This window comes from Hylobates moloch, unplaced genomic scaffold (genome assembly GCF_009828535.3).
Source record: "Hylobates moloch isolate HMO894 unplaced genomic scaffold, HMol_V3 SCAFFOLD_14, whole genome shotgun sequence".
Lineage (NCBI taxonomy): Eukaryota > Metazoa > Chordata > Mammalia > Primates > Hylobatidae > Hylobates > Hylobates moloch.
This window is the reverse complement of record NW_026652289.1, coordinates 4,570,988-4,638,930: the sequence shown is the minus strand read 5'-3', so window position 1 is coordinate 4,638,930 and position 67,943 is coordinate 4,570,988. Positions and strand designations below refer to the sequence as shown.

General features: G+C 51.3%; 1 protein-coding gene and 1 long non-coding RNA gene across 3 annotated transcripts; both read right to left on the bottom strand.

Annotated features, from left to right (window-relative positions):
* Positions 1-3,264: 3,264 nt before the first annotated feature.
* LOC116481799 (uncharacterized) lies at positions 3,265-4,284 on the bottom strand. 2 transcript variants are annotated; one of them, XR_009209579.1, is made up of 3 exons: positions 4,255-4,284; positions 3,671-3,795; positions 3,265-3,351 (listed from the first exon to the last, which is right to left on the bottom strand). It is a non-coding gene; the product is annotated as an uncharacterized LOC116481799 (long non-coding RNA). The 2 variants fall into 2 exon arrangements; XR_009209578.1 differs by having other exon boundaries at positions 3,271-3,391; positions 3,635-3,795.
* Positions 4,285-23,787: 19,503 nt separating this feature from the next.
* RIPK4 (receptor interacting serine/threonine kinase 4) lies at positions 23,788-51,703 on the bottom strand. Its single transcript, XM_032174344.2, has 8 exons — positions 51,511-51,703; positions 41,177-41,468; positions 35,422-35,570; positions 33,422-33,471; positions 30,839-30,997; positions 29,987-30,090; positions 28,273-28,537; positions 23,788-26,427 (listed from the first exon to the last, which is right to left on the bottom strand). Exons 1-8 carry the CDS (start codon positions 51,690-51,692, stop codon positions 25,268-25,270), a joined length of 2,361 nt encoding a protein of 786 aa, XP_032030235.1. The 5' UTR covers positions 51,693-51,703; the 3' UTR covers positions 23,788-25,267.
* Between the last annotated feature and the right edge of the window lie 16,240 nt (positions 51,704-67,943).

Genomic DNA, 67,943 nt, shown 5'->3' with positions numbered 1-67,943 from the left:
CACTGTGGCTGTGTTTCTGTGCGTTGTGCTTTTGTTCTGCAGGCTGGGCGGGCAGAGCAGGGTGCTGGCATCCAGGCTCACCCAGAGGGGAGGGGGACCTCCAGGGGGAGGGGAGCACTCAGGGGATCGGGAGGAGAGTGTGGGCCAGGTGACCTGCCAGGCGAGAGAAAGTCGGGGAACCTGGACAGCATTTGGGGACAGCATGACAGCAGCCGCTCGCTCCCCTCTGAGCCCCAGCCCCCAGCAAGCGGGCCTCTGGCCCCAGGTCTGGGAGCAGCGTGGAAGTGGACGTTGGCTCTGCCTCCCTGGCAGCACCCCACCTCCCTTTGTCTCTCCAGCCAGAGGTGGGCCTGTGGGGATGCTAATCTCAGAGCCATCTCTCCATCTAAGGTTGCTAGAAATTCAGCAAACAAAAGATAGACTTAGAAAACAAAAAAATTAAAAAAAAATAATATGGCCAGTTAAATGTGAGTTTCAATTTCCAATAAATAAATGTTGCCTAGGATATACTTATATCAAAAGTTATGTGTCACTTACCTAGCATTCGCATTTCACTGGGCGTCCTAAATTCTATGTGGTAACCGACTGCCACCAGACATGCTGTTTACTTCTCTATCGTCACGCAGCCAGTTGCCACATTCAACACAGCACTGCAAACATTGCCAGTGGATCCTGACTTCCTCGTGGACCCTACTGTGTCGGGAAAAACAAACAAACGCTCCCTGGAAGGAAACATCATGAGTTGTTAGTAGTGCCTGTCTCTGATTGGTGGGCTTATGGGTGGTTTTCAATTTTTTGTCTTTAATTTTTTTTTTTTTTTTTAGACTGAGTCTCACTCTGTTGCCCAGGCTGGAATGCAGTGGCATGATCTCAGCTCACTGCAACCTCTGCCTCCCGGGTTCAAGGGATTCCCCTGCCTCAGCCTCCCAAGCGACTGGGATTATAGATGTGTGCCATCATGCCCAGCTAATTTTTGTATTTTTGGTAAAGATGGTGTTTTGCCATATTGGCCAGGCTGGTCTTGAACTCCTGACCTCAGGAGATCTGCCTGCTTTGGGCATCCAAAGTGCTAGGATTACAGGCATCAGCCACAGCACCTGGCTTGTCTTTAATTTTTTGTTTATACTTTTCTATACCTTCTAATTGTTGTCAACCAACACGTATATCCCAGAAAATGTTTTAATGATTAAAATAAAACAATTGCCCTTTCCTCCTTGGAGCCCTGTCCACAAGAGCAGCTTCTGCAGATGTGGGAAGGAGGAGAAGACTTTGTACCTGGGTCCCGGGCCACATGAATAATTAACCCTGTCTAGGGAGCCTTGGGGGTCTGATGAGGCCAGGGCTTGACGGAAAGCAGCAGAGCATGCCAGGATCCAGGCTTGTCGGTACCAGGGTCCCCGGAAATGGTCCCCAATGGGGGAGGAACCAGTAGCCATCACCCCCAACCCCCAGCCACCGCCCCCCGCCATGTGAGCGAGGTGGCATCTGATTTTCCACACACACCTCCCCATGTCGCTGGACACAGGCAAGGCCACCCAACCCCCAAGTCAGAGTCACCTGGACAGACGGACACCAGGCACCTTAGCACTTCCATGGCCAGAGGCCTCCTGAGGTGGGAACCGAGTTCTAGCCCATCCCAGGCCATCCCCTCCAGGACCTTCCTGGGGGAATGGGGAGACCAGGCTTAGAGGAAGGCTCCACACCCCAGGTCCAGACAGGGGTGAGGGGGAAGAGGGGTGAGCACCTGTGTTAGGCACTTTGAACTCTCCAGGTCAGGTGACTGCATCCAGCTGAGACTCCTGGCCTCACCTCCAGTGTGGAATGAGCAGCCGGTCCTGTCCCATCCACCCCTCCCGTGCTGCAGAACAGAACGGGAACGGCAAGACGGCAAGTCCCCATGTGCTGTCTCCCTGCCTTTCTACAGCACCGGTGGCACAAATGCTGGGGACAGTGCCAGCCCCACTCACAGGAGAGCTGCTGGGCCGGCTCCGAGGCTCCCACCAGACCCCACAGGCGAGTGGAGAACTCTCCTCAGGAGTGAGGGGCGGTGCCCCCCAGAGGGGCCTCCACATCTTTGGCAAGTTGCACGCCCACTTCAAAGAAACCCGGGAGAGGAAGGCCCTTACTGTTTCCTTCTTCTAAGGATGTCAGCCCCAAGGACACCTTGGGGGCTTCTCCTCCCAGGCTCTCTGTTTATAGATAAGGACACTGAGGCACAGAAAAGCTGGGTGACTTCCCAGGGTCACAGAGCGGCATTGTAAAAACAAGCCTCTGTGGGATCTCCCAGCTCCGGTTTCCCTCCCACCCGGAGCGGCTCCTCGCTCCTCGTCCTCTCTCCCCTCTCTCCTCTTTGCACCCCTCCCGTGTCCTGGAGCAGGCAGGTCCCACGTGTCTCCTGTGCTGAGAGGAGGAGGGGGCAGGAGAGGAAGAGAGGGGTGCAGGGCACGGGGAAGGTGCCCTCCAACCTCAGGAGCTCACGAATCCATTCAAGAGCGCCCTTTCACTGGGCCCCATGGCTTCCGAAGAGTGGCTGCGATGGGAGCGGTGACTGGAAAGTTTTGGGTGCCAGTTTCTGAGTTGGGACATTTTATGTGAGTGGATTGTGCGGTTGGCAGGTGGGGCTGCCTGCCCGGTGCCCACAAAACTCAGGCGGAGGTTACTGCTGACAAGGAACTCAGGGAAACCCAAAATTCACAGGAGATAAAACAGCTGCTAAATAAGCTCTGTTGTGTCTATACGATGGAATTCTACCAAAAGTCACGCTGCAGAAGAACCTTCACTGACGTAAGAAAGCATTGAGCACTGTTACTGAAACAAAAACGGAGATGGCGAGGTGGGACGTAGATTATGACACCCATTTATCTAAAAGGAAAAGAATATGAATTCATCTGCATAGACAAGAATCTGCAAAATGTTAATTTGTAGAAAGGGAGGAGTTTTTTCCATGTATTTTCCAGTTTCTCTACAATGAGCAAACACTCCTTTTTTTTTTAATCATTAAAACGACACTTTTTAATGGAAGAGAAGAGACTACCCATGTACAAAGGACTGCGAACAGGTCTGAAAGTGAATTCAGGTGACCTGTGTTGAATGTCTCGGAAGAATCTTGAATCTAACCAGGGCCTGTTGCAAGTTTCCTGGCCACTGTTTAGCAGCAAGTGCAGACCTCAGGGAGAGCAGGAGTGAGTGGCACATCCACTCCTGAACCAGGCCCTTTAAAATGGGACCATCACCAAGAAGAAGGGCAGCCAGGTTCTGGAAGGACTGGTCTCTGCAGCAGGCAGCCTGTGTCATGCCTCCGTCCGTGGTCTCTGCAGTGGACAGTCTGTGTCATGCCTCCGTCCACGGCCCCTGCAGTAGACAGTTTGTGTCACGCCTCAATCTGTGGTCTCTGCAGTGGACAGTCTGTGTGACGCCTCCGTCCGTGGTTTTTGCAGTGGACGGTCTGTGTCATGCCTCCGTCCATGTCTTCCAGCAACACCACCTCTGCTTTGCACAATCACTCCACCTCCCCACACGACCTGCCCTGCTTTATATGCACACAGCACACACCTGTGCACATGCAAACATCTGCTTTCACACATGTACACACTCACTGAGGTGAACAGGCACACTCAGGCACGCACACACTCACATTTGGTACATGCAGCTCCTGAGGGGCAAGGCTGACCTCCTTCTCAGGAACAGACACAAGACTGAGGGCTGAGTCACTCAGACACTTTGCCCCTCGGGCCCCACGGATGGATTTAGGGGTGAACTGTGAATCCCTGTGAGATTCCTTGCTGCCACGCATTCCTGCTGATGAGAAACAAAGTCTTTGAGGGATGCTGGACAAGGCAGGAGTTTGTGATAAAAGAGCTGTGAGAGGAGAAGCCCCTTTGCCACCTGCCCTCCTTTCTGCATTGGATGTTGTCCTCAATGGACATGATGCCTGGAGCCCCTGCAGCCACCTTGCCTCCATGGGGCAAGCCAGGAAAACCTCACCGACTTAATGGCTTCCCTCCAGCCTTTCCAAAGCCTTGCTCTGGCCTCAGAGAGTCAGGAATTCTGTCACTTAAGGCCCAGAGCACCCTGCTGCTCCCTTCACTCCAGAACCAGAGCCACATGGCTAACAGGCAAAGGGTCAGGAACATAGCTCGCGTTTTCTGCTCTCTGCGCTTGGTCATTCCGCATAGAATTTGGCTCCAAGGCCTGGCCTGACACCTTCGCACCAAGGTGCCGTAAATGAAACCTTTACTCCTCAGACTTCCTCACCTCTGCATTCCCACGGATCCGCAATCTTCTATTTGTAAAATGATTCCCAGTTGTCACGGAGACCAGGGCACCGCGGTGGAGCTGGAATGTTAGGTGGGGTCCAAGGTTCAGTCCTGGGGGTAGGGAGTGGGGCAGGCGGCTTCACTGGGCCCTTTATCTGCCTGATTCTCATCTTTCTTACACAATAGTCTACTCATTATTCCTTCCCTGAGGGCCAGGACACAGGCCTGCCCGGGGTCACAGTCCCTGTCTTTACAAGTCATCTCCTTCTGGCTCCTGGGTGTGCCTGAGCTCAAGGGAGCCTCCAAGCAAACTTGGCAGGGGGTGTCCCCAGGGCAGAGGTGGGGCCCTGGCTCAGCACCCCCAGAACTCACAAGGTGGGGGCAGGGGATCCTGCACCTGACCTTCACCTTCGTGTGGATCAGATCAGAGCAGAAGTTCTATTTCTGGAACCGTCAGACCTGCTGACCTCCAGTCAATGGCAGAGGCCGGAAGGCAGGCAGAAATACAAGATGCAGCTCTTGTTACGCCTCCTGCACAGACCAACCTAGTTTTGGCTCCACACAGCCGCTCACTCTTTCACTCAACACGTGTTTCCGAGCATCTTCTATGTGCCTTTTCTCTATCATCAGGTGGGGGCCCCTGCGGTGGGCAGCATAACGGCCGCTGCAAAGATGCCAAATCTTATCCCCAGAGCTTCCGCAGAGATCTTGCAGATGTGATTCAAGTGAGGATCTTGAGAGGGGAGATTCTCCTCCGTCAGCCGGGGGGTCCAGTGTCATCCCAGGGTCCTTGTGAGAGGGAGGAAGGGAGGTGGAGGAGGCGATGCGAGGATGAAGCAAAGGTCGGAGTGATGTGGTCTGCTGCGGGGACCCTGAGGCATGCAGGCGGCCTCTGGAAGCTGAAAAGGCAGGAAGGCAGCTTCTCCCCTGAGCCTCCAGAAGAACCTGGCCCTGCTGACCGTGGCCCAGGAGCCCCTTCCCCCATTGGGGCCTGTAGAAGGAAGAAATGACTGTTCACAGATTTTACCCCACAAGACCCATTTCAGCATTCTGATTTTGAGAACCATAAGATAGTGTGTGTTGTTTAAGCCTCCAAGTCTGTGGATATTCATTACAGCAGCCTTGGGAAACCGACACGGCCTCCCCCTAATCCTCCCTCCCACCCCCACCTACACCTGAACCCTCCCCTTGCTCCTCTGCCGATTCACAGGGATTCACACTCTTCCTACTTGCAGCTGTGACATGGGAAACATCCTCCACCAGGCCTTCTCTCACAGTGCGGCCTCTGCACACAGATTATCCACCTGTAGACCTGGATGGGACCCTCGAGGCTCCCTACTCTGACCATCTGGTTTTATCGCTGAGGAACCAGAAGCCGAGGCAGGTAAATTGGTGCAGCCTAAAGGCCCCCATCCCTCCAAGTGCCCACAACTTAGATGTCCACGACAGCAACACTGGCCTACTGCAAAGACCCAGCCCAGAGAAACGAGGTGCCACTGTATGTCTGAAAAGGGGGTCCTCGGCCTCACTAGGGAGCACCTTCCTCCCTCAGGGCCTTGACGGTGAAGAGCAGGCTGTTTCCCTCTTCAGGACCCCAAAAGCCACCTGTGCATAGGAAGAGGGTCAAGAGGCTCATCTGGAATCCCTCCTCACTCACTGCACGGAGGACCTGACCCTGTTCCCGTCACTGGTTCTGAATCCATCAGCCCAACAAGACAGATCTCTCCAGCAAGTTCTATAAAACACAACCATAGCCAGGCCTGGAGTTAGCTCCCGATAAAGGGTTCATCACGGAGTCAAAGCTTTCAAAGCTTCCTTCACATTGGGAAGAGGCCGATGTGTGGACATATGCTTCCATTTCTCTTGGGTATAAACCCAGGAGTGGAATGGCTGGGTCGTGCGGCAATTCTATGCTGAACTTAGTTGAGAGACGGGCACTGCAACCATTGTACATTTTCATGGATAGCATCCAAGGGCTCCAATTTCTCCACATCTTCTCCAGCTCTTGCTATTGTCTGACTTTTTTGATTATAGACATCGCAGTGGGTGTGAGATGGCATCTCATTGTGGTTTGCTTTGCATTTCCCTAACAACTAACAACGGTGAGCATCTTTTAATGAGCTTGTTGGCCATTTTTATATCTTAGTTGGAGAAAGCTGCAATGATTTTGAAAACAGGTAAACCTGGAGGCAACAGGGCGTTGGGATAAGAGCTGAAACCCTGGAGGCAGGAGGCCCAGCTTTCCGTGTTTGTTCCAGCACTTAGCTGGTGGGCGATCTGAGTCAATAAAGACGTTCCGAGCTTCCTGGTGAGGAAAGCCAGAAAAATAACGCTAAAGCCCCTGGAGTGTCGAGGTGAACTTCTCCACTTACTCATAATGTAGGTCTAGTACCTGGCACCAAAAAGTTGCTTCCTAAGTAGCTATTGCTGTTTATTGTGAAGCAAATGAGGTTTAGGAGCGCTGGCAGTGACGAGGCTTATGTCCCAGTTTTCAGCAACTGCTCAGGTTGCTTCATTCTGAATCAACAGACAAGATCCCAAATCACAGACACCTGTATTCGCTTTCTGTTGCTGCATAACAAGTTACCCCAAATACTGCCGCCTGCAACGCCCATTGATTGGCTCACAGTTTTGCAGCCCAGCAGGGCTGGATTCTCCACTCAGGGTTCGGAGGTAGAATTTGGATGTCGGCCCAGCTGCATTCTTGTTGAGAGGCTCTACAGAGAGTCCATGATACAGTTTGGGCCTGTGTCCTCACCCAAATCTCATCTCAAATTGTAATCCCCATAATCTCCATGTGTGGAGGGGGGGGACTTGGTGGGAGGTGACTGGATCATAGGGGCGGTTCCCCCATGCTATTCTTGTGATAGTGAGTTCTCACGAGATCTGAGGGTTGTATAAGCGTTTGACAGTTTCTCCTTCACACACTCCTCTCTCTCCTGCCGCCTTCTGCTTTCCCTTCACCTTCCTCCATGATTGTAAGTTTCCTAAGGCCTCCCCAGCTATGTGGAACTGGGAGTCAATTAAACCTCTTTTTTTGTTGTTTTTTGAGACAGAGTCTCACTCTGTTGCCCAGGCTGGAGTGCAGTGGTGCAATCTCAGCTCACTGCAACTTCCGCCTCCCGGTTTCAAGCGATTCTCCTGCCTCAGTCTACCTAGTAGCTGAGACTACAGGCGGGCGCCACCATGCCCAGCTAATTTTTGTGTTTTTAGTAGAGATGGGGTTTCACCATGTTGGCCAGGCTGGTCTCAAACTCATGACCTCATGATCCACCCGCCTCAGCCTCCCAAAGTGCTGGGATTACAGGCGTGAGCCACCACACCCAGCCCCTGTCCTGTCTTATTGAAGTCCCTTGCCAGAGCTACTGGCCCTCACCCTTCCCCAGTGCTGGCCCTTGTCCCTCACCCTTCTTCCCTCCTCTTTTTCCTCCTCAACATTCCCAATTCCCTACCACCATTTGTTACATCGATCTGCCCGGAACCTGCTGTGAAGAAAAAGACCTTTCTCATGTTGGGAGGTGCCCTCTGTTGGAAATCTCCTGGGTGCCAGGGAAGAGGTGTCTGGGGACACACCCTCCCTCGTTGCCTTGATGCAGATACACAGGAGAGTACAACCTCAAGATAAAGTGCCTTCTCCTGTGGGGTTTAAGGCAAGGACATCACATCTGGACAGTGAGGCCAGGAGGCTTCCTGGAGAAAGGCAGCGGCCGGGCAGAGGAGGGAAGGACTTCAGGCCAGGCAGGATGCCCCAGGAGGAGGGGTTGAGTGTGCAAGTCGGGCCATGGAAGACGCTGGGGCTGGGACGGGGGTCAAGGAGGGGGATCAGAGGTGGGGCTGGAGACAGGGTTGCTGCAGGGAGAGGAGATGAGAGAGGCCAGACGGAGGGAGGCCTGGAGACCTCGAGCCTCTTAGAGCCCTCCCCAAGGAGAAGGAAAGCAGGGGTCAGGGCTCAGATTCAAGGGAGATTCGGGGCAAAACCCAGTGCTTGGCTGGATATGGGGAGGGCGTGAAGAGAAGGAAGGCTGCCCCAGACTCAGGGGGACACCAGGGACTCCCAAAGGGGCACGGAGAGCAGAGCCCATGGCGTGGGTTGAAGGACAGATGGTGTGTCCTACACATGCTGCCTGTTGCTTTGACACCCCCCACTTCCCCCCCGCCCCTACATACACACTTCCACTCTGGGCATCCAAGGGGCAGGCCTGGCCTGGAGGAAGGATGGATGGACGCACGGCTCTGGAACGGCGTGGTGTGGGGGGCTGGGGGAGACAGAAGAGGCGCTGACGTAGCAGGCACACAATCAGCAGCTCGTTGAAATTTTAGGAAAGAGAAAAACAACCCCACCCCACCCCAGCTGCTCTAACAGGGTGAATTCACATTAAGACCCCAAAGTCCATAAGATGGGATCTGCCCTCAGCTTAACTGCAGGCATGGAGGCTCTGAGCCTGGGCTCTGGGTCTGACCGCCCCAGGTAGGAACCTGGCCTCCGCCTTGAAGCCTCTGCTCTGAGGAAGGTGCGCAGCCTCCCTGACCCTCAGCCTCCTCATGGGAGTGCAGGGGTGAGAATTCCCACATCTGGGCCTTGCTTCGTAGGAAAGGGTGAAGAGGCAGGTTCGAAGTCTGAGGACCAGGCTCAGCTGAAAGCCTTGCTCAAGAGGCTCGGTAGGGTGAGTGTGAGAAGGCTCTCGGCCCCAGACCCTGTGCATACTCACTCCCCCGTGTGGCCTTCTCAGTGCTGCAGGCAGGTTGGGGTCTGTATTAGTCCGTTTTCACACCGCTGATAAAGACGTACCCAAGACTGGGTCATTTATAAAGAAAATGAGGTTTGGCTGGATGCAGCGGCTCATGCCTGTAAAACTTTCGGAGGCCAAGGCGGGAAGATCATGTGAGGTCAGGAGTTTGAGACTAGCCTGGCCAACATGGGGAAACCCTGTCTCTACTAAAACTAATAATAATAAAAAATTAGCTAAGCGTGGTGGTGGATGCCTGTAATCCCAGCTACTCTGGAGGCTGAGCCAGGAGAATCGCTTGAGCCCAGGAGGTGGAGGTTGCAGTGAGTTGAGATTGTGCCACTGCACTTCAGCCTCGGCGACAGATCAAGAGTCCCTCCCAAAAAAAAAAAAAAAAAAAGAAAAGAAAAAGAGGTTTAATGGACTCACAGTTCTCCATGGCTGGGAAGGCCTCACAATCATGGCAGAAAGCAAAAGGCCCTTCTTACACGGTGGCAGCAACAGAGAGAATGAAGCCAAGCGAAAGGGGTTTCCCCTCAGCAAACATCAGATCTCGTGAGACTTACTCACTACCATGAGAACAGTATGGGGGAAACTGCCCCCGTGATTCAATTATCTCCCACCAGGTCCCTCTCACAACACATGGGAATCATGGGAGCTACAATTCAATATGAGATTTGGGTGGGAACACAGCCAGACCCTATCAGGAGCCTTAGGGGAAAGAGACGGCTGATGCCTGCCCTGCTAGGTACCTTCTCCCCCAGTGTTTCCTCCACCTTCAGTGAGAATCCCCATCCTTCCCTCACCTTGTGGGACGGCCCTGGCTGACTAATCACATTAATAGGAAAATGCTGAAGTTCTCTCAGGGCAGGAAACAGACATCTTTGACCAACGGCTAACAGGACTTGAGCTGGTCCTGCCAGCCAGTTGTGTGCCACACTGTCCACCCGAAAGCTCACCCAATCCTCCCAGCACTCTTCTGCAGCCAGCACTGTCCTTACTACATCCTGTGGGAGAGACTGAGGCTGGGAGAGGCTTGGCACTGCCGGGTCCCCGAGCCCGGCCACTGCGGGGTGGTTTTGACCAGGTCCAGCTCCGTGCCTTGTCCCTGGCCCCTCGCTCCTGGCCCAGCACTCACGGTGGAGCCTGCAGCCCCTGCATGCAGGTCTGGGTCTCCTGGGATTCTGTGACCCTCACAGCATTCCCCTAAGTCCTTGGCCAGCGGTGCGCCAATGTGCAACGGGAGACTTGCCACTGTGAGGGGCGTCCCTCCTCGTTCCCCTCCCACTGTGTGCAGCTTTGCAGGCAACAGAGCACGCTGTCTCTGTCAGGCAGGGAAGGAACCTCTCTGCTAGTGGGGTATAGTTCAACCTGGGGAAAGGTTGAGGGAGAATCCAAATTCCAGAGAATTTAAAAATAAATTTTATTATTTTCTAATAACCAAGCATTACTAGGGAAATGCGATATAAGTAGAGATGCCAGATGAAATACAAAGCTCCCAGCTAAATTTGAATTTCAGCTAATTATACAAAAAAAAATTTAAAGGCTGAGCATGATGGCTCATGTCTATAATCCCAGCACTTTGGGAGGCCAAGGTGGGAGGATCACTTGAGTCCAGGAGTTTGAGACCATCCTGGGCAACATAGTGAGACCCTGTCTCTAGGAAAAAAAAAAAAAATATATATATATATATGTGTGTGTGTGTGTGTGTGTGTGTGTATGTATATATATACATAATTCCAGCTAAAACAAATAACTTTTAGTATAAGCATTCATAAATACTAATGTATAAGTTAGAAGTATTCATAGATTATTCATAAACTTTTATTAATAGTATCAATACGTCCCATGCAATATTTGAAATACACCTATGCTAAAATATAATGAATATATTTAGTAAAAATTTAAATAAAATTTTAGTAAAATTGAACAGTTAAACATTGAATTAAATATATAATGAACTACTTTTTAGTATAAGTACGTCTCATGCAATAAGTGGGACATACACTAACAATGATTTGCTGTTTATGTGAAATTCACAGGTAACTAGGTGTCCTGGAGTCATTTTCGTCCTGTACTCTTATTTGGTGAATCTGGCAGGCGGCTTTCCCTGCCTGATGAAACTTGGCAGTTGCTGCAGCCCTCTGCCACAAGGTTGGCCGCGTCTTCCCCTGCCGCTCGCAGCTACACACAGGGTGCACGAGGCAAACCAGCGGCCAGACGCCCTCCGAGCGTGATGGCGGGCAGGTGCCGCCAACTGACAGCCCCAAGACTGAGCACTATTCCTGCCCCTTCTAACTCTGCTGGGAGCCCCATCTTGCCTCCGGCGTCAGCCCCACCCCTCTCAGCTCAGCCTCAGCACCCCTGCAGCGGGGGAGTCACGGCCGACTCCTTGAGGACCCTCCAGGCAATGGTGCCCACTACCCACTCTGCAGGGAACAGAGTGGAAGCCCCAAGAGGGACGAGAGGCCACAAGCTCTGGGGCGGGGGGTGAGGTCAGCCTGTGCTGGTCTGACCCAGTCCCACTCAGGACGGCCGGAGCCTGTGGTCAGGAGGCGTGTGGGGCTGTGCCCAGAGCAGTGGGTACCTCTCTTTGGATCACTGCCCTTCTGCGCACGTCCAGCACCCCGGAATTGATTCACAGCCGGTCTGAGTCTGTTTTCTAACCAAGCGCCTTCCTCATGATGAACGCTGGTGTCCTTCAGAAGAGACCCAAAGCTTAAAGTTGCCTTTGTCAGTTCCCTAAGAACCCACATAAAACTGGCCATGTCTAGGGCCTCTCCTGCCTCCACGGCACGAAGCAGGCAGGCTGCGGAGCAGCAAGGCCAGCCTGGCCTCCCCAGGGAAAGCTCTGCCTCCAGCCTGGTCCAGGCCCTCCCCTCCTTAGCAGAGGCAACCCTAACAGACTCCCTTTCCCAGGAGCTGACGGGCAAGTGCCTTAGAGCCCTGCTCTCAGAGCCAGGCAGGCCGCTGCAGAGGCTGTAGGGACCAAACAAAATCAGGTCTGTGAAATGCTGGGAGTGGGGTCCGCAGGGAGTCTGGGTTCTCTATGTGTCCTCCCTCTGGCTTTCCTCGTCCCTTCCCTTCCTTCCTCCTCCCTCTCTCCTTCTTCCTCCCCCTCCTCCCCCCCCCCCCCCCCCCCCCCCCCCCCTCCTTCTTCTTCTTTCTCCTTCCTCAACACCACAACACAAAGCAGAATGAAATTCGTGCCATAGAGAAGTCCCGGCAAAATGCTTCCAGACCTGAAGAAATGGGGACTGCTTCCGCCTGGATGGCAGGGCTGGGGACAATTATTGGAGGAGAGAGCAGGTGGCCTGCAGGGCTGGTGAAGGGCAAGAGGGACTTGTAAGAGCAGAGGTGGAAAAGAACTATGGCAGCCAGGGTGCACCCTCCCCTGCCGGGGCGTCATGGAACCTGAAGGTCAGCTGGAGGATGTGACACTTCAGGACGGTGTTGTGGGTCCCAAGAAATGCTCGGGAGCACAGGCCGATGGCAGGATGAGGCTGGCAGCAAGGACAAAGTGCAGGAGTAGAAGAAGTTAGGAGGTGGCAAGGCTGGGCTAAGTGGGCCAGGGGAGGAGCCATGGGAAACTCCAGGGTTCCCAGCGAGGGGGCAGGGCAGGCGGGGGCCTGGCACCTCCAGGAGAGGCAGCAGAGGACCGGCAGGTCTGGGGAAATGGGCGCTGGTGTGGATTGACGGAGAGTCCTGTGTGCTGAGCACTGCGGAGGCATGACTCACCCCTGACCCCCGAGTGGCAGACCGGGACTCAGGCCCAGATCTCACTGACAGTGAGGCTTGCACCTCTGGCCACCAGCCTGCTGTCCCTGCACTGGGAGAAGTGGAGCCCCAGGCCCCTCACCTGGTACCCACGGGCTGTTCAGGCCTGGCTCCCGCTGCTACTGTCCCCTGGCGGGGATGCACACAAGGCTGGACTCTCAGCCTTTCTTGGGGCCTGAGCTAGTCCAGTCCATGTCCTAGGAAGAGACGACCATGGCCTCTGTTTTAACAAACACCGACTAGACCAGTTGTCCCCTGGCTGTCATGTCCTAACCCTGCCAGTGGGTGGTGGGACAGCACGACCCCTGGCTCTGAGCTGTAAGGGGAGGGGAGGCCCGCAGCGAGGTCGCCCGTTGGGGAGGCCGCCACCACCCCAGGGAGGCCTGCTCAAGTAGGTGGCGGTGATGATTTCCGGTGGCAGGTCGCAACAGGCTGCGCTGGCTCTGAGAAATGAAGGAAAAATGTGCCCGGATAAGCAGAAGCGGTTCCTGGTGGCTTGGCAACCTCGGAGGCTGCCCGGCTGTCTGGTTAACCCCTTCCCTCCCGAAGCGTGGCCCAGAACACACGTGGGACTTCCAGGTCACCCTGCACCCCTGGGAAGCCAGGCACACTTGGTCCCCCGAGTTCACTCCATGCAGAGTGGAAAGGATGTTGCCTGTGCCGTAGTAGTGGAGGCCAGTAGGAGCTGGGATGGCGTGCACAGCCCTCAGCCCAGCGCAGACAGGAAGAGCACAGGCAGGCTCTGTTGGGCTCACAGCTCCCCAGGCACAGTGAGGGTGGCCAAAACATCAGCCGGCAGACCCCACAGAGCCCACTGTGGCCCCTCCTTCCTCAGCCGGCCCTGCTGCTCCACCCGGGCGGCTGGAGCTGCTCATTACCGCCGCCTCCACAGTGCCCTCCAGGAAAACCCACAGGGCCTCACCCCACAGAGTGCTTCTGTGCCCGGGACCTCCCCAGCCCCTTTAGGAGTCTTTCTGATCTGCCGTTTTAGAAGTGCTCCCAGGAAGGTGTGGTCTTCAGGGCGCCCCCCTGAGCCATCCCTTCCCGGAAACACGTTTCCTGGGAGCTGAGGTTTGGGCCACGCAGGGAATTCTGACCAGGGAGACTTGGCTGAGTGTTCCCACCCGGCGCCTGTCTCCCAGCCAGACCCAGCCAGACGCTCTCCTCATCAGAACCTCCTTCCCGTACTGGGGCCCCAGGGAGAAAGCTCTAAGCTACTGCCCGGCTGGCTCCAAAAAGGGTCCAGAAATCACTTTGAGGGTGACCCTGGGGCTGCTCCCTGCATCCCCACATCCCCCCCATTTAAGATGAGCAGCACCCGCCCTGGGCACTCCCCAGCGTGCCCTCCTCCTCGGCAGATGGGGCTTCCTGCTGATTCTTCCTGCAGGACAGTCAGATGTGTGAAGGCAGGCCCTCCAGCCTGGGCACCTCCTCATGCGGCTCCCTTGGTGAGCCGCCATCACACAGAAGGTGGGTAGAGGGAAGAAGGCAGTGGACTTGGTGGTCCTGACCCTTGTAAACCCGAGGACAGGAAGCGATCAGTGGTGCGCTGAGCTGGTGCCTCTGGGAGATGTTGGGCTCCCCGGGGCCTTGACTGGCCTGTTGGTGGCCAACTCCCTTGGCGTGTGGTCCTGTGCAGTACATGTCTATCAAACGACCGCAGAAATGAATGAATGAATGAATGAATGAATGAATGAATGAATGCTTTAGCCTGACTTCATACCACATAGGTAAGTTTCAGGATGTTAGTACAGCTAAAAAGCAATAGGGCAAATTACGAAACAAAAAAAGAAAGCTAAAAAAAAAAAAACTGTCATGAGCACACCTGGCCTCGTAGCAACCCACCAATGGGACTAGAAGAGTCACGTGAACACACACCCATTTGCCGGCTTTAGCTCATGTCCTGGCTGTATAGGACTTGCCTCTGTTTCGCAGCCATATTGGTGTTTAATTTATTCAGGGAGAATTCACATAGCATAAAACTGAGCATTCTAAAGTGAGCAATCCCTGGCACTTGGTGCATTCACAATGTCATACAACCAGCCTCACCCTCTTGCTCCAAAACATCCCTTCTCACCCAAGTAAAACCCTGGCCCCATAAAACAGTGTCTCCCCAGCCCTTGCAGCCACCAATCTGTCTCTGTGGATTCACTTGTTCTGATATAAAATGGGTGGTACCATATGCGGCCTCTCCACCTGCCATCTTTCACTCAGCACCGTGTTTGAAGGTGTATCCACATGGCAGCCCGTATCAGAACTTCATTCGTTTTTATGGCGGAATAATATCCCATTGTAATGGTAGAGCACATTTTGTGAGTCCATTGATCTGTGGATGGGCATGGGGGCTATTTCCTCTTTCAGTCCTGTGAATAGTGCTGCTATGCAAATACACGGGTGTACATGTAGTCATTGGAGTCCCAATTCTTTGTACCATCAACAGTTTTTCATCGTTTATAAAACATTAGATCTGTAGAATGTCTACCTCAACCTCCCTCCGTTTCCAGGCATGACTTGACCAAGGGCACAGAGGGTCAGGAATGGCAGGGGCAGGCCTGGGACCAGGTCTTCTGACCACATCCTCCACTGCCACGAGGATGAAGGTCCCCATGGAAAGAAACGGAGGGTGTGACCCACTCACCTTAGCAGGTTGGGCAACACCCACCAGGCCAGGCCGCAGGCAGTGCTGTTGAAGGCAGGGCATCGCCTCCCACCACCCACTAAGGTCACAGGAGGCAGCCAGGCTTGCCCACACATGGGGGCAGCTAGAGGAAACCTGGTTAGGGCTTCAGAGAGGGGTCAAGGTTGAAGCCGCCCGAGGGGTCAGAGGCAGGAGGCAAAGGGGCCTCTGCTTCCTTCAGCGGCGAATCCAGAGTCTGGGTGCATGGAGGTGAGCAGGAGGAACAGGCTCATTAGGGAAGCCGCACCCAGTTACTCAGCACCTGGTAAACATCGATTATTCCCACTCCGGGCTAAAGGAAAGGGAAGGAAAATTCCCTGGTAATGCCACCTCCCCAAGCAGCCACCATGAGCCTTTGAGGTTTTGTTTGCATGGAAACAGAAATCTGGTGTGGATGATTGTACATCAGTGGATCAGCTCTAAATCAATGGAGCAGGTTTTATGCTATCCCTTTGGTTTCACATCAACTAGGAGGTCACTTCTGCACCTAGGACGTCACCTGTTCTCCTCCATGAAAGCTGTGAAATTCTCAACACCTAGTCCAGCAGCTGGCATGTAGGGGGTGTGGAAAAAATGCTTGTTGTAGGAACTAATGCTGAAACCCAAGGTAGCCCTCGTAGAAAGTAAAAGCAGATGCCCTTGATGCCTGTCATTCTAGGATCCCTCGGAGAGAAGGCACGCCCACCACTTCCCCACGCCTCCCCCAGCCCCTGGCTCACTCATGTTCTGAGCCCTTTTGGACTCTGCTACCGGCAAAAACAAATTTAGGCAGCATTTTCCTCTCTATCCTGTTAATATCTCAGTGGATATCTTAACTACAGAATAGACACAACCTCATTATAACAAAGTTAACTCAGCAACTAGAAGGGACAGTTCTCGTTTAAAGGTAACTTATGCAGAATATACCACAAAGAGATAGAAGATGGATATATGAACAGGAAGTTGAGATTTGACGGACAAAATTAAAAGGAGTTCTAGATTGAAAATCACTTTCCTTAGAATGTTGATAGCATTGTTCTCTTGCCTTCAAGCTTCCGTTTTTATTGTCTGTGTCTTACCAAATCAGTAAATGCACACAGTGCAAAAAGTAAAAAACTCAGGGCAAGAAAACACAACGCATGCAGCCCTGCTCTCCCATCTGCTCATCCCCTAAATCCAGGTCTCACACCGCAGGCAGTCACGCTGCAATCTTGCAGTGCTTTCTTCTAGTATTCTCCCCATCACAGGCTTACACTGATGTTTGTTTGAATTTTTGTTTAAGATTTTATGTATTTATTCCCAACTAGGGAAGATGAAGATTTAGTGCTTTCATAACAGCCCCACCCACACCCACAGCCACCCTGTAGAGTTATGTCATCATTTACAATGAAATCAAAATCCACTGTTTGTACATCATTATGATTCAATGTGATTCCACCCAACCCAGGCCTGCTCATTTGGCTGGATGTTGAGTTCTAGCTTGGAGGAGGCATTCTTTGCTGCCAGTTGCATGGACTAAACATGAAAACATTCCTACCGCACAGCTAGAAGTGTTGGATAAAATGTGAGACTCCTTTTAAATAACTAGCTAAAAGTACAAGAAGAAAGGAGACAAAATCTCCAGGGGCCAAAAGAAGAGGGAAATAAAGCTTGAATAGTGAACATCAGCTGGGCTTAGATTGACTTGGGGATTGCACTAATATTGGCACCCAAGGACCTTGAGTACCTTGAGTTGAACACTCCAGAGACAGAAGACAAGCCCAGGGGCCCAAGTGAGGCAGGATATTATAAGCAAAATCCTTGAAGCGCCACCCTGAGAGGAAATATTCACCCACTAGCAGAGGAAGATGACCTGAAAGCATATCTATCTCAGCCTATGCCAGGAGCAAAAAACAAAAAAAAAAAAAAGAGAGAGAAGAGAAGAGAAAGAGAAGAGAAGAGAAAAGAGAAGAGAAGGAAAGGGAATGCCCCTTAAGAGCTTCTAATGATGGGCCTGTCTTGTTCAGGTTTTGGATTTGAATTTATACTCCCTGCATAGTCCAGGACCCACAGAACCACATCCTGAGCCGGTGTTCATTAAAATGTATGTTCTCTCTGAGACATTATAGATTTTGAAAAAGTCTTCTTCTGATCCATACTTTGTTTTCTCTGATTTTTTAATCTTCTTGTTGGATTGGTTAGGATGGTCGTGTCTTTGTCTTTCATGTTAGGGCTTTCTTTGTTCTAGTGGGCTCTCTGTTCGTTTTTCAGATGTGAGTTAGCAACAGATATTTGGAAGCTCTGTGTGTGTGGGAGAGCTTATCACTGGGTGACTGTCACTGTAGCAGGATGGAGGGAACCTCTAAATGTCAGGTCTGCAGATCTTTTCTTGCTTGGAGGTACTGAGAGAAGGGACAGAGCCTGGAGGGGTGGAGGTGGGGTGCAGGTCACGTCTTAAGTACATAGAGTCTACTCGATTTCCTCCTGTTGAGTTGCTTCCCCCAGCCCCACTCTGGATATGCCTGGAGTTGTGGGGTTCAGGCACATCTGGTTCAAACTTGTCCTGTCTGCTGATGGAGTGGAGAGTGGGAGGCCATCTTGGTGTCTACTTGCTCCTGGTGAGGGCGCTCAGGTAGTCCTCTTCTGTCTCACTCTTCTCTCTGTCCTTCAGAGTCTGGTGCCTCCACCCCTAAAGATTGACATTATTGTTGGTAGAGTGAATGGACGTAACATCATTCTGTCTGATGAGTGTACATTTTCTAAATGCTTGTTTAGCTCATTGTGGTCTAGAACAAATGGTTTTCAGAGCCACACGGCCCACAGACAGACTCACCACCTGCCGATGTGGTCTCCACCGGGCCGGTGGCTGGCCTATAGGCGACAACATCCAGCCACAGCCTCATTAGGGCACCAGGTGGGCTTGTCAGGTCACACACCTTGGCTGATTGACAAATGAAGGGAAACGCCAGCAAATCTCCTTCCACCATTATCGTGAGAGGGCACTTTCCAGCTCTTCTTTGGGAACACATCCCTCCGCACCCTCCCTCCCTTCCTCCTCCTCCATGCACCCCTTCCCATTCACCCTGAAGAGACCAGCTGGGCTGGCTCCTCAGCAGACCCCTCCTCAGGGGGCCTGGCCTGGCTTCACTGAGCCCACAGAGGTGATGGGTTTGGCTGTGTGCCAGCACGCGGCCATGCCCTACCCTGGTCTCCAGCATCATCCCACTTATAAAGAGTCATTCCCTGAAGGCAAAGATGGGGTCCCACATCACCCAGTGTCCTTCCCCACACAACCAAGGCCGCCCTCGAAGAGCAAGTTCTTCCCCACAGCCGCCAGGAAAGATGGAAAGGAAAAGGAGAGGCCCTGCCTGAGTTCCACAGCCTAGGAGGAGGCCACCCCATCCTTTCTCCTGGAGCAAGGGCAGCCTCCCCACCGGCCCCACCTGCAGAGCTGCCAGGTGCCCCTCCCTGAGTCTAGTTTTTCCAGTAGCACCACTGGGACCAGGCAGTGATGTAAGGAGGAAGGAAGACACCTCAGGGAGGCCAGGTTCCTCTGGGTTGCCTCAGAGGGGCTGAGGTTGCTGAAACCTCCAGGCTCCATTCCAAGGGGTGAGGTCCGCCCAAACATGACAACGTAAAGGGAGGTCCTCCCCTGACCCTCGAATCCCGCTCTCTGGGGCCAGCCCTGCTCACGCTTTGGGGAGCACCTTTCTGAAGAGCTCCACACAGCTGTACATTGATACTGTCGAGTTTACATCGTGTTGTGCAGAGAAATGAGAAGCCAAGAATTCATCCTGCCCCACCGGCTTCCTCACCTTCTCTTACATTTTCTTCTTAATCCAGCATTCAACACATTTTTTTTTTAATTTAAGCTTCCTTCCTTTGTGTGCTAACATTTTACATGTAGATCCTAGCACATTTCTTTAGGCAAGGAAACAGACCCTTTGTTGAGCACCTTCATCGTGGCCACTGCAGGTGCCTGGGAGGCTCCGGAAGGTTTTTTGACTCCTGAAGCCAGCTGAGGCAGCCACCTGAGCAAGTTCATCCCAGGGCTCACCCTCATTCAGGGCCGTGACATTTTCTAGTAAGTGTGCACTCTCTTAGGTCCCACCCTGTGTCACCCGGACTCTCTTGGAGTTCGGTATGTGGAGAGGACTTTCTTCCTCACTCTGGATGCAATTTGGGAACTTCACCGAGGATTGTGGCCAGGGGCTCTTCCCTCACCTCTGACGGATCCAGTGGGTGGTCCCAGATTCTCACTCTGACCCACCCACTATGACTTCAAAGCTGCTGTGCACAGTTTCCACTGCTGGGCAGACCTTCCAGAACCTTCCAGAACATCCCATGATTCAGAGGGAAGACACCCTAGGTGAGGGAGTCCTCCATCTTTCTGAGCAAATGCACGTGTTCTACACACAACTCCAGGTCATTCTCCAGTGGTATCTGAGCCCTCCATAGGACCTCTGTGAGGGATCCTGGGTGGGGACTTCTGTGGCTGTGACAACTGGCCTCTGGGCCACCTTTTCCAGAAAGAGCATTCCTGATTCTCCCTTGGGAAACCACCACCTCCACATTCAGGGTGGCGTCTGCCAGCCTGGCCTAGCCCGGGCTGTTGGAACACTCCCTCCCCAAGCTGACATGCTTGGTTTCGAGGATGGGCGCAACCTGCTGTGGGGCCACCACACTGCATCCACTCTGAGAAGCCATGAATTCTAACTCTACATGGACCATTGTCCTGGTCACCTCCAAAATAGGAAAAAATGCTGCCAATGACAATTGTAAGAGGCCATTGACTCCCTCATAGCTGTTAGAATGCAGAAAAAATAGCATCTAAGGAGCTATGAATGATTTTTAATCTGGGGCTTGGGAAAGGGGAACTATTGGGAGAAAGAAGTTCTCTTTCTACTGAGATCCTCAGGCCATTTAACCTTGGAGACAAGAAGACAGGGATATATTTTGCAAAGGACTCGCCCATTACTAAAGGTGACACAGGGGAAAGGAGACACTAAACATCTGGATCCAGCCATTTCTGACACTGGATTTCATGGAGCAGTACTTATTATTATTATTATTATTATTATTATTATTTGCCTGCAGGGCCTAAAGCAGTGACTAGCACCATTCCTGGAACAGACTGGCCACCTGATGCCTCCTCACTCTGCAGTAAACATTGGTGCCGCTGCCCTCCTGAACATCAAAGTCCATGGACAGGTGTGTGGTGCAGAGAAGGCCAGAGCCCAGGCACCTGAGAACAGGGGCCTGTTGCCTCGAGCAGTGGAGTTCTGAACTCCTGACCTCATGTGACAATTAGTTATAAAAGAAGGGAGAAGCAGGGAGAGGGAGAGGAAGAAAGGGAAGAAGGACAAAATGAGGGAGGGAAGAAAATTTGTTCAGGGTTGATAGTCTAAGATGTCAAGAACCTGGCATCCAAAATGTCAGCTTTGGGGCAGGGATTCTGTCCTCCAAATGTCACCTTGTGCCAGTGCCTGCCCCTCCCTCTGCAGTGCCAGTAGGAGGCCTTCACACACCACACCCACTCTTTTGAAATGAACAGACCAGCTAACCTTGGCACTGTGGATGATCCTGGTAAACAAAGTCCCCTGAGTACTGGGGTCAGTTAGGTTCAAGGGCCTGGGAGAAGATGGCAACTCTTGGTTCAATAGCCTGGGAGTGGAGCAGTCTGGGTAAACCAGTTGTTTGCCAAGGAAGCCCTCAGGTACACAGGTCCCCGTGCTGTCAGCCGTCCTGGTGAAGCACCAAGAGGTTGACTGGCCACTGCCCTCCGCTCAAGAGGGACTTCAGAAGAACCCTGAAGTGGGGCCCAAAATGTCCTAAGATTTGTAGGACAGTGTACTGAAACCATGGAACCAGAAGAGACACGCCAATCGTGGGTCAGGTGTTCCCCATCTGCTCTCTGAGAGTGTGGCTTCAGGTGTGGGTCTAGGTTGGGTGCTGACAATGAAATCTTGGTGCATCTGAGCCCAGCAGGCTGTTTCTGACTTGGCTGGAGCTGAGGACGGAGGAACATAGGAAGAAAGTATCCCAAGGACAGGAGTTTTCTGAGCCGGTGTCATGGAGGTGTGAATGAAGCGGGGCAGAGTGGGAAACCTGGGTGGAGTCCTCTGCTACTACTCTTTGGCTGGTCCCTGAACTGGATATCCTGGTCAGTAATGAGGGGATGTTTGGCACCACACTCCCCTGGTCCTGACCTCATCCCCCGGCCACTGGAAGGGCTGCAGTGAGCTAGATGGTCTGGGGGCCTGGATGTCAGTGCATGCAGACCTGTCTTGCACCTTGGTTTGCTCCAGCCAGGGAGAACCACTTTTCTTCTAGAACCTACCATCTCCACATCTCACAGCTGATGAAGGCAGGCTGGAATCATCTCTCTGACATTGCTCAGGGCTGGGGTTCTGGAGGGAATAGCCAGGGGTGTACTAAAAGACCCTTGGCCCCAGAACAACTGCAGAGCATGTGAAGCATAAGACCTACTTTTGTTTCCTCCCAGGAACAAAGGGGCAGACTTTCCTAAACTGGAGGATATAAAAATGCATTCAATCCTCAAACCAGAAGATGCTCCTGAATGAAAAAACACAGAATAGAGATCAGAGGGGAAGGAAAATGCCTGAATTTTCTGGGAAATTAAGAAGAAAAATGGGAGGCTTGTTAAATTATCACTATTTCAAGACAGGCAAGGAAATAATGTAGGTTCCTAAATGAAAAAAAAAAAAAAAAAAAAAGGAAGTTAAGCTAAATGACAGTCTTAGTAAGAAACAGTTCCTAGGCATTGCTACCTGGCATAAAAATCTTTAAGGGTGCATCACCATTCTGCAGGGCCAGGGAGACCCGCTGACAGGGTCACTAGGCAAAGCACAGCCAAGAAGGCCACCAATGTGTCAGGGAGATCATCGCACACCAAGATTGACCTCGTGTGTGTGTTGAGGATGATGGGAATGGCTCCCACAGCCAAAGAAAGGAGATACAAATACAGACCAGCAAGAGTGACCCCTGGGGTGCTGGGCTGTAACAGAAGGCATGGATGTGAAATCATAGTTTCTAGTAAGACACAGAAATGTGTATGTGATATTCACATAGGTCGCATGCAGCTTCCTACGTCTGTCTGCTGAGGGCATAGAAGCAATGACAGCCCAGTAACAATGAGCACCCCCAGCACCCAGATCTTGGCGTCTAAGAACCATTCTCCACTCGGAGAAACGGTTTCCTTAGAGAAATGCCTTCTTCCAAGGCTGGGGAAGTAAGTACAAGGTGGGCCTGGAACTGTGTCAGAAAGCAAGGAAGCACTCAGAGAAAGATGGGAGGTGAGGGGGCACAGGAGCCTGCGTAGAGGTGCCCAAACCAGCCAAATCAGGGCTAACCTGACCATCAAAATAATCAGAGTATCCCATCAATTAAACAGGGATCTGAGACTGCATATTGATGTAAAAAAACAAAAGTGGGAGAGGAAAAAGCCCTCCTTGGTACACAGTCTCATGTCTGTGGTATTTCTGCCAAAAATGTGTAACCTAAACCATATCTTGAGGAAAATTAGATAAACCTAAACTGAGGACATTCCACCAAATGACTGGCCATACTTCCCAAAAGGTCTGAATGAACCCATGAAGGAGCCCCATGTCGTAAGTTAATTCAAAGTCAGAAAAGAGAAGACTGAGGAACTGAGAACTGATAAAAACGGAAGCCACATGGCTATTGAACACCATGGGGTCCCAGGCCAGAGAGTGGAAAAAGAAAGAGGCACTGCTTGCTGTGTTTTTCAACTTTCTTCTTCTATAAAGGACAGTTTTGAGACAATCAGCAACATTTGAAGAGAATTTGTGGATTTGATGGTAATATTGTGCCAATGTTAATTTCCTAAATGTGATGGGTAAACTGTGGGGCATGTAGGAGAAACTCTTGTTTTTAGGAAATGTACACGTAAGTATTTAGCAGTAACAGGGCACACTGTCTGCAACCTACTCTCGAACACGTAGGTAGGTGGATGAGAAAGGCAAATGCAATCAAATATAAGCAAACAGGGAATCTGGCTGAAGGGTTACCAGAGTTCTATGTACCATTCCTGTCACTTTTCTGTAATCTGGAATTATTTCAAAATACAGAACATAAGAACCATAACATTTCAATCAAACCTTTAGTGTTGGGAGCTTCCATCAAGACACACTTCTCTTCCCCACCGGATCAGTGTGGAGGGACCCAGGCAGAGGACGACGACGCCCGGCTCCACCCTCTGCTTTCTCGGGGCCCCACAGCCTGGGTTAATTCAGGACACAGGAGCCCTTCCAGAGGGCCATCTGCAAGCTTCCGTCACTGCCTCAAGCCTTTGGTTTTCAGAAATCAGATTACTCGAGCTCGTCGATAAGAAAAAGCAGTCTCAACCAGCTTCAAAAAAGTAGGCAAGTACTTTGCTTTATTGCCATCAAATGGAACTTTTTGTCCCTCATGCAGTCCACACAACAGTAGCATAATACAGTAAAGGCACAATGAGGCATATTAAAACATAGCCAGTTTCAACAGCTTGGATATTTCCTGTCATGGAAAAGTATCCTGCCCACAGATTCACATTAACATACATGGTACATTAATATCAATCTCTATCATATCCAGGCCACAGTACATGTTTGCACACAGGGTCACGTTCTGCAACAAACTTATTCTAATAACAGTATTCAGAAGGCACCCTATGGGACACAGGTGACAGTGAAGTTACGAGGCTAGATGGCCACATCTTTTACATCCAAGAACCGCCCTGGGGCCACACCCCAAACTGCTGAGGTGTGGAGGCACGTCTGCAAAGCAGGTCAGAAACACTCCCTCTATACCCCAAAACACTATCCCTATCCCAAATCACCTAACAAAAACGAGGGCTGGAAAGGGCGCAGATGAGCAGTGCATCTACCTAGGTAATACTGTCTCTGTCTAGGTCATACTACGTAATTTCATCTTCATACTGTGTATGGAGATAAAAAAACACAGTTTCTCCTGCACTTCTTCCCCAAGACTGGTGCACTCCAGCGACCTGAAGGGGCTCGCCTCAGTCCCCAGGACTGAGGTTACAAAGGGAGAATTTTTTAATGACTCTTACGCCTGTGGCTCTAGAGTTCCCAAAACATCTTAGGCAATGAGAAATGAACAGCAGCTAGTACCACGTGGGCATGTGTGTGTGGTTGTCCACAAGGACTCACCGAAGTAACAGACTGGAATGGTTAAGAGATGGCCACACATACGTCCCGCAAAACTGGCTGCTACCATTCGTTCCTTGTTGCATAAAACATTGTTTTCAAAGCCAACCCCACTACTTAGTCATCATTTACAGACTAGACTATCCAATGTTATGAACATTTTTAACAGGTTTCAAGCAACAGCTGATAAGGCATTCATCTCTTAAGACATTTTATAAAACAATTCCATGGAAACTTTAAGACAGGCCTCTCTGCCCACCGTCATGTATGAAGATAAAAAACACGGTTTCCCCTGCACCTCTTCCCTCAAGACTGGTGAGCTCCAGCGACGCAAGGTGGCTCGTCTCAGGAGAGAGTGGATGCTTCCACGCCTGAGGCTTCATCACTGAGAGACCAGCCTCAGCGGCCCATTAGGAGCACAACGAAATGATTCTGACTCATGGTCCCTTCCGACAGCAGGTGCCTGGATCGATGATGGAGCGGGCATGTGCACCTGAGCCAGCTTCGCCTGGAGGGGACACTCCGGTCAGCAGCAGCCACCTCCCGATGGCACCATGTCACTTCTGCTTGGTCAATGTTTAGGTAAGCCACAACAGGGTCCCACGCAGGATCGTTCCATCCCGAGTAACACAGGACAGGACAAGAGCCCCACGTGGACCCCTGGTCTCCGCAGGCAGCCAGCTAGGTCTTGCTTCGCCGCAGAAGCGTGGCGGCGTGGCCATGGCCGCCCTGGAACTTAAGGCTCTGAAGGTTGATGTGGGCCCCATGCCTGAGCAGAGTCTCCACCGTCTGCGCGTGCCGGCCCTGGGCGGCCAGGTGCAGCGCACTGAGCCCCTGCTCATCAAACAGGTCAATGACATCGGCGCTGACCAACTCCTCCACCACCTCCGAGTGCCCGTGGGCGGCAGCCAGGTGCAGCGCCGTCTGGTTCAGGGGTCCCCGGGCCAGCACATCGGCCTTCTCCTCGACAAGCAGCTTGACAGTGGCCAGGTGTCCGTTGCGGGCAGCCAGGTGCAGGGCGGTGTAGCCGTCTGAGGTCACGACCTCCTTGCCAGCACCCCGATGCAGGAGCAGCCTGGCAGTGCTCGTGTGCCCCGTCTCCGCGGCCACGTGCAGCGGTGTCTGTGCCAGCAGGCTGCAGACGTTGACGTCAGAGGACAGGTCGATGAGGATGCGGGCCACGCGGTAGTGCCCGCGCTGCGCGGCCAGGTGCAATGGCGTCCTCCCATCCAGCGTCTGGGCGTTCACACTCACCCCCGGCTGCTTGGCCAGCAGCTTGACGATGGGCAGGTGGCCCTGCCAGGTGGCGTAGTGCAGTGGCAGCCAGGCATCCTTGCCCTGCAGGCTCACATCCACGCCTCGGCGCAGCAGGATGCGCACGATATTCTCCTGCCCGTGCTGGCAGGCCACGTGCATGGGCGTCCGGCCCTCAAAGTCCACTTCGTTGACCGAGGCGTTCTTCTCCAACAGCAGCCGTGTGCTACACTCGTCCCCGTTCTGCGCTGCAAAGTGGAGGGCCGTCCACTGGTCCTCATCCTTGGCGTTGACACTGATCTTCCGTGCCAGCAGGAGCTCCACGACACCCCGCACCCTCCTCTCCACGGCCATGTGCAACGGGGTGGAGCCCCTCCGGTTGGTCAGGTTGGGGTTGGCATTGTTGAGCAGCAGCCACTTGACGCACTCCTCTTGCCCGGCCTCCACTGCCAGGTGCAGCAGGCTGGCACCGCTGTCCAGCGCCAGGTCCACGTCCTGCGGCTGCAGGATCTTCATCAGTTTGCTGGTGTCCCCGGACACGATGGCATCCACGAGCTTCTTCTTCTGGACGTCTGTGGTGCCCAGATCTGCAGGGAGCGGAGAGGCAAAGGTCAGAGTGTGGCTGCACACCCAGGGACGCGGCGTCTGGAGGAGTGCCATGGCCTCCGGGCTGCTCGCTGGTCACCCGACTGTGTTTGAGCGTTGTCTGTGCCTCGTGATTAAGGTCAGTCCTAGCGGGAGCCCCGGGGCAGGCCGGCGAATGTCTGCCAGGTGCTCGTTAGTCGGTTTGCAAAATAAAACCCACTCTCGCGGTCCTGCGGGGTGGTGAGCCCCCTTGGTGCTTAGAGATGGCATTCCTTCATTAAAGAAAGGAAAAAGGGCACAGACTAAAAAGACCAGGCCAGAGCCCCCATTTGCCTGGAAGCCTTGGCGCCTGCCACCCACGGACGCCCCAGGCATAGCAGCCTCCAGAGATGGTGACCAGAGCTGGAAGGGGCTGCTCCAGCTCTTGCCCCACCTCGAAGTGGCACCTCATGACCTGGGGAGGTCAAGTCGGAAGTTTTCTATGATAATCCTGAAGGGACCGAGCCTCTCGTTTCAGGAGGACGTTAGTCCAGCGCTCAGGATGAAAAGTTGTATTTACCACAAAAATCCTACTGTAGTGCCTGGAATTCTGAAACCCTGAAACGAGACTCTCCTCCACCCTCATGTGAAGCGCATGGGGACTTGGAAGGTGGCGGTGGTAAGGTGTTAAGAAAACGGAACCCTCCCAGTCAGGCTTGGTGTTTGAACACTGGCATTCCGAGTGGAGCCGGTAAAGTAATTCTCTCTCAGGCATGAAGACAAGATGTCATTTCAGAGTATGAGACCCAAAGAGAATGTTCTAGAACATACTTCTCCATGGGAGATGGTGGTATTTCTTTCTGCTCAGTCTTAGACGTGGCCCTGACTCTCCTCCTCAACCCCATCACCCACTGCTTATCTGCCATCGAACCAGGACTTCCCCACTGTGTCTATGTCGCATTTCCTTAAAACAAGACACCCTCCTTTGCCCCCAATATTCTAATCTAAAAATCCCAGGAAGTCTGTAAGATCCAGGAAAAGTCTTTGCCTTCAAGAGGATGTTCCCAATCCACCAGGAAAAGCCAACTTCTCCTTCCCCTCGAGATTGCAGCCTTGGCCCTCAGCCCCCGTGGCTGTAGCCCTGAGTGTAAATCCCTGTATTTTCCATCAGAGCTGCAGCCCCTTCAGGAGCAGGGCAGGACCACATCTTACCCCTGCAGCTGGCAGAAATGAGGCCAGAACAAGCACCAGGTCCAGCACCCTGGGGCAGGAATTGGAAAAAAAGCACCTTCCAAAAACAAAAGCCATGCAAATTAACATAAAAAGATAAGATTAGCTAAATGAGAAGTGCTCCTCCCTAACAGGTGGTTTGCAAATGTGGCCTGGTGTTAAAACCTCCAAGGATAACCAACACGTTACTAGGCCTGGACTACTGTGAACGGGGAGCCCACATATGCGAAGGCGTGGGTGTGTACACAGCAGCGTCTGAGCAGAGGGTGCGGGACTGCCATGCCCGAGACAGGAGGCCCGCCAGGGAGTGGAGCTCAGCTCCTCGCCAGGCTCACTGCACTGGATGGGGTTTCCAACCTGTAGACCTGAGGTCAGCCTCCACCCATGGGCACTGGCACAGGCAAGACTGTTGCATGGACTGGTGATGTGGCCTCTTCCCCACACATGCTAAGTGACATAAGACGGAGCCACATGCCCAACACCCAAAATTAATTACTTAAGACAGAGAGAACACAAAGAAGAATTCTTGCTGGGTCAAGAAACTGTCCCCTTGATTCCGTTTAGCTTCTCACTGAGTCCAGTCAACTGTCCCACCGAGCCCAGCATCTCTCGGGACACAAAGAGGCGTCCCCACTCACCGCTGGTTGAAGGCTCCCGCTCAAAGGACAGGGACAGCGATCCTCTGGAAGAGAAGGCGGAGTCCACCGAGGACACCCCCGAGAGCCTCTTCCCACTGCCGGACGATGGCAGCTTGGACTCAGAGGAGCTGCGGCTGAGCTCCTCGGGGCCCTCGACAGCCTGGGAAACTCCAGAGTCCAGCTGCGAGAGCAGCTCGGAGAGGCTGTAGTCGTTATCGAAGGTGGGGGCAGAGGCCCGCTTGAGCCTCGCAGACACGGGCACCACCTGCGAAGATACAGAAGAGGGGGTGGGTGAAGACCCTGCCATACCCTGCATGGCCTGCCCATGACACAAACACGGAAAAGCAAGGTGGGCCACGGGAGGAGATGGTGGAGGAAAGGACGGCGCTGGGGAGCTCAGACCCCGCATCCACACAGCGCCAGGGAGCTCAAAGACTTGGAGCTACAAAGACTTGCGCTGGCCCCACCCAGCACAGAGACATCTTAAGATCGACTTCATAAAATTGCAAAATCCAGCCTCATGCAGCTCTGGATCCCATCTGCTCAGTAACACTGCACACAGCGTCACCCAGACAAAAGGCAGGCGGTGTCAAGCTGCAGAGTGTGAAGCATGCATGGCGGGACACAGCTGCCCAGCACAGGCCAGCGTTAGCAGGAAAGGATAGTCAGGAACTGCGCAGGACCCCCACACGTGGCCACAACTGCGACCTCCCCTCGGAGCCATGAGGGGCTGGCCTGGGGGCTGTGTGGGGATGAGGGAAAGGGGAAGGGCCCGGCTACAGGGACGAGGGGTGATCCAATCCGACATAGACCGATGGGGCCTTTTAAAGGGTCTCGCTTCATGGACTGCAGGGGCAGCAGGTTTCTGGTGGGTGAGTGGAATCTGACAGGATTTCACGCTTCTTCCCTTAGGCACACCTGTTTGCCCCAAATCCCCAACCTTCGTGGGACGGCTCGAGGTCCCGTACTGTTGCTGGGTGTACTGAGCCACCCCCACATGCTGGTTGCCTTCTTTCCCTTATCAGGGCCCAGGTCTGCCTCTTTACCAGCAACCCCCGGGCACCTTTGCTCCCAGACCCACTGGCACACATGCACTTTATGTTGAGACAGTGGGCGCACCCTACATATTTCCTGATCTCCTGAGCTCACACCGACAGCCTGGGATTAATTGCCCAACACCAGATAACATGTTATAAAGCTCACTTATCAGCTCTGCCTCACAGGTCTGCTCCAGTCTCATTACCTGAAAGGGTATTTAGCCAGCCCTGGCACTTGGAACTTCTTATCACATCTGAAATCACCTAGGTGGCACTCATCAGAGTACAGACCATTTATGGGCAGCTATAAAGGGACTGGATCCCCCAGCCAGGGGTGCAAAGACACTCAGACACCAGCTCTCCTTCCCCGGCTGGGGCTGGGTCTTGGTCTTCTGATCCCCGTGGTTCCACACACATCCAATGAGTGGCTATTTAGTGTCAGGGAAGCCCTTCCGCCACTCACGCAGAATCAGACAGGAGGTGGGGCAGGGATGCAGTCGGGCAGGTGGACCTGAGCCCCCATGGGATCTACACTTCTAACGGAGTTGGGTGCGGGATGGGCTCAGAAGAGAGGGAGAGTGGTCCGGGCGGTGGGGGAGTCTGCAAAGAGGAGTGGTTTGGAAACCCCTGCCTGGAAGCCGAGGAGACAAAAGACCCCTGTGGGAAGGACCCGTTACCTCGCTCCTGGGCTCTGGGGGGCTTTTCACGTCCAGATCATGAGCGGTTTCTTTCACTTCATCATCAGGCTTTTCACACAGGTCCTCAGTTTCAGAAGTAATTTCTTGTGGGGAAGAAGGGGGACATGTCACTCGGATGATGACTTCTGCATACACACGCATTCCATACAAACGTGGGGCCCCCACGAGCTGGGGGATTTCTCACACGCCTCGGCCCAGGCTGAGCTCACAGGCAAGCCCAGGGGCCCTACATGGGCAATTTGCTGGCCAAACCCAGGCCCCCCATCGGTAATCATTTGAAGGCCTCACCAGACTCAAAGCAGAAGCCTTCCCCGGGGGAGTGCCACCTGCCAGTCACAGGGGGCAGAGCTGCCAGCACCTGGCGGATGAGCTCCCCATTCATCCCGTTTCCTGCCGTAAGCTTTAAATGCAGCAGTTTCCATCTCATCAGGGTGACTTTCCTATGCCAGAGACACATCTGTCCCAGGAAGTCAACTCCCCAAGAGAAAGGCAACGCCGCCGGCCACCAGCCAGGTAAGTCCCCGGGATGAGCATGGCTGCACCTGAACTTCAGGCTCCCATACAGACTCCTCTGGGCAGCAAGCCCAGCCCTGGTGGGGAGCAGGGGGTGGAGGGTTGGAGGCGACTCAGTTCCAGCTGCCGTGGCCGAGCCATGAGTACCAGAGGCCACAGGCAGGTGCTGGGGCCAACCTATCTGTGCAGGGCTCATTTGGGCCCACCTGTTACATGCCTTGTTTCTCACCCAGGCCTGGTCCCTGACCCTGTCCTGTCTGTCACCTCTGTCTCCTGTGACACCCACAGAACATGGCGGGGAGACCCCGGGGTGCTCACCTTGGAAGGTGGGCCGAGCTCGCGGATCCCCCTGCCAGCACCGCTGCATGAGGCGTATCAAGTGGCTGCAGGCGCGCGGCCGGGCTCTGCACACGGGCGGCAGCTCGGGGCGGTGGCCCTTCACCACCTTCACCATGATGTGCAGGATGTTCTTTTCATCTGCCAAGGGAAGGATGCGAGTCAGGGGCTCTGCAGGGCTGGGTGGCAGCATCTCACCCTTGGGAGGAAACGACACACCCGCCGGGGGCCCCAATGGGACCATCCCCACACCAACCCAGGGAGATGGCTTCCCCTCCCGTTTCAAAGGCAGAGCTTCCTGTAACCCTCACCCTCATGGTGCACCGTGCTCTCTAGTTTCGTAGTTTTGAAATCGACCTCTTTCCCTGGGTTCTGATCTACCAGATGGAGTCAGTGTGTTTGGTCACACAGCAGATCTTTCTGGGCATCCCATCCAAAGGAAGATGAGGTTCAAAGGAGAACAATATCTTATGAGGCTCATTCCATCAACAGCCCAAGCCAGCAAAGGGAATGAGGCTCACGCACCATGGAGGAGCCACAGGGTCCTACATCCACAGAGACCAAACTCTCTCTACAATGGCGAAGAAGTCTTCCTCAGTTCCAACTCCAATCCTAAGCTCAGGTCCCCAGCTGGCCTCCCCTGCACATGCACCAGGGCTGGGGTGTGTGGAAGGGCTCTTTCCCTTCAATTCACCATGTGGGGCCGCACCTGTCCTTTCCGCCTGCCTCCACTAGCATGCAGGGCTCTAGCTTATTATTATTATTATCATGGCCACAACTTCTACCCTGACTGGGAAGGGCCCAGGGTGACCTCCAGTGGGCCAAGTTCTTTTTTCTGCTTAGCCTGGAACCCTCAAGGTGGACCCCAAGCTTCTTGTTCCCAACAGCCCTCTCTGCCCTCCAGAGGCAAACACACCCGCCCGTGGAATGGCAGCTCTTTGGAGAGGCCAAGTGCCTCGGCAGGTGTGGAAAATCGCCAAGAATCACCCACGGCTGCCAGGATTCCATACGATGTTTCGCTCCACTTTCCCTTAAATCTCGTGCAATAAATATCTTAAGTATTTAACATGCTATTTCCATGATTATTCAGACTTCAAAACCTACAGCTCCTCTAAATAAAATGAAAGTGAACTGAAGTAAACACCTGGAATGTTTCCTGCTGCCAAGCACAGACTGGAAAAGCTGGGGAGAGGCCTTGTTCTCCTGCACCTTGAACCCCCTCCTATCTATTAACCCATTTTTGCCTGAGGTTGCAATTTTTTGAATTGGAAAAATCATACCTTGGCGATGACCTTGAACAGTAGGATACGAATAATTCCCACATGCTTAGCGTTCCAATAACGGAACACTAAGCATATTCAGCAATAAAGCACAAGGGCTTGAGCCTTGACCTGTCCCCTATGCCTGGCTTCAGGTGTCACATCTATCAGACGCCCTCATCTATCAGACGCTGCCTCATTTCACAAACCTTCGGGCTGCAGGCCACTGTGTGGGAGAACGTACAGAAGGCAAGAAAGGCAACGGGCGGTCAAACACAGACGGACACCGGCCGGCAGAGGCCTGGCAGAACGCGTTCTGTGCTTTCTATTGGCATTCTTTCAAAGCTGCCAAGATACTTGATCTTGCAATGCTGGAAGATCTCTTCTCGCCCCAGCACCTTTCCCATACGTCAGTTCCTAGTCTGAGCCCCGACTAACAAGGGGCTAGGCCTTGACTCCCATCTTCATTTTTAGACATTTTCGGTCACACCACAAAATATCATGAGTAGCCCCGAAATGTCTTTAGAGGAAAAGGGAATCTGTCCAACAAAGCTAAAAAGTCCTAGATTTTTATGATAAGTCAGTCAAGGTGTGACAACTTTGAGGATGGTGTTCGGAACGGTGGCTGCCTGGCTGGGGAAGGAAACACAACAGCTCTCAAGCTGGGCAGGGGCGCTGCTCCTGCATGCAACTCCATGGCACTGAGTGGCTCTGGAGGTTGGCTGCACAAGCACGTGGGTATATGTAACGCTCCTGAACTGTGTGCTTCACATGGTTGACATGCTAAGTTTTGTTATGTGTATTTTATTACAATTTTTTTTTAAAGTAAACAAAAAAGAATTAGCTGGAAATACCAACACAGGCAAACCCCTGGAGACAGAAAGCAGGTGAGTCGTTGCTGGGCTTGAGCAGGAGGAAGGGAGAGGGACTGCGGAATGGCCATGGGCTTTGCCTTCTAGCATGATGAGAATGTTCTAGAATTAGACAGTGATAACGCTTGTTCAACACTGCCAGTGTAGTTAATGTCACTGAATTATACACTGTAAATGGCTAACATGACCAATTTTATGTTATATATATTTTACTACCAAAAAAAAAAAAAAAACTAGCTGGCACCTAAAAAAGTTCCATTGAACAGTCCCCTTCAGATCTGTGTCTTTTCCTGCGTGCAAATTACACCACAGAGCAGCACCTATGGGAGCGTGGATCACAGGCTCTGTTTTAGGATAGAGAAAGGACAACAAGGTGTCCTCCTATTATTCCAGGAAAGACAAGCACATTACACCTCAAAGACAGGTCCACTCACCTGCAAACGGCTTCTTTTGTGTGAGCACGCCCCAGATGACGATGGCAAAGCTGGAAGAGAAACCAGGCACGTTAGCATCTGACAGCCAGAGACTCAAAGCCGAATGCACTCATGCACAGCAACAGGCGTGAAGAAACCTGTTCTGAAGCCTTCCAAAGACAGAGCCATGACACCGAGATATTTCACCTGTTTTTAAAAAGAGAAAGTTCTCTATAGTGAAGCCCAGCACGTTGATAGCTCAGATGTCAGACAGACTCAAGTAACTTCGCCAACTGGGCTACAAATCTTCAGGCAACTTGAGGGACTCTCAAAGAGGGTGCCACCCTACACGGGGCGTGAGCTCCTGGGGAACAGCACCTGTGTGCCTCACTGTCATCTTCTCGCAAGCACTGGGCACAGAGCACCTGCGCAGGCATTTACTGAAGAAATGAATGAATGATGGGCAACTCCCATGCCCTCCCCAACAATGATTTCATTCTCTGAAAACATGGATTCTGGTTCTGATCAGTATTCCTAACTTAGGCTCGCTGAGATTTCAGCATTCCTAACAGAGGCTCGCTGAGATTTCAGCATTAGAGGGATGTTAAAGAAAGCGCACAGAAAACGTAGAAGACAATACAGCCGAATGCCCCAAAGCCTTTTTCGGGGGCTGCTTAGAGATACATAGATGTATGAGGGATACGTTCACGTACATTACTCTGGATACACCAAACAAAGTGCCCAAACTGATAAAAAAAAAAAAAAAGAAAGAAAGAAAGAAAGAAAGAAAGAAAGAAAGAAAGAAAGAAAGAAAGAAAGAAAAAGAAAGAAAGAAAAACAGAAGTCCGAAAACTAAGCCTCCAGGGAGCGCTGAGTTGGTGAGAGTGGCTGTTTATAGAAACCGAATTCACCATCGAAAATTAGTTCAAACGGCAGGTTCAAAAGCTGGAACTCCAAACTCTAAAATAAATGGAAAGGATCTTACTCTCCCCAAACTCTACAAGCTGCGACTAGTCTCCAAAGTGACACTTCCAGGCAACTCTCAGCTTAAAGCCCCAGCTAAGCACACGCACAATGGCCACTGTCAAACCAGTCAGCCTGGGCTGCTGGTGGCGGCAATGACCAAAAGACAGAGCTCACATGCTGGGTCAGAGTCACAGTGCTGCAGGATAAGAGCCACAATGGGAGGCTTAGTGCCTGCTCACACGCTCCCACCCACTTTTCTTCTCCAAGAAGTCTGTGTGATTAAGACCTTTACAATTCGAAAAAGGAAGGGACTAGGTGACTTGGGGATTAATCTCTGACCAACAAAGGTTAAATGCCATGAAGAAGATGAGCTGCTCACCTCACAAAATCAGAGTGAATTTCGGAAAGTACAAACACACATGCATACAGACACCCGGACCACTGAAAGCAGCAGGTTCTTCCAACAGACAAGCCATAAAGCCAAGGCTCTGACAGGGCAGGGCTGTCAGCCTGGCTCGAATGTGGACCTGGAAACACCCTTCCTCCTTGGCCAGCAACACTCACGGCAAAGAAATCCCTGAACTCTACAAGCGCCTACCCCTTTCATGTGGACTTAGTCCCCTTTCTGTTTGTTTTTTGTTTGTTTGTTTGTTTTTTAGACAGGGTCTCGCTCTGTTGCCCAGGCTGGAATGCAGTGGTGCAATCATGGCTCACTGCAGTCTCCACCTCCTGGGCTCAAGCAATCCTCTCACCTCAGTCCCGAGTAGCTGGGACTACAGGTGCACGCCACCATACTGGGCTAATTTTTGTATTTTTTGTAGAGATGAGCTTTCACCATGTTGCCTAGGCTGGTCTCAAACTCCTGGGCTCAAGTAATCCTCCCGCCTCGGCCTACCGCAGTGCTGGGATTACAGGCGTGAGTCACCGTGCCTGGCCTGAACCCCATTTCTGACTGGTAGTACGAGGCCTTTCTAAAAGCTGCAGCTCAGGGCATGAAGCATTGAGGTGGAGAGCCCCTGGCACCCACAGGGGATGGGGGGCGGCATGTCACACACCTGTATACATCGTGCTTGGTGTCGAAGAGCCGGCTCTTCTCCCTGATGCGCTCTGGAGGGAGGTAGGCGATCGTGCCAAACAGGCCATCCATGCTGAGGTCATGCGAGTGGGACAGCCCGTTGCACTTGGCCAGCCCAAAATCAGAAATCTGCAACACAGCCATCAGAGCGGGGCTCATTAGCCTGCAACAGTGATATTTTATGATGCTTTATCAAAAGCTCCCTTCTGCAATCTCAGAGGGTGGGTGAGAGCTCTCCAGGAGCCCCTGAGAGCCGTGTCTGTGCCTCTCCAGGTAGCCCTGCCCCAGGCAGGGAGGGAGACAGATTCTGGGGCAGAAGCAAGCCTGGAGGCATTAGGAGCAGCACATTTGACGGGCAGGTTAAAGAATCGTACTGTAAGGAAGGAGTTCTCTGGGACAGAACTCCAGAAGAATTAGAATCCACCTTCTATAAGGCGTCATGTTTGCCACTGTGGTTGAGAGACGGCTGAACCGGCATAAAGAGAAAAAAACAAGCCTTAGAGGGTTCAGGCAAAGAGAGACACATGTGAAGATCAGGTCTGCTCCTAGGGAAGTCGGGGAGCCGGTTATGCAACCTGCCAGCTGGGGAGGCTGGCAGGCAAGTGGCTGCAAGTCCTTTAAAGGGAAACACACCTTCAGAAGCCCTTTAAACTTTAAAGCAAACAAAACACACGCCTCAGAGCCCCGTCCATCTGGAGTGTTTTGTGATCAGCAGACACTGGCTGGCTGCTTCAAACACATGTGTTCAAGTAAAGGTCTGATAAGCACCTCTGCTGGCAGGGCCTGGGCCCCAAGGAGCACGGGCCACCAGCTCCTCCAGGAATGCCCTCGACATCCGCATTCGGGGGAGGCAGGTCTCGGGTCTCCTTCGGGCAAAGGTGACCTTAGAGCTCACTGGGGAGACTTCACAGACCCCCGGTCTCGTCTGACCTCTCTCGGGGGCATCCCCTTTCCTGCCAGTGTCCTCCCCTCTCCAGTGTAACTCAGTCCCCTTTGAAGCTGCTGAAAACCATGTATGGGAAGAAGCCACAAGTCATCAGCATTAATGGGACTCTTGATCCAGGGGGAGTGCTGCTCTCAACTCTCCTTCAAGGCATATGGATTTTTTAAAAACCCTTTTCATTAACTTTTGAACTCCTCTCAAACACACCCATGGAGTGACAGGAAACGAGGCTGAGTCAGGCCTTAATTCTGGGCTGGCCATGCCCATGTGGTGAGCCAATAGGGCTGCTGTCATCAGCACCAAACAGCAGGGAGAATTTATGACCCGTGACTCGGGCTTCCAGGGATCCTGAGCACATCTGCAGGGAGGTGGGGGGAAGGCCTTCAAGCAGGGACCGGCCCTTCTTCTCTGCAGCCAGGAACACCAAGACAAGGCCTCGACTCCAGCGGCTCTCATGTCCTCCCACTTCTGTTTCTCCCAGAGCCTTCAGGCCTGCACTGCTCTTGAGAGCCACACTCTGCACCCCAGGGAAAGCGCCAGCTCCCCACAGGAATGCCATCACCTGACCCTGCAAACCCCGGTGGCTGCTGGACGCTGGGACACAACAACGTGTCCTAACTCTCCAAATAAGCTCCAGAGCACAGAAGTTTCAGTTCAACAGTCATCAGTGGCTTGAAAGCCTTCAAATTCAGAAATGGGTTGAACAATGAGAACACATGGACAGAGGGAGGGGAACATCACACGCCAGGCCCTGTCAGTGCGTAGGGGAAGAGGGAAGGGACAGCATTAGGACAAACACCTAATGCACGACGGGCTTAAAACCTAGATGATAACCTAGATGGTTGATGGGTGCAGCAAACCACCATGGCACATATATACCTGTATAACAAACCGGCACGTTCTGCACATGTATCCCAGAACCAAAAGTAAAATAAAAAATAATAATAAAAATAAAGAAAGCATCACACACTTTCTAGGCAATTCCTCCTCCCCCTGGATGGTTGAATGTAGGAAAAAAAGTATCTCCCTCCCACAGTTAGTTAAGTATCAGACTCACTGTTCTAATCTTGCCTGTACAAGTTAGTAGCTCTGTGGCCCTGGACTATTAGCCTCTCTGTGCCTGTTTCCTTTTTTCGTAAAAGGAGGCAATAACAGTACCCATCCTGTAGCTTTGTCGTGAAAATTAAATGACATCTGAGATCATTAAGAAAGAAAAGAAAAAAGAAAAAGGACGGGGGTGCAGAGATCTCAGCCCGGTGCTTCCCCAGGCCTGCAGCCTTTTCTCCTCCTGTCTTTGTCAGATAGAGCCAGCCACTCCAAGCTATACTTGGTGAAAAGAAAATGAGCAGAAATTCTCTGTAAAACCTCTGGCAACAAAATGCAAGCTCGGAATTGAGAATTCTAGGAGGGTCACTGACCCTCTATGTTCTCCTCCCTCCATGTCTCGGACCCCGGGCCAGTTGCATTTCCCCTCTGTCCTTCCTCATCTTCCCACCCAAGCTGCCCCTCGCCCCGTGTCCTCAACAGCGAGCCACTGTGGCATCCACTCTGACCAGCAAATGCCTCAAGAGTTACAAACATTCTCATCAGCACCCAACTCTGCATCTCCAAGAGCTGAGGGCTCACAGCTGCCCCCAAGCGCACGGTCCTTCAACTTCAAGGTCCAGCTGTCAAGACTAAGAAAGCAGCCTGCCAGGGCTTTGCTGCCTCTAAAAGAAAGACACAGCAGAACGTGACCCACGTGTGACCGTTTGAAAAGCGTCTGTTCTGGGCTAACTGGATATATAAATGCAGCCTGAGATTTTAAACCAAGTTATTTCATTTTTAACTTGAAATGGATTCCAACTAATATCTTAATATTGGTATTTAGTATATTTAATGTTGAATAATATCAAGTATTAATTTGATACTATTACTTTATATACTATTTATATTTATATACTTTATGAAGCAGACAGTTGCTGTGATATTTTCAGTTTGAATCAAGCCCTGAGCACCGAGGTAACCCATCTCAGAGGCAAATGGCAGGACTGGAATGGCAACTTAGGATCTAATTTCAGGATTCTAGATTACAGTTTTCCTGCATTGAGTAACTGTCTATTGAGGACTGCCCAGAAGCCCAGTGGCCAGTCCATGCAAAGCTTCCACACTTTGTCTTCAGGAACAAAGGTGCTGACTCTCAGAACCCCGACACACACTCCCTGCTGCCCTCTACGCACACCAGTAGCTATTTCGAAGAAAAAATAAGTATGTCACGTAAATACATTTTTCTGTTTGTTTTTGGGCTTCTTGATGGTGACTAACACGCCTGATTAAGAAGGATGTCACACAAAAGTAATCTTTCCTGTGGCCTGTCAGGGTACACAGGGCCCTAAGATGTCCCAGGGGCGCCACGCAGAGATGGCCTGTCACTTCCTGGCCAGCACCTGGTGTGCCTTCGACAGCAGCTTCCCTGAGAAAGCAGTTCCAGGCCGGGCGCGGTGGCTCACGCTTGTAATCCCAGCACTTTGGGAGGCCGAGGCGGGCGGATCACGAGGTCAGGAGATCAAGACCATGGTGAAACCCCGTCTCTACTAAAAATACAAAAAAAATTAGCCGGGCGTGGTGGCGGGCGCCTGTAGTCCCAGCTACTCGGAGAGGCTGAGGCAGGAGAATGGCGTGAACCCGGGCGGCGGAGCTTGCAGTGAGCTGAGATTGCGCCACTGCACTCCAGCCTGGGCGACAGAGCAGGACTCCATCTCAAAAAAAAAAAAAAAAAAAAAAAGAAAGCAGTTCCAGGCAGCATCTGCCCCCTGCAGCCAACCTGAAAGACAGGGAAGCCCTGCTGCCTGCTGCCTGCTGCCCCTGCAGGAAGGCCCAGAGCTCTCCCTGCACCTCCTGGGCTGTCTCCTTCACCTAAAGGCTCTGTTGCTGCCTGCCCCCAACTCCTGAGGGCAGAAAAGCCCGACCCTGTGTGAAGGCCCAGCCCCAGGAGCACTCCCACCCCCTCCCACAGGGCTGCCTCTAGGCCCTCCCTGTGGGCCACATACCCTGCCCCCAACTGACCGCTACGTGCAGTGGTCATTTGGTTTCTTTCATGTCAAGCACAGTGGCAGGCCAGGTGGAAATCAAGGTCTCCGCTCCGTGACTTACAGCTGGACGATCCTGGCTGCTAATTTACCCACTCTGAGCCGAGACTCAGCGAGAACCAGAGGCCACCGTCCACTCTGCACCTCTGCTCTGAGGATGAGGGAAGCTCCTGCAGGTGAAGCCTCTGGCGTGCCCTTTCTGGTATTTAGTGCATGTTGGACGGCAGAGCTTACTAGTCATTAGGGCCCCAGGGCCTGCGCTACCTAGAAACAAGCCCGTAAATGTTGGCGGGAATGGAGGGTCCACATGTGAGGCCCAGCCCTGTGCATGTGAGGCCCAGCCCTGCCCGTCACAGGAAACGGGAATCCCAGGGGTCCCAGAACATAAGCAGATGCGGGAAACCACCCGAGAGCCCGTTCAAGCCAAGTCATTTGATGTTTGTCTCCATTATCTCAATTTCCTACTTTACTTAGCAGGACGGTGCTTCATCTTCTAGCTGAAATCTTATTACTGGGCAACAACTACCTAAGAGACAACTTATAATTACTGCCCGAAGTGAAAAGCTGACCTCCTCACCATCACCCTGGCTGAGCAAGGCACGCGAGATGCACTCGTCTGCAGAGTCTGGGCACAGGGAGCGGCCGTGCGCATGCCACACGGGCCACCACTCCCGTCCCACCCAAGAGCTCAGGGGCAGGGCCGGGCCCTGAATTCAGGTCTCTCCTAATTAATGGTCAGGCCATCAGAGAGGCCTGGAAGTGCTGTGCCACCAGGAACAGTAGCGCAGCCAAGCCAGGCAGGGGACTCCTCTGCTTGTCCCCTGCATGAACTACATGGATCTGGGCCATGGCTCTCGGCTCCTTCTCACTCCCAGCGCAGACAGCAGTGTCGTGTGGACCAGCATATCACCCTGGGCCTCCCAAGAGCATGTATCACCACGTGGGGAAAAGCTACAACGTGCCAGGTGTAACCACCACATGTCAATGACAGTACAACCCTAGCCACGAAGGCCATCAAAGGAGATACAAGGAAATACAGCCCTGATGCAAAGGTGATGATGCTAACACCTGCCAAGGCCCAGCGGCAATGCTGACTTTCAGTTATATTATCTCTCTTACTTTTCTGTGTTTCAAAAACCTATCAGCGAAGCAAAAGCAAGCTCCAGCTCCCAGGCCTTGCACTAATGCAACACGCTGCGGCTCCGCACTCTATGCAGGGGCAGACAGAGGCAACGAGCCCCTCCTCACGGCCTCTTTCCACACCACTTTGAGGACCCCACTGCAGAGGACCCCCACATTCCCACCACCCCGAGCTCCTGAAAACACTGAGGGAAATGCGTCCCTTCGTTGCAGAGCCTGAGGTCTCGCAAGGGCACACCTGGCCCACGGGCTGATTTCTAACCTGATTTCATAAGACCAAAACCCACAAACCGGTAATCTTTTTCCGGAATGAGTCATATGCCAGGATTTGGGGGAACAGCCCCCATGTTCACCAAGCCCACCCCCCAGCTACACGGTGTGTGGTTTTCATACTGACCAGGACAAGCTTAGGCTCCTGCAGTCCTCATGCTGCAAAAGGCCTCGGTTTCAAGTTCTTTCCTGCAAGAAGAACCACCTCCTCTTCCGCCCTTGTCCTGACCTCAGGGCTTCACCCCTTGATACCCTGCTCCCCAAGACACAGGCCCTCCCTGCCCAGCTCTCTCGGGCACCGTGCGGCCCCCCACCTTGACGTGGTAGTGGGCATCCAGCAGGATGTTCGCGGGCTTGAGGTCCAGGTGCAGGAGCGGCGGGGCCATGCAGTGCAGGAAGTTCATGCCCACCGCCGTCTCGTGGATGATGCGGAACCGCAGGTCCCACGGCAATGGCTCCGAGGCCAGCAGCTTTTCCAGGGAGCCCGTCTCCATGTACTCCATGACCAGGCCGACAGGTTCGCGGCAGATGCCGTACACAGGCAGGATGTAGCGAAACTTGGCCACCTCCATCTTCTTGGCTTCTTCCAAAAGCTCCATGCGCTCCCTGAAAAAGTTCAAAGGCATGAAGGACATGCAGTGGCCACTCAGCCACAAACATGCAACAGCACCCTGGCCAGAAGACGACGGTTCCAGAGGGCTGAGAAAATGCCTCAAGTGCACACACACGGGGCACGCTTTAATGTCCCATCACGAATGCAGGGCTTTCCAGAGTCTCAGTCCTGAGGCTGCCGAAATGTACCTATGCATCACAGGGTTATAACAAGTGAGGAGGAGGGAGATTCTAATCGTTTCACAGGTTGCACTGATAAAACATGTGGGGGGGTCCACATGTGTGAATAATTCCACAGGCAGCCATGAGCCAAGGCTTAGGGGTCTCAGAGACTGCAGGTGCAGGCCGACAATCCCTTCTCCTGGGAGGAGGGAAGAGAAGTTTGAGGTTCCACTCAAGGTTGTAACTAGGCAACTAGGCCGGGCGCGGTGGCTCACGCCTGTAATCCCAGCACTTTGAGAGGCCGAGGCAGATGGATCACCTGAGGTCAGGAGTTCGAGACCAGCCTGGCCAACATAGTGAAACGCCATCTCTACTAAAAATACAAAAATTGGCCGGGCGTGGTGGCAGATGCCTGTAATCCCAGCTACTCGGGAGGCTGAGGCAGGAGAATCACTTGAACCAGGGAGGCAGAGGTTGCAGTGAGCTGAAATCACGCCACTGCACTCCGGCCTGGGCGACAGAGTAAAACTCCATCTCAAAAAAAAAAAAAAAAGTTATAACTAGTTATGTTCAAGGAACCCAACTCACCTTCTCCGTTTAAGCCCAATACCTGAGTTGGCCCAGTTATTCCTGAATCCAACCTCACACTCAAACTAATGAACAGCACAGGTCCAAAGCATGCGGTTGCCAAAGGCCAAATCCAACCAGCTATTTTTTAAAATAAAAAATATAGGCCAGGTGCAGTGGCTCATGCCTGTAATCTCAGCACTTTGGGAGGCCAAAGCAGGCAGATCATGAGGTCAGGAGTTCGAGACCAGCCTGACCAACATGGTGAAACCCTGTCTCTACTAAAAATACAAAAATTAGCCGGGCGTGGTGGCGCCTGTCTGTAATCCCAGCTACTCAGGAGGCTGAAACAGGAGAATCATTTGAACCTGGGAGGCGGAGGTTACAGTGAGCTGAGATCGTGCCATTGCACTCCAGCCTGGGCAACAGAGACTCCATCTCAAAAAAAAAAAAAAAAAATATATATATATATATATATCACACACACACACATATATATACACACATATATATACGCATATATATGTGCATATATACACATATATGCATATATATATGGAGAGAGAGAAAATGTAGTAAAATAGACATAACATAGTATTTATTACTTTAGCCATTCACAGGTGTACAATTCCCTGTCATTACACACATTCACAGTGTGGTACAACCATCACCACTAACTACACCCAAAACTTTTCAATCATCCTCAACAAAAATTCTGCACCCATTAACCAATAACTCCTTCCCTCATCCCCATCCTCAGTAACTTCTTTTCTACGTTCTAGGCAAATTCATCTAAGCGCAAGCATATAAAATTTGTCTTTCTGTGTCTGGCTTATTTTATTAAGCATGTTTTCAGGGTCTATTCCCACTGTAACATATATCAGAACTTCCTTTTCATGGCTGAATAATATTCTGCTGCAGGAATGTACTGCGTTTCATTCATCTGTTCGTGGGTGCAGGCCATTTCCACCTTTTGGCTCTTGTGGATAATGCTGCACACATTGGGGGACAAACACCTGGAGTCCTGGCTTTCAATTCTTTTCGATATATACCTAGGAGCAGAATTACTTGGTCACATTCTATGTGTAACATTTTGAGAAACTGCCAAATGGTTGCCCACAGCGTGCCACCTTGTTTGTATAAATAAACTTTTACTGGAAGAAAGTCTCACCCATTCATTTAAATACTGGCTGTGGCTGCTTTTGCACTTCAAAGGGGAGAGGAGTCCTTGCAACAGAGGCCCTGCAGCCTGCAAAGCCTAAAATGTTGCCTCTCTAGCCCTTCGTGGAGAAAGTTTACCAACCTCTGGTCTAAGGTCACTTCCCTGGTACAGCCTGTGTTTTCACAGACTAGAATCCCAGTGCAATGGTCTGTATTAGCATCATAGGTCAAAAGTCTCAGAATGCGTTCAGAGTAAGAGGCTGAATCCCATGAGGACGCACATTGGCCATGCAGGATCTAGGCTAGCAGCCCCAAACACAGACATGGTAGAAAGCACCCAGGAAGCTGGCTGGAATGCTGGCTCCCAGGCCTTACTCCTTGAGAAGGTATTCCAGGTTGGGGCTGGAAAATCTGTTTGTTTGTTTGTTTTTCTTTTTTGAAACAGAGTCTTGCTCTGTTGCCCAGGCTGGAGTGCAGTGGCATGATCCTGGCTCACTGCAACCTCCACCTCCCAGGTTCAAGTGAGTCTCATGCCTCAGCCTCCAGAGTAGCTGGGATTACAGGTGTGCCACACTCAGCTAATTTTTTGTATTTTTAGTAGAGACGGGGTTTTGCTATGTTGGCCAGGCTGGTCTTGAACTCCTGGGCTCAAGTGATTCGCCTGCCTCAGCTCCCAAAGTGCTGGGATTACAGTCATGAGTCACCGTGCCCAGCCAATCTGCTTTCTAATAATATAGTAATAAGCTCCCTAAAGGAAACGTTCAGAACCACACTTGGAGAGATCCTAGAGCAGGAAACCCAGCAGCTCCATGTCCACACACAGGCCACACAAGGCAGCTGGCTGGGGTGGCCTCCAGACAATTCCCCCAGAATCCAGCATCCAGCCCAAGTCCCTGCCTATAACCCAGTGTCCGCTGCCACAGCAGGAGGCTCTTCTGGAGCTCGGACACAGGCTTGCCCCTCCCAGTGACAAACCCGGGAGCAGGTGCTGGGAAATCACTCAGTGGCTCCCATTTCCTCGCCTGCTGGTGAATCCAAAACAGTGCCAACAGAACGCATCCATTTCTTAATGATCTGACCACCCCTGCGAGAGTTCAGCCCCTCCCAGGCTTCCCTTACCGTAGTGAAAACACCTTCCCTGCAGGAAAGGCCAGCAGGAACCCCTGGATCCTACTATTTAGCTCTTGCTGTGGAAATTCCCATACATCGGACAGGTACCAAAGGCTCGGAGATCTCAGCCTGTCTGCCCCCCACAATGCGAGCCCTGCAGCTAGGGCTCTGCGTCTCAGGACATAGCCCACTGGTTCTCAATTAGAGGCAACTTCACCCCCCCAAGAAACACTGGGCAATGTCTGGAGAGATTCTGGTTGTCACAACTGAAGGATGCTACCGAGCATCCTACAATGCATAAGACAGCCCCAAGGCTAAGAATTACTCGGCCCCAAATGCCAATGGTGCCAAGTTGAATAACCCCGACGTAAACCAAGCGAGTGCATTTTCAGCCAATAAACTACTACTGTCCAGAATCACCACTTCAGTACTCCCAGCACTCACCTGACCTTTATTTTAAGCAGTGCTGTGTATGGGCAAGTGCTCGCTTGAATCCACTATATGTCAGAACTAAGGACAAGAGGTCCCTTTCCTGTCTCCATGGTGTTTACATATACCCTCTAAGGAAGAAGATGCAGAATTACCCCCAAAAGAGAAGTGTGGTTGAAAAATCTAAGCCTCTTGAAAGGAAGGTCCAGGGAGCTATGGAGAATCAAGAGAGATCCAAAGTCAGAAGTCAGCATACGAAAGGGCCCCTGAGAGAATTGGGAAGGCTGAGACCTACGCAGAGTCCAGGGGCACCCGGGAGGCCAGCAGAGCGGAGCAGTCGCTGTGGACCCCTTTGGGCTTGGCAAAGCAGAGAGGGGAAGCCAGTAGGGCACACACACTCTGTTGGAAGAATCTGCAGGACGGGTCCATTGACTGCATGTGGAGGAGAGAGGCTTGCAGGACCTCTCTATAGCTGCACCAGGGGTCACTAGGCAGCCCCCCACGGTGGACGTGGGAGCACCCCAGGAGGAGCAGCTGGGGGTGTGGGGGGTGGGCAGCTCAACAGTGTGTCTGAATACACTCAAGGAGCAAAGAATCCCACTGGCCTTGGGAACAAGTGAAGCAAGTATCAGGAATGAACGTGAAATTATTATGAGACAAAACTTAGGGTAGCGTGGCCTGCTTTCCTAGCACTCTGGTTAAATGACCAGTTAATGGAAAACAAGATGCCCACCAGTGTGCAGTGCTAGCCTGTGGGGGTCCCTGGGCTGAGCTGAAAGCTGCCCCATCACCAGCATACCGTCGGCTGCTTCCTCCCTCCAGGGGAAATCCCTCTCCCTGCAGCCACAGGCTTGGACCAGGCTCTGGGACCCATCAAGGGACGGGGGGTGCAGATCAGATCGTGGGACTCTCAACCCTGCTCCCAGTCTCAATGAGCACTGGGAAAAAAGGAAGACAAGGGCCTGATGCCAGTGTCAAGCATCAGCTAAAATGAAACCGGTCACCAAAGAAGGAAAATGACACCTCTCAGCGGCCAGCCTTTCTCCTCCTCTGGGAACACCGGCTGGTGTTATTTAAAGGAATACCCGCACAACTTCCAACCAGGCGACAGCCACTAACTTCCAAACCGTCGGACTGGGACATGGTACCAGCTGCTGCTTCTGTTTTATGTCTTGTTAAGAATCAGAGTTATGATTTGTCTGTTTCCGATTGCTCAAATGTGGCCAGCGTGCTGCCCCTCCCCTACCGGTACGGACTCCCTCCTCTGGACACTCTGCCCCGGGGCGCTGGCGAAAGTCCTTCCATAGGACTCAGACCCACATCCACTGTGCAACCGTGTGAGGCACACCCTCCTCGCCGGAGGGTTTTGAGGAAATGACAATTCAGGTGTTTAGAGGCCAGCCATTCGGAAGGGTCATTTTTCCACATGAAGTAGACATTCTGAGAGTGAACTCTCTAAGCCAAAGCTGACTGATAACAAACACATATTCTGAGAACAAAGTCAATCAAAGGCAGGCTGAGTAGCTTATTAAGTGGAAGCTCTGAGCCACTCCGCAAATAGTGTTTTCTTCTATTTGCCCAAAGGGCTTAATATATAAAACCCAGGTGACTTCTGATTGCAGAGCAAGTTCATTAGCGACTCTAACAGCTACGGCTGGCAGCAGTGCACACCCCTCCCCAGTGCACCGAGTTCAGCAAGTACTTTACTCTCCCTGCCCTGGGCTTTTTCTGCAGAACAGAGACCCCATTTACCTTACTTTAAAAGAAACAACAAACAAACAAAAAACGGCCACTGCTGCCGGTTGGCTCCCAAAAGTGGATGCCGGCTAGAATCTCCTAACGGAGTCCACCCCAGCTTTGCGCAACTGCCTGAAGGGAGCCCGGCACGACTTCCCCCTTCCATGGGCCACACATTTGAGGGCATTTTCTCAAGGAAAATCAGCTGTCCTGGGGAAAAAAGTCATTGTTTCCGTGGACAAAAGCGTCGTGACAGCAGGATCCAAACTGGCTTGGGGTAGACAGGATTCCAGCTGAGGAAGGGGGTCCCGGGACCACCCTGTGGGAGATCTGAGGCCCAGGAGTGGAGGTGGGGCGGCTCCCTTGCCTACCAGCCTGGATTTCGCCCAGAAGCACCAGCATATCCTCAGAAACTTTCCACACTGTTTATCATCCAGTAACCACTGGGCCAAAACCCACACGATCGCTCCTTCCAGCCCCTCTTCAGGTGCTCCCTAGGCGCACGTCTGGGAAACTCCAGCGGCTTTAGGAAGCTCCAGCCCTTCTGGGGTCGGGTGTCGTCCGGCGGCATTTGCAATTCAATAAGCCTGAAAGGGCCTCTTCGCAAGCTGCAAGAAGAGGCTTTTCTGATCAGGGAGGTTAAGAAGTGCTGAGGTGCTGGAAGCACAGAAAGAACGCACCGACTGCTTTTGAGCAATGGCACCATTTTTTTTAATACATTTTTTTCTCCTAAGCAGTGTTTCTGGCTTATTTTAATGGTTCTGGCTTATTCTGATGACCACACAAAAGGAAATGTAGATTTATTACTATTATCACTATTTTAAGACGCGAAGAGATGCCGAATCCAGCCTAGGTGCTGGGGTGGCGGCCAGGGAGCACAGAACATCGCACAGTCACATTCGCACCATCTCCAAATCGCATTTCTTACTGTTGACAGTGAAACCAACATTTCTGGGTTGACCAGAACCCCCTCTCATCGGTGTTAATTAAAACACAACCTAAAAATTGTGCCTTGCTCCAAGCGCAGCTACGCTTAGGCACAGTTCAGTGGCGGGGGGCGGGGGGGCGTCCTATTTCCCTCTCCTTCACTGCTGGGGAAAGCGTTGCTAATTCTGCTTCCACGCAGGAACGGGAAAAGCCCCCCCACTCCACAAAAGCGCCCTGGGCCCTGTTTTGGTTTCCACATGAAAAATCTCTGGGCATTAATTAGGATTAACTTGGGGTTCAACTTTTTAAAGATACGGTGAGTAGCACTTACATGAATTCGGTTTTCTCCTCATTTAGGGCTAGCCGAAGTGTATTTCGCCCTCCCAGGGAGGGCAATGGAGTAGTGAGAAATACGAGAAATATCATCACGCCAATCATTTCTAAGAGGAACTTCCTAAAGAAGTCCCAAGGTTCTTCTCCAGGCTCAGAAATTCCAAAGACCTGTGGACCAGGCCAGCTGCTGTTTCCCCTGGAAGCACGCATCCTGGAAAGGGGGAAAGAACGGCCCCAGGACATGGTCTTGTGCAAGTGGAGAAGCAATAAACGAAGGGAAAAGTGAGAAGCAGGGAGGTGGGGGAGGCGGTGAGACTGCTCAGGTAACAAAGAGCTCCGAAGGAGAAACCTAGCAATTACCTTCGGGAAAACGCAGCCGGAAAATGTGTTTCATCATCTGTTAGCTGATGCCTCTCAGCGAGACCTTCTGCACACCAATCCAATTATGTTCCCAGGGAGCCTCGGAGGGGTTCCCACACAGCTATTTTTAAAACTGACAAGAAACGGGCTTGTCCAATTGTCAGCTCTGTTGTTACAAACCTGGGGTTTGCTCAGGCTCGCCCCGACCAGCCAGGGCTGAATGTGGCAGGAGCGTCTCCCAGCCGGCGCCCCGCAGGCACCGGCTTCTTCTGAGCATCCCCTTAGCTGGGGGCTGGTAGGGGAGGAACAGGGCCTTTGGGATCACTTTATTCTCTCCAAACTGGTCACAGCACCCATCCCTACACCCCACCCTAGGCCCTGTGACCCCCACAATAAGGGTCAGCCAGGGAGGCCAGCTGTCTCTCCAAAGCCACCCCACAGGACCCTCCGAGGCACCAAGCCCCATGACGAAGGTAACCTCAGATCAACGGGGTGTCACCTGTGAACTACCAGGAGGGCCCCTTGGCAGGCACTTCCTGTCCCTGGGATCCTCGCTAAGTGTCTGGGGGCTAGGCAGCCCCCCAACCTTTCCTGCACAGAAAAGCATGCTCACATGGCCTGGCGCAGCCTGCTAATCAAAGAAGCCCCGAGCAGGTGCTGTGGCCAAGGGGTGGCTAAAGGCCAGGCCCAGGGGAACTGCAGGGAGCCAGGAGACCCCAGACCACCTTGAGAGGCAAGCAGCGTTGGCCAATGAAAATCAGCCTCACCTGCACCTGTACCTGTGGTGGCTCCTATGCAACAAGTGGAGAAGACCATAATTGACCCCGGGCAGCCTGGAAAAGGCCCAGACCCATGTGGCAGGGGTGAGAGGAGAGAAGCAAGACTTAGGCAGAAGGGGTACAGGGCCGGGGGCTGCACACAAAGACCCCAGGAAAATCCTATCCCCCAATTCAGGGAACATCTTGCAAATATGAGGGGCTGGGGTGGGAGGCAGCTCGTCAGAAAAGCACTGAGAAATTTGGCAGGGCAAGTGGCACAGCAACTACTTCAAGGCCCAGGTGCAACCTTGTGAGACTGCAATGCAACCAGCTCCTGGAGCACAGTGGGGCTGATGTGCATTCCTAACAAGAACCTCAAGCTGAATACAGTCAATAATTAACCTAAAGGAATATACTTCACAAAGAGCCGGGGTTTGACCAACTTCTCAGAAAGATCAGCCACTGCTGCACGTGGCAAAGCCCCAAGCTACTCTACCAGGCGCAGGAGAGCACAGGAGGTGAAATACTTTCCTGCTAGGCGAAGCTGACCTCGACCTAGCCACCGGACATGCCACCACCTGTCTGCTTTGGGCAGGGCAGGAAAGGCTTCCAGTTAAAGTACAAAACACTTTTCAACCAAGCTATGCAATATCCTAAGTGATCCACCTCAAGTGGAGAAAGCCTCCCTCCAACTAGGCCACCCAAGAAATAAGGGACTGGTCGCTGGAAATAACAGAAGATCGTAAGGATGTGAGCTGGTGAGTCAGGCCGGGGAGGTGCTTGTTTACTTTGCTCTTCCAATACAAGAAAGTGGTGTTAAAATTTTCGCTGATGATTAAAGCTCACACACATCCCCAAGAGAGAAAACGAATGCCCCTATGGAGAGGGTTCCCTTTCAGAACCTAACCACTGGCTGGTATTCAAAGTGGTTTGGATTTCATCAAAATAACCACAGCACTCCTCCTGGCCTGAGAAGTTCCCAGGATCTGAGGCAGGGGAGAAAAAGTGCACAGCCTGGGCCAGCATCTCGCCTTTGAACTAGTGGTGATTTGATGACACTCGTCACCACTCTACTGATGTTTCCAAGAAACACTGGATTTGAGGGTTACGGCAAAAAGCCACCAATAGCTCTGCTGTATAGTCTCCTAGCCAAGGACGAAAATGCAAAGGAACAGGACGGGCCTCTCATCCGCAGAGGAGTCATAGTCACGGCATGGGGCTGCAGCAGGCACTGCCACCCCAGACACCAGCATCACAACGATTCTGCAGAAAAGCTGGGGCTTAGCGGCCCCATCACTCAATCAGCCGAGCATTCGAAACCAGGTCTGCCAGGCAGCAAAGGCTAAATGGTATTTTAAAAAGGAGCCGCTTCTGAGTGTATGTGTCCAGGGAATCTCTAGGTAAAATACAAGCATAGCTGCCATGTAGAATGTAAGCTTCATTAAAGGATAAGTAATTAAAATGTGCTAAATTGAGCCTTACATATAAACCATCAAAATCAACTGTAAACAGTGAAATCTACAACAACAAAGAGGTACTGTTCAAGAACATTCTCCCTACCTCTTAAGTTATGCACAGACGACAACCGACCCACCGAATTTAATAGGGGCGGCTCTGCGTCCTTCCCATTCGTCTTTGTTACCTTGAACACTCCTGCTAGGTAGGTACAGGCACGTTCCATTCTGACTTTTAGACTGGGAAACTGGGGTGCAGAAGGGCCTCATGGCACGGCCACAGAGCATGAATGCAAGGCCCTTCCCTAGCGGTTCGGTCTCGAAATTAAGTCAGCTAAAACGAGAGTGTGCGGCGAGGAAACGCTGGGCGGACGGATCAACACCCCGGACCCCGTGCCGGACCCCACTGCCAGGCCCGAGCCCCGGAGCTCCAACGCGCAAGCGCCGGGCGCCCGGGAAGCCTCGCCCGAGCCAAGCCGAAGCTTCCGACCGAAATAATTACTGTCTTACACCAATTTGTGTTCCAACGTAAATTACTAAGTAAGTCGAACGGAGGCTAACTCCACTCACAAAGCCCAGAGGCCCACACGGCAATTTTTCTAAGCCCTGCGCAGACCGCAGCGCCCCGGTGGGTCCCGGGCGGACCGGACGCGCCTCCCAAGGGCGCGGGTCCGAGGCGCAAGGCGAGCTGGAGACCTCGAAAAACCGGGGCCACTCGGGGAGTGTCACGAAGCACGAGTGGGCGCCTTAGGACGTCCGGGCAGACGCGGCCCCCAAGGAGCCCCAGAGGGGCCGCCTGACCCGGCCCCGACATGCGCGATCGCGCCCGGGCTCGCCAAAGCCCCCGCGCCCCTCCGGCCGGGACAGGCCGAGTGGACACTGCCGGAGCCCCGCGGCCTCGCCGGCAACTGGTTTCCCTCCCGAAGCTGCTCCGGGGGTGAGTTCGGGAGAGAGAGGCAGGACCCCTGGACCACAGCACCCAGATCCCAGCCCCGGCCCAGGCCCCAGCCGTCCCAGCGCCCCGCCCGGGCCGCTCACCTGTCGTCGACGTGCAGGCTGGGCGAGCACTTGATGGCCAGCCAGGTCTTCCAGTGGACATGGCGCACCTTGTACACCTGCCCGAAGCCGCCCGAGCCCACCTTCTCCCAGCCCGTGAACTCGCCCGCGTCGAAGGTGCGCAGCAGCCCCAGGGCCCATGGGGTCCCACCGTCGCCCTCCATCGCGCGCGTCTCGCCAGCGCCGCCGCGGCTGCCCAGGTGCCCAGGTGCGCGCTCCGCCCTGTTACGTCACTTCCGTAGGTCGTCCCGCCCCCCCCGCCCCGCCCACTTCCCCGCCCGCCGGGCGCCCTCTCTGCCAGCGCCCGGTGACTGCGGATGGATGAATAGACGCTCTGGGTCACTGCGCTCTCCCCTGGGTGCGCAGAGCGTGAGAAGGGCCTCGACGTGCGCATCAGCTATCCTGCTTTTCTTTGCTTTTTTTTTTCCTTAATTGCGGAGTCACATGCAGTTGTAAGAAATCGTTCACTTTGCCCAGTTCCCCCAGTGCTATAACTTTGCAAAACTTTGCCAAAAAGAAGTGCAATCTCACAACCAGGATATTGACTTTGATACAGTCACCGATCTTATTCAGTTTTGCCTTTTTACTCGTCTTCCTTTGCATGTATTCGTTTTACATAATGTAATCATCTGTGTAGCTTCCCGTACCCACCCCCACCTGACCCCTCCTGTGGCGATTTTACAGCCGCACCCCTGAGCCCTGGCATCACTAATCTTTCCTCTGTTTCTAAAATTGTTTTATTTCAGAAATGTTATGTTTAGATACAGGAATCATACAGCGCCTAATTTTTTGAAATTGGCTTTCTTCACTCGTCAGCCTAATTCCCTGCAGGTTCATGTCTTGCTTTTTTACACGAGTTTCCTCTTAGAAAGTAACTTTAAAAAAAAAATTACCCAACAGCAAATCTAAAGTCCATTTCAAATGCAAGAGTTCCCTCATCCTTTCCTAAATAACAGCCTCTTTTTACAGGTAGAACAGATGGTTTGAAAAGGAAAGATTTTTTTTCACATATGGGGAAAAAAATTCCCAGCCTTGAAAGGATATTTGGGTTAGAGGCCGAAGTGCATCACAGATCACGCACACGTCCACACCTCAGAAAACACTCACTCGTTCCTGAGACGCAACAGTGAGTGAAGGCTTATTTTTGGCCACAGGAGATGAATAATGAAGACAGGAGGGCGGAGCTAAAGGAGAAGGTATTTTAAAGACATTAACTGTGTTTTTGTCTTAGACACTCGGAAAGAGAGAGGCTGCCCCAAGTCAGCGCATTGAAAGCCGCAGACCTAGTGTCTCCAGGCTCCCCCTTCCAAACGGGCACGGACCTCCTTTCATAGCCTGTAGCGAGGAGCCGCGTCTCCCCACTGCCTCCCCACTCCCATCGGGCCGCTCTTCGGAGGGAACTCACACATCCCAACATGACGATGCTTGTTCGGGGGCCTCCTGGGGGGACCAGGGAGCCACTTCCTTTCCCACATACTCTGGAAATTAAAGTTGGTCTCCTTAAGGCTAGAGTGGCAAATAGTTGTTTTAAGCTTGTCACAAATGTAACTTACATTTGGACTAACGTTTTAAAAAATAATTGGAGTTTTGAATCTATGAAGATAACTTGGAAGTAAACATAGTTATTATTTTGGTGGGAAAAAAAATGAGTGGACTAGAAAGTGAGTCACCTGTCCTGTTTCCGGGGCTCAGCTCTAGCAGCTCAGCTCTACAGTCTCCGGCACACAGCTCCGCAGCTGGGGGTGACTAACAGCCCACACCACTCAAGTAATAAAACGCTCCAATTTCATTTATTTAATCATCTGGGTGCTTCATTTGACAAATGTTTATGGAGTGTCTGCTGCTAGCTCTGTACCTGGTGCCTGGGACTGAAGACCAGAGCTCCTGGAGACCAAAATAGCCAGCTCCCAGCTGTGAGCAGATCGGGTCCAAAGATCACGGGCTCGGCTGCAGGAACCTGGTTTGGTATCAAGCTCCTCTGCAGACTTTGAAGTGCTTTACGATTCACATGACAACTGGTAAAAGGAAAACAAACACCTTTACAGGAATTGTGAATTCGAGTTCCAGACCCTCTGGGATTCCGGGAGCGCAATTACTGTTTATGTTAATAGTCATTGGTCCCACGCTGGTAAGGTTAGAATTTCCAAGTATAAAAGTAATTTAGTTTCGTTTTAAATACATTTTAGGGCCAAAGAAAAGTGAAACAATTTAAAGAAAAAGATGAAATGAATAATAGGGCAAGTTGTGCATCTCAGACTTGGGAGGTGGCTGTCCTGAGGTTTAATGGGACAACATTAATTAACCTCATGAAGTGCTGCATGGACAAGGTGCCCGGTGTGGTTACAAACAAACCAATCAGCACAGATCCTGGGTGGAAAGCAGGGCACAGCCACGGAGGCACAGCATGGGTGCAGACTTGAATATTTTTACGAGGTAAGCCCCAAGGGCATGAAGCTCCACAGAGAGACTGTTGACCCGCCTGGGAGTGCAGGTGAGGAGGGGAGGGACGACAAGGGGAGACAATGGGGGGTGGGAGGTGGGAAGGAGGAGTAGGGGAAGGGGGCTGTCTGCTGACATTTGCAAGCCCACACGCCCCCACTACCCTGTGTTCCTCCTGGCCCCTTTCCCAGAAGAATTCCAAGCCAGTTTCCTCCTATACTGGATGTCCTGACAGCGAATCTAAATAGGTGATCCCTTGAGCTCCAGGTCCTCAAGCTGTGCCCTTCTTTATAGGGGGCCATTTAGCACTGACCCACCCAGCAGGCAGCCCAAGGTCCCTGGTCTGGAAGTGCCGAGAAGCTGCCTTTAACATCCTACCGCAGGGAACAGTGAAGGTCGCTGGCCAGGGAGAAGACAGGATAGAGAGGTCTCTGGGTTTGCAGCCAGCCTGCCTCAGATGGGGTCCTAAGATGTGACCATGGTGCATTTGCCTGTCCCTGACGTGTGGGATAGAGGTACCTGCTTCGAGATGTCTGTGGGGATCCAAGCAGATGATAATTATATGTGTGTGGCACATGCCAGGCCATGGATAAATAGTGAGATTTTTAAACTGAGTCATTTTCATCTTTGTCCTTCTCAGGGTCCTGGAGCAACTCAGCCCTCATAAGCACGTGGCTCAGTGAGATCGTGGAGCTGACATAGGGCTGACCTGGCTCTCAGAGGCCCCAGAATAAAGCCGGAGCCCCTGGGGTCCACCTGCCGGCATGACCATGGGGCAGGGGAGTGGAGCTGAGCTGGGCCGGCCACCTGGGAACACTGTCCCCTCCCGCCAGGCCTCTGCACCCAGCCTCCTCCCTGCCTGGCAGCCTCCTCCCTCCCCTACAACAGCTGCTCCTGCCACCACTTGCATGGTTGTTTTTGAGAATTCCCTGCGTGTTGTGTTATTTTCTAAAAGAACATAACTTGTTCACTGCAGAGATTCTGCCTTCACTGATTCTGACAAAGTGATTTAGGGGAGACATCAAGGGCCTGACTCGCGAGGGCTCCCAGACCACCTCCGGGAGACCCATCTCCACCTGACACCCAACTCCTCGCTCTTCCTCAAGCAAATATTTTCTATTTACACAAACACTTCCTTATCAGAGACAGCTCTTCCTTTGACCCAGTGCTTCCATGAGTCTTCCTGCAGGATCATTCATTCCGTGTCCTGGGAACACAGCGTGAAGGGGCTTGTGTCTGATGGCAGAAGCCATCAAGCAGACAGGGGATGAGTTATAATTGTAATAATGCTACGTTCTAATCTGCTTTGCACCCTCATCCTCCACTCCATAGTCTTTGGATGTGGGGCTTCTGAAAACCCCAATCTGGAGCCTCCCTGATCCTCCCCTCTTTCCCCAGGCAGCTCATCCAACCTCACCTCAGCTTCCACGTATTCTACGAAGATCCCTAAGCTTCTCTCTGCAGGCCAGACCTTTCCTCTGAGCCTCAACCCCCCAAAACTTAACATGGTGCCCACAGTAGGACGTCCCTAAGGCACCTCTACCCATTTGAGATAAGCCTATGCTTTTCACCCCAAAACTGGTTCTTTCCAGCATCTTCTGTTTCTGTGAATGAGCCCTTTCCGTTATGAAGGCCAGGACAGAGTAGCTCATGGCCCCCACTGCACACTCAATCCAGTCCTGTGTCCCAGCACCACCCTGACCAGGACAAGACGCAAACCTGCCCTGGCCCCGAATGTTAAAGGGCTCCAGTCTGCTGCTCCTTGGACCTTCCTGTCTACCCAGTGCCTGGAGTCAATTGGGCCAGGAGACATCCATCCCCATAGATCAAGAAAGCCCTGGGGACCCTGAAATTTCCAGCCCAAATGTCCCTCAGCCACCTCCAGCCCCTGCACATGTTCATTCCCCTGAGGGCAACTGCATGACAGGTGTGATCACCCGAGCCCCCAAGTGTAGCCAAGAGAAAGCTGCGTGCGAGGGCCATGGGCAGAGCTTGGCCTGAAGCCCCAGATGTTCATGCATGTGCCAGTGAGGCTGTTCGTGGGTTAGGACGGAGCTGCAGGCAGAAAGAGCAGGGGACTCTTCAGGGGCCAGAAGCAGAGAATCCTCAGCTGTGCTCTAGGCGTGACAGTGCATTTGTCAGAGTCAGAGGACAGAACACACTTCATTTAACGCTTTGTTAGCTTGATGTAGAACTTTCAACAATTCAGACACGTGGCCTCTAGGCCCAGGTATTGTACCCTCCGCTGGGGTCCAGAAGCATCACCACAGGTCTGGTCACCAAGCCTGGCACCTCTTCCATCCTGAGCCTCCCTGCCTGTGACTCTGTCCCCTGTGCCAGTGCCTGGACTCCAGTCATGGTCACTCGCATGTGGTCATGACAGCGGTCACCCTATCTCCGGAGGGCTCAGGAGGGTCTCCAGACACCCATGAGACCCTAGCCCCAGCCAGCGTGTCTTGACACAGTCTAGAGAAAGAATTCAGGGACAAGCGGTCATGGTGCGAAAGGCACCATTTTGCTTTTATTGCAAAGAGAAAGTGGGCACTCGAGAGAGAGCTTGGACTTGTATGGGAGAATGAGTCACACACAGTGAAGTTTGGGTTTCTGATTTTGTGGGCTTTTCTTTAATTAGGGGGTGGAATAATCGTTAAGTATTTTAGAAAAAAGAGGGGATTTCAGGGACCCCTTGATTACCACCCTTTTTCTCCCTCATTTGGGTTTGCCTGGAAGCATCCTGGACGTGTCACCTTGATAGGGATTTCAGCCGTTTTCTCTCTCTTATTTGGGTTTTCTATTTTCCTGGGGTTTCTTTGCCTGGTACTAGTTTTAGCTATGGTTTGGGTTTTTCCATCCTCCCACGATCACCGAGTGTTATTCCTATCTCAACCCTGGCCCTCTTGGGCCCATTCTTCACCTGCAGCGGGATATCTGGAAAACACACCCCTGGCCCCGCTTTCAGGGTGCAAATGAGCCTGGCCCCTCCAGCTCCGGCCTGCAGCCTCTGCTGCTCCTGGCCCTCCAGCCGCCTCTCCCCTGACTGAGCTCCTCCCAGTTCCTCCAGCTTGGTGCTGCAGGACCCGTGCACACGCTGTCCTGGGGCCTGGAAATCTCTCTCCTGGCACCACTCCCTGATGCCTGCCTGGTCTGCCCCACTCAGCCCAACACGGGTGTCTCCCCCAGCCCCAGGCTTCGTCACATTCCTCTGTTACCAGCTCATAAGCCTGTGCACACGTTGCCCTGCCGCCCCCACTCTAGGCTTCATGGGATGGAGCAGTCTCTGCCCCTTCCCCCACCACGCAGAGGCTCTCCATGACCCACCCCTGCCCACCTCTCCTGGCTGGCCTCTGCTACCCCCACTGTCTCTGCTGCAGCCACACTGACCCTCCTCGCTTTCTTCCCCAAACCAGCGCCCTCCTCCCCAGGCCCTCTGCACTGCTGCTGCTTCTTCCTGGGGGGCTGTGTCGTCCCTCTGCCCTCACTGCTTCCAGTTTCACGTTACCTCCTCACAGCTGCCCTCCTGGGTGACCCATCTAAGACAGCGCTGGTCCCCTCCTGCTGGCCACCACCCTTCTGGGAGCCACTCAAGAGTTTAGGGGTTACCTCTCTGCTGACACTCACCCTAAAATGCATGGTACTTTTAACTTGAGTAAATATTTTGGTTACTCAAGGGTGAGCCCCACTTAGAGTCCCTCCAGAGTGCCCCTCACAGTGCCTCCTGAGAAGTACAGCAAATGCCGCTAAAATCAGAGGTTCTCTGCACACGACACCTTTAGTACATCAGTAATCTTTTTATGGTATCCCTAGACCAAGGAAACGTCCAGCTGTTTCATTTATTCAGAGGTTAGGATCCAATAATTTAAAAAATATTGATGGAAAAATAGTCTAGCAGTTTCTCCAAAAGTTAAATATAGAATTGCCCTATGGAATTGAAAACAGGCATTCACACATAAACTTGTACATTCACGGCAGCAGTATTCATAATAGCAACAGGCGGAAACAACCCAAATGTCCATCCATGGATGAATGGATAAACAAAATGCAGTCTCTGCATGCTGCAAAAATTCACTGGATCCCTAAAGGAAGTTCTGATACATGCTGTATTGTGGATGAACCTTAAATAGGTTCATATGTATTATACAGTTGTATGATACACTTCTATCAAATATTGTATATGGATGTTAGGTATATATACATTCGTATGGTCCATTTATATCAAATATTCAGAACAGGCAAATCCACAGAGGCAGAAAGTAGATGGGAGGTTCCAGGAGCTGAGGGACAGAGGGAACGGGGAGTTAATGGGTAGGAGTGGGTCCTTTCCTGCAATGACAATGTTTTAGAATTGGATGGTGGCAATAATGGTTGCACATCATTGTGAATGCACGGCACTAAACGAATTGTACATTTTTATTTTTAAATTTTTTTTAGAGGTGGAGATCTTGTTATGTTGCCTAGGCTGGCCTTGAACTCTTGGGCTCGAGCAACCCTCCTTGCCTCAGCTTCCCAGGTAGCTACAGGTGTATATCATCCTATGCAGTTGAACTGTACATTTTTAGATGGTTAGTTTTATGTGATGTGAATTTTATCACAACTTTAAAACAAAGTTACATCTTAACAACTTAGTAGCTTTTTAAAAAATGATATGCATAAATTAAAAGAAAAAATTTTGTATCTCATTCTTAACAACGGTTACATACTTATGGGATGGTTTCCCCTGTCCGACACTATACAACTTCTCAAACCTGGAAATTTCCTGTTCTACGCTAATTTTCACTTACTGCTTTTTGTCACAGCAACCTCCAGAAACCCAGCTTTGCAAAGATACGGCATCGTCAGAAGAAATGGGGTGCAATCTAATATTGACAGTGTAAGTAGTCTGGAGTGAGCAGTTCACGTGGTTTCTCAGAGACTTTACAGGTTCCCCTCAAACTTTAAAATATCCTGCTGTACCTGCAGGAGTTCCCGGTGCTGCCCCACAGTGCCCTAGCACCCAGTCTGAGAACCGTAATAATGCGTATATGCTGGATTAAATTAATTATAAAGTTAATTCTTAAATACATCCTTAAGATGTCCATCCATTACTTCTTCTCCCTCTCTCTTTTTGTTTTGTAGTCAACCTTACCTTTCAAATAATTTTGTAAATATGGGCCAATTCCTTCCCTAAAACACCCACTTCTGGAAGAAATATTACACACCCTGGAGAATTTCTTTGCACTTACTGACTCCCTCTCTCAACACAGGTGGATGAGACTGGGGCACCTGCCAGTTGAGTCAGGAGTCCATGGAAAAAATAAGCCCAGAGGTTTTTAAACCACAACACAAGCAAAAGGCACCTGGTCCCATTCCTCTTAAGACAGAAGAAAGAGGCGTAAGACCAGCTCCAGGTGCCACCCTTAAGAAATGTTACAGTGCTGGATGGGAAGAGTAAACCCTGAACATCTCTTCTTAATACTTTACAGACTTCAAGTGTATTTTATGGTGACAAAGCATATTGAGGACAAATGAAATTCTACAACCCCGAAAACCAGCCTGAATTATTTTGAGAGACAGACAGTGGCTGCGAGGAGAAGCGTCAGGATTTTCTGGCCGTCTCCAGTGTCACTGACCCAGGTCTACCCCTGCATGTTTGTTTACGGGAAAGGAGTTGAGGAGGAGGATGTATGCCTGAGAGCCTGAAAATAGTCCAGGGCAGGTGGAGCGAGGAGAGGCCTTTACTCCTCACACTCACGCAGGCATCCTGAAAAGCTTTTCACTTTTCTTTCCAAGGTGGGCACAGGCCTTGAGCCTGGAGCGGAGCCAGATAAAGTTGTCCGCTCTGGGTCATCAGATGGAGATCTGATCTTGGGTCATGAATTGTGGTTTTAGGAGAAAGGCAGAGGCTAAACCCATCTTCTATCTGGTGGGGAGGCCCAGCAAAGGGCTCAGAAACACAGCCACGGGCCTCTTGTGCAGCTGGATGCACATTTCAGGAGGTTGCCTGAAAGCAGAATTGACTTCAAAGAGTAGGGCAGCAGAGCCCAGCCACAGAGTGGTCCCAGGAGCCAGGAAGTGCCACACAGCCCCTGGCTTATTTTTACTCGGTACGCCACGGAAGGCCTGACCTGTTAGAAATGCCCTTTAAGAATGGCTGGCCCGCCCTCTCTCAGAGGGTCCATGCTGGGGAGAGGGTTCCTGCATGCCCGCTAAGCTCCAAATGACAACCCAGGTATAGAAAGGGCTTACACTTTAGGCTTCAAACCCATCCTAGAGTCCAGTCCGAGGCCAGTTACAGCCAATGCGCAGTGCTGGGTGCAGCCCAGCCCATTAGCTCATTCTTGAGCCTCAGAGGGACAGAGCAGCACTAATGGGTGCAAAAATGGCTAGAATATTTCACCAACTCCTCAGGTGGGTGTTTGGGCGGGGCATTGGACATTTTGGGCAACTCATTCACACACTCACATGTGCATACACACTCTCACACACACATCACACACACACACTATTGGTTCTGTTTCTCTGGATAACCCTGATGAATTCAGGATCTTAAAGGTTACCTATTTCATTGTAATGCTGTTTTCTAGCACCAGGCTAGTCCTTTTGTCGGCAAAACTGGTAGCCTCACTTTTTTTTTTTCAGACTGTTTTGTGTTTTATTTTCTTTCATTTATAAAAAAGCATTTCTAAGCCAGGGCAGTGAAGCCTGACGCTACCGTTCACGGTCAGCGAAATGAGCATTCGAGGATGGGACTCAGCCTGTCTGGACAGGTCCCCAGACAAAAACACAGAGAATCAAGAACCCAGGCGCTCCCTGTGGGACGCCAGGCCGGGCCGTGTGACAAGGATCTCAGCGCTGGCGGTGGGGCTGCCCTGCGGGTTCGAGGCCTGGCTCTTCCTGCCACTGCCTGGTGTGCAGCTCAGGGGCCAGGCCTCCCGCGCCCACCCCCGGGCGGCACGCCCGGCCCAGGGTGGGGGTCCGGCTTGCCCCCAGGGGGTCAGCGGGGCCTCTGTTATCTCTCTCCAGAACCGACATCGCCAGCCAAGACCTTCCTCCTGGAGCCGTCAGTCTGGACAAGAACGCTCCTTGGAGTCTGCTTAGAAACACAGCGGGCTCAGCTTCGCCAAATTCTCCAAAGAGCCTTTCCGTGAGGCGCCTCCTGCCATCTGTGGGCGGCGTTGGGAACTGCGGCCACAGCTGCTTAGGAATCAGGACGTCCCAGCTCCTAGACAGCGGTCATTCATTCCCTCAACACACACTCTGCGCCGCCCGCCTGGTCCAGGCAGGCCCTCCGGGCACTCGGGAAATAGGAGTTGTTAAACATTTCTGGAACATTCCTGTTCCATTTATTCTGTGATTTTCTTCAGAAACACAATGCGTGCACGAGTCAGCTTACCAGCTTATCCTTCACCCATCCGTAGGCTCTTCTTTCCAATCAATTTGATCTTTGTTTTCTTCTAAGAAAATTTTAGGGATTTTGCTTGTTTTTGTTTTGTTTTTGGTGTTTTTTTGTGTGTTTTTTGTTGTTGTTGTTATTTTGTGTGTTTTTTTTTGGTGGGGGGGTTGGCTTGGTTTGGTTTTTGCTTGATTTTTTAATTTTAGGGGTTTTTAAAAAGCCAGCAGTCCTTAATCTTCTGATTGTTGTGTGACTGTTGCATAATATTAAGAAATACATTCCTGTCATCCACAACTAACAACCATTAATAATGTGTCATATTGTTTACTTTTTTGTTTTTAACTAAATTTTTCTTTGGGGAAGTATCCATGAAGATACAATATAGCTGTGAGATATTTCCTGTACCTGCTATGTAACACCCCTTCAGGTAAAACGCAGAGCACTTGGTTTATCCACACCCCCCCAGCCCCTGCCCATGCATATTAGTGGTTTCCAGTGCTAAAGGGACAGCACCCCCCACGTGCATTTCTCCAGGTACTGAGGCAGGAGAATAGGGTCTGGAGGCAGGGAACCAAAGGCTGTTTCACGCAGACTTCCTACAACTAAATGGAAAGGAAAACCCTAACTTTCCACTCCTAAGTAACAAAAGGACCAGAGGCTATTGCCTTTCTAAACCCCCCACCTTTTCCTCGAGGCAAATGGGAAATTGGCTGTCTGCAACCAATCAGACTGATTGTGGGTGGAGTCTTCATTTGCAACTTTGTACCTTCACTCCAGCCTCTGAACGGTTGCTGTCCACAACGATCAGACTGATTGGGAGCTCAGTCTTCGTTTGCATACAAGTATAACTTTGTAACCTCACCCTAGCCTCTGATTGGTTGCTTTTGGCACCTTCATTTACATGAGGTGAGCATGATGTGGCCAATTGGAAACTTCTGGGGGATATTTGGACCAAAGAAGATCCTGTATCCAGGCCCTTGAGCCGCTGCTCGTCCGCTCCCACACTGTGGAGTGTACTTTGGTTTTCAATAAATCCCCGCTTTCGTTCTTTTGCTGCTTCATTCTTTCTTTGCTTTGTTGGGCGTTTTGTCCAATTCTTTGTTCAAAATGCCAAGAACCCGGACAAGTTGCAGTTATGACCCTCGACCGGTGATCGTAGCACTCGCTGCTAACAGCTTGGCTGCAGTAAGCCTAGGCTTCGAGGGAGAGCCTCTGCACCTGCGGCTGTGCTGCTTGTGGTCTCTCAGAAAAGGAAGCATAAAAAGGGCTGCCTTTTTCAAACGGCAGGGGAAGGAAAACACAGTGATAGCAAATCCAAATATTATTTCAATTGAGATCTTATCATATACATCATATACGCAGCCATTTAAAAAGTGAAAACAAATATAATAAAATCAAATTATATTCAATAAAAAGAGCAAGGTGCAGGCATTTACATAACAAGACCCACTTCTCTTAATGTATTATATAGTCTGTAAAAGCAAAAGATGTGAAGCAACCCAAATCCCCATGGATGGGCGATGGTTGAATTATTATCACTCATCCATAGGAAAGACTGCCGTGCAATTGTGAGAATGGGAAGAGGACTGTGTCTACACGTGCCTCTGGAGTGACTGCACAGACCACTGTGAACAGAGCAAGGTGGAGGAAATCTTCCATTTTTCCAGTACAGGCAGGAAATAGGGACCCATCCCTCTGTCTATTTACTATCTTTATTCCCATCCATCTATTATCTATATATCTATGTTTCTACCATTCATCATCTATGTACTACCTATCTACCTGCCTACCTGTTATCTATCATCTATCTACCATCAATCTCTCTCTCCCTATCTGCTTCCATTTTAAAAATAAACAGTGTGAGCACAGCCCACAGGGAGGGGCTGGAAGTCTCTGGGAGAAGGCACAAGTCCTTGTTGCACATGCCCTGTTTTCTAGATTTGACTATGAAACCATGCAAATATTTTAGATCCTTATAAAACACACTTAACTTTAAAAAGCAATGTCTAAATACCAAAAATAAAATAAGACAAATGAACCAAATGTGTATCCATTTGGTAGCCTGACCAACCAGAGGGGAGCTATTCCAATTGACTTTAAAACATATGAATTTAAAAGTAACTACTAGTGGAAAATACACTAAGGGCAAAAAGAACAGAGAAAGAAAGGAAAGAAAGAAAGAGAAGAAAGAAAGAAAGAAAGAAAGAAAGAAAGAAAGAAAGAAAGAAAGAAAGAAAGAGAAAGAAGGAAAGAAAGGAAAGGAAAGGAAGAAAGGAGGGAGGGAGAGAGAGAAAAAGAAAAAGAAAGAAAGAAAAAGAAAAGAAAGAAGGAAAGAAAGAAAATAAAAGAAAAAAGAAAAGGAAAGAAAAAGAAAGAAAAAGGGAGAGACAGAGGGAGGAAGAGAGAAAAAGAAAGGAGAGGAGAGGAGGAAAGAAAGAAAGGAAGGAGGGGAGGGAGGGAAAGAAGGAAGGAAGGGAGGCATCTTAACCCCTTTCCTACAATCACACTATTGGCTGAGTGTTGGTGTTATCCTGAGACTGCCCTGTGTGTGTTGAAGGATAAAGGAAATGTGATATAGAAACTCTATCATTAGCTGTATGGTAAAGAACTGAGATTTTTGGCATGAGAAAATAAAAGTTAAGGAGCTGTAATTTAAAAGAAAAATACTGGCCAGGCACAGTGGCTCATGCCTGTAATCCCAGCACTCTGGAAAGTGGGAGGACCACTCAAACCCAAGAGTTCAAGACTAGCCTGGGCAACAGAGTGAGACCCCGTCTCCCCCCAAAATAAACAAAATTAGCGAACATGGTGGCATGCACTTGTGATCCTGGATATTTTGGAGGCTAAGGTGGGAGGATTGTTCGAGCCCAGGAGTTTGAGGCTGCAGTCAGCCATGGTCACAACACTGCACTCCAGCCTGGGCAACAAAGTGAAACCTTGTCTCAAAAAAATAAAAAATCATAAAAGACAAGGAAAATATCAGCACAAAATAATAATTAAAATCAATAAAAATGGATAATGCAGGCATTCTATTAATTAGGCTCATTATCATAATGTAAATACATATTTGGGGGGCTTGTTCCTCCAAACAGCAATGCTCTGTCTTCCTCCTCTACACTTTATGCCAACTAATTTTACATAAATGGGAAACTGTCATTTCTACCAAAGCGAGCTGCACTGTGTTTCTTGGGGTGAACCTTTAGGGAGACAGCCATTCTGAGAATGAAAGGGGAAATATATTATTCAAAGTTTACTTACAGTTTTTAAAAATGCCTATTTCCTCCCTGTTTTCTCCCACCCTCCAAGCTTATCAGTTACCTCTATCCACTAGCAATGGACAGATTTTCATGATTTAATTATTTTTACTATCAATTTTAAAAGTCAGCAAAACATATTTACTTTTTAACAATATATCATTTAAAAGAGTACAGAGTTGCAGTTACATCATAGGATGACTAAGTCTAGAGGTACAGTGCAGAGCCTGAGGACTGTAGTTAACAATTCTGTGCTGTACCCCGGAAATCTACCAAGAGAGATTTCAGGTGCTGTCACCACATAAACACACAAAACGCAACCGTGGGGAGGTGGACGTGTTCATTTGCTTGACTGTAGTAGCTTTGCTGTATCTCTATCAACACATAATGTCCAACACCGTAATTATCCCAACATCGATCCACTTGCAACCTATCTGTATACCCCTGGAAATCTACCAAAAGAGATTTCAGGTGCTGTCACCACATAAACACACAAAACGCAACCGTTTTTTTTTTTTTTTTTTTTGAGATGGAGTCTTGCTCTTGTCGCCCAGGCTGGAGTGCAATGGCATGATCTCAGCTCACTGCAACCTCCGCCTCCCAGGTTCAAGCAATTCTCCTGCCTCAGCCTCCCGCATGGCTGGGATTACAGGCGCCTGCCACCACGACCAGCTAATTTTTGTATTTTTAGTAGAGACGGGGTTTCACCATGTTGGCCAGGCTGGTCTCGAACTCCTGACCTGGTGATCCGCCCACCTCGGCCTCCCAAAGTGCTGGGATTACAGGCATGAGCCACCACACCCGACCACCATTTTTATTTTTAAAATGATAAAACAAAACACATTGCTGAACCAAGAAGAGAATTGAGATGATCGTGCAAATAATTATGCATACTATATTTGGGAAAAATAAAAGTTATGAAACAATAGCAGGTCCAAGTTATATATGCAACTGTGTAAAATGTGTTCTTTAAAAATCAGGGTTTCTGTGCTTTCGGCAACCTACACATGTTCTGACTTGTGATCTCAAGGTCTGGGAGACATGTGTGGTGAAATCACACCCACCTGCCCCAGCAGAGGGGTCACTGGACGTCCTCGTGAGCTGCAGGGAACTCAGATGAAAGGGACCTTAATTAATGTAACCTTTACATTAGATTCAAACATGCCTTTATGACTACTCATCTGATTTGTAATTTAAAGCTTAAGCAAAGTATGGCATTATTTAAATGCTCATTTTTAATTTGTTGAAAGAAAAGTCAATATTTATTATTAAGACTGTGGCTCAAGTCTAAGACCTATCTAGTGGGAAGCAGGACTAGATCAAAGGTCTGACTGTAAAGTACATGAAAATTTTTAATTTTTTTTTTTTTTTTTGAGACAGAGTCTCACTCTGTTGCCCAGGCTGGAATGCAGTGCTGTGGTGCGATCTTGGCTCAGTGCAACCTCCACCCCCTGGATTCAAGCAATTCTCCTGCCTCAGCCTCCCTGGTAACTGGGATTATAGGCATGTACCACCACGCCCGGCTAATTTTTTTGTATTTTTAGTACAGACGGTGTTTCACCATGTTGGCCAGGCTGGTCTTGAACTCCTGACCTCAGGTGATCCGCCCACCTCGGCCTCCCAAAGTGCTGGGATTACAGGCGTGAGCCACTGCACCTGGCCAAAATTTTAATTTTTTAAATAAAATGTTATCCTTAGACTGCCTTTCCTCCTCTGTTTACTTTTCTTTACACGGTGTGTGTACATGCACTGGTTCACGTGTGCATGGGTGAGCATGCACCGTGCTCATGGGTGTGTGTTGAAGGCCGAAAGAATGAGGGTCGTGACCAACTCAGCATACCACTGGAGGCTAGATGAGCAAACAGCAAACTGTTCTCATGAATGCAGGTTGCTGGCAAACTGACAAACTGCATCTACCACCAGAAGGAATGCTGACGGCAGTCACGCCCCGGGTGCATTGTTTCTTGCGATTATCTACAGCCACATCTGAAGCCTGTTGTATAAAGAAAGCAGTTATGTGAACCTGTGATAAATCAAGCAGCTGACCAATCATTACCTCTCACTCCCTGTTGATTCTACCTAGTAAATACGAAGGGCTTAAGAAGCTCAGGGCCCTTGCTCACTAGAAGCAAGGAGCCCCCGACCCCTTCTTTAAAACAGATCTTTTTGTCTTTGTCTTCATTTCTGCGTTCATCCCCCTTCGTTCAGTCCTGTAGTAACCATCATAGGTGTGTATGCACAAGTGTGTGTGTGTGTGTATGCACATGAGACTGAACCTGAGAAGCTCCACACTCAGCTACATTAGGGGCAGCCCAAGACCCGTGGAACATTCCAGCATGACTCACGTCTCCCCATCCTGCCCCTATCTTCCAGAACACTGCCAGCCAGATGTATCTTATGTAACTCCATCCCCCACGCAGAGGACCTGCAGGTTCTACACACTGGCATTTGGGGGCCCCTTGGGAAAGTGACCAGTGAGGCTGAGAGGTCCACAAGCCCTACCCATACCCCAAGAACCTTCAGGCTTGCAGAGATTTGAGGAAACCTCCAGTACACGAGGCAGGAAACAGAAAAGAAACAGACAGTTCAGAGATTGGCGGCAGAGGAAGAGCTTCAAATCTTCAGAGAAGATGTGTCACCCATGAAACTAGAACAGAGTGAGCAGGGGACAAGGAGGACCAGTTAACCAGAAAGAACGCTTAGAAATCAAAACATGAAGGCCAAGACTAAACATTAAAGAGTCAAGAAGATCGTCCAGAAATTTCCACAAAAGGGGCCAGGCACGGTGGCTCCTGCCTGTAATCCCAACACTTTCGGAGGCTGAAGCAGGTGGATCACCTGAGGTCAGGAGTCCGAGACTAGCCTGGCCAACACGGTGAAAACCCATCTCTACTAAAAAAAAAAAAAAAATGCAAAAAAATTAGCCAGACATGTTGGTGGGAGCCTGTAATCCCAGCTACTCGGGAGGCTGAGGCAGGAGAATCACTTGAACCTGGGAGGCGGAGGTTGCAGTGAGCCGAGATCGTGCCATTGCACTCCCGCCTGGGCAACAAAAGCGAAACTTTGTCTCAAAAACAAAACAAACAAACAAAAACAAAAAACAAGAGAAAAAAGAAAAGAAAAACGAAATTACCACAGCACTACATCTGCAGTAGGCACTGAAAGCCTCCTGTCCTGGGAGACTCCCCTCCTGCCTCCTGGACAGTCCCACTCTGCCTTTGTCTCCCTTCTCTCCTGTTAGAATTCCCACTAGCTGGACACCTCTGCCGACTGAAGCTACTATGAACATTGTGTGTAAGTGAAAGGGACCGGGCGGAGACCAAACTACACCGCTCGCGGTCAAGAGATCCTTA

Excerpts from the sequence above, each read along its gene's own strand:
- RIPK4 (XM_032174344.2), bottom strand. The coding sequence starts at position 51,692 with ATGGAGGGCGACGGTGGGACCCCATGGGCCCTGGGGCTGCTGCGCACC. Across the intron at positions 30,998-33,421 it reads ACAAAAGAAGCCGTTTGCAG|ATGAAAAGAACATCCTGCAC; the intron begins GTGAGTGGACCT and ends TTCCCTTGGCAG. Across the intron at positions 26,428-28,272 it reads GCGGGAGCCTTCAACCAGCG|ATCTGGGCACCACAGACGTC; the intron begins GTGAGTGGGGAC and ends CGCTCCCTGCAG.